The 72,089-nt window shown below is 41.0% G+C and overlaps 2 protein-coding genes and 1 pseudogene across 6 annotated transcripts in view; 1 reads left to right on the plus strand and 2 right to left on the minus strand.

Annotated features, from left to right (window-relative positions):
* Positions 1-11,365: 11,365 nt before the first annotated feature.
* LOC309970161 (uncharacterized protein C2orf78-like) lies at positions 11,366-56,450 on the plus strand (annotated as a pseudogene). The gene is made up of 4 exons: positions 11,366-11,507; positions 14,533-15,983; positions 49,267-49,450; positions 56,284-56,450. The product of its transcript is annotated as an uncharacterized protein C2orf78-like (transcript).
* Positions 56,451-60,224: 3,774 nt separating this feature from the next.
* Positions 60,225-60,914, minus strand: NAT8 (N-acetyltransferase 8 (putative); the record flags this gene model as incomplete). Its single annotated transcript, XM_082852418.1, is given in 5 exon segments — positions 60,225-60,335; positions 60,339-60,429; positions 60,431-60,450; positions 60,452-60,761; positions 60,763-60,914. Coding segments are annotated over 5 exon segments (684 nt in total).
* An 8,139-nt stretch (positions 60,915-69,053) lies between these two features.
* The window catches only part of TPRKB (TP53RK binding protein), a 6,928-nt gene continuing 3,892 nt past the window's right edge, over positions 69,054-72,089 (minus strand). For all 4 annotated transcript variants that reach the window (XM_082852305.1, XM_082852308.1, XM_082852307.1 and 1 more), the window contains exons 4-5: positions 70,939-71,115; positions 69,054-70,032 (exon numbers count right to left, since the gene is read on the minus strand). In XM_082852305.1, the coding sequence (XP_082708431.1) occupies positions 69,946-70,032; positions 70,939-71,115 (264 nt within the window). In that variant the 3' untranslated portion in view covers positions 69,054-69,945. The remainder of the gene's footprint in view (positions 70,033-70,938; positions 71,116-72,089) is intronic.

Here is a 72,089-nt window from a genome sequence, read left to right on the forward strand (position 1 = left end):
TGCATTTTTATTTTGCTCCTTTACCTGCTGTGTGTTTTTCTGTCTTCTCATTTTGCTTATCTTACTGTGTTTGGGGTCTCCTTTTTGCAGGCTGCAGGTTTGTAGTTCCCGCTGTTTTTGATGTCTGTCTCCAATGGCTAAGGTTGGTTCAGTGGGTTGTGTAGGCTTCTTGGTGGAGGGGACTAGTGCCTGTGTTGTGGTGGATGAGGCTGGATCTTGTCTCTCTAGTGGGCAGGTTTACGTCTGGTGGTGTGTTTTGGGGTGTCTGTGGCCTTATTATGATTTTAGGCAGCCTCTCTGCTAATGGGTGGGGTTGTGTTCCTGTTTTGCCAGTTGTTTGGCATAGGTTGTCCAGCACTGTAGCTTGCTGGTCGTTGAGTGAAGCTGGGTGCTGGTGTTAAGAAGGAGGTCTTTGGGAGATTTTCGCCGTTTGGTATTATGTGGAGCTGGGAGGCCTCTTGTTGACCAGTGTCCTGAAGTTGGCTCTCCCACCTCAGAGGCAGAGCCCTGACTCCTGGCTGGAGCACCAAGAGCCTTTCATCCACCCGGCTCAGAATAAATGGGAGAAAAAGTAGAGAGAATTAGTAGAAGTATGAAGAAAGAAAGAAAGAAAGGAGGGAGGGAAGGAGGGAAGGAAGGAAGAAAGAAAGAAAGAAAGAAGCAAAGAAGGAAAGAAGGCAAGAAGGAAAGAAAGAAGGGAGGGAGGGAGGGAGGAAGGAAGGAAGGAGGGAAGGAAGGAAAAAAGACAGAAAGAAAGAAGATACAGTAAAATAAAATAAAGTATAATAATGTTATTGAACTAAAAAATAATTATTTAGAAAAAAAAGGTACGGATAGAACCTTAGGACAAATGTTGGAAGCAAAGCTATACAGACAAAATCTTACACAGAAGCATACACATACACCCTCACAAAGAGAGGTAAAGGGGAAAGAATCATAAATCTTACTCTCAGAGACCACCTCCTCAATTTGGGATGATTTGTTGTCTAAAGGAGGGAAGGAAGGAAGGAAGGAAAGAAAGAAAGAAAGAAAGTAGGTAAAGTATAATAAAGTTATTAAAATTAAAATTAATTATTAAGAAAAAAATTAAAAAAAAACCATGGACGGATAGAACCCTAGGACAAATGGTGGAAGCAAAACTATACAGACAAGATCTCACACAGAAGCATACACATACACATTCACAAAAAGAGGAAAAGGGGAAAAAAATCATAGATCTTGCCCTCGAAGCCCACCTCCTCAATTTGGGATGATTCGTTGTCTATTCATGTATTCCACAGATGCAGGGTACATCAAGTTGATTGTGGAGCTTTAATCCGCTGTTTCTGAGGCTGCTGGGAGAGATTTCCCTTTCTCTTCTTTGTTCTCACAGCTCACAGGGGCTCAGCTTTGGATTTCGCCCTGCCTCTGCGTGTAGGTTGCTGGAGGGCGTCTGTTTTTTGCTCAGACAGGATGGGGTTAAAGGAGCCGATGATTTGGGGGCTCTGGCACACTCAGGCCGGGGGGAGGGAGGGGCCCAGTCTTACCACTATTATTCAACATAGTTTTGGAAGTTTTAGCCACAGCAATCAGAGAAGAAAAAGAAATAAAAGGAATCCAAATCAGGAAAGAAGAAGTAAAACTGTCACTGTTTGCAGATGACATGATACTATACAAAGAGAATCCTAAACATGCTACCAGAAATCTCCTAGAGCTAATCAATGAATTTGGCAAAGTAGCAGGATACAAAATTAATGCACAGAAATGTCTTGCATTCCTGTACACTAATGATGAAAAATATGAAAGTGAAATTAAGGAAACACTCCCATTACCATTGCAACAAAAAGAATAAAATACCTAGGAATAAACCTACCTAAGGAGACAAAAGCCCTGTATGCAGAAAGCTATAAGACACTGATGAAAGAAATTAAAGATGATACAAACAGATGGAGAGATATACCATACTCTCAGATTGGAAGAATCAACATTGTGGAAACAACTATACTAGCCAAAGAAATCTACAGATTTAGTGCAATCCCTGTCAAACTACCAGCGGCATTTTTCACAGAACTAGAGCAAAAATTTCAGATTTGTATGGAAACACAAAAGACCCCAAATAGCCAAAGCTATCTTGATAAAGAAAAATGAAGCTGGAGGAATCAGGCTCCCTTACATCAGACAATACTGCAAAGCTACAGTAATCAAGACAGTATGGTACTGGCACAAAAAACAGAAAGATAGATCAATGGAACAGGATAGAAAGCCCAAAGATAAACTCACACACATATGGTCACTTTATTTTTGATAAAGGAGGCAAGAATATACAGTGGAGAAAAGACAGCCTCTTCAATAAGTGGTGCTGGGAAAACTGGACAGCTACGTGTAAGAGTGAAGTTGGAACACTACCTAGCACCATACACAAAAATAAACTCAAAATGGATTAAAGACCTAAATGTAAGTCCAGACAGTATAAAACTTTTAGAGGAAAACATAGCAAGAACACTCTTGGACATAAATCACAGCAAGATCCTTTTTGACCCACCTCCTGGAGAAAGGGAAATAAAAACAAAAATAAACAAATGGGACCTAATGAAACTTCAAAGCTTTTGCACAGCAAAGGAAACCATAAAGAAGACGAAAAGGGAGCCCTCAGAGTGGGAGAAAATATTTGCAAATGAAGCAGCTGATAAAGGATTAATCTCCAAAATTTTCAAGCAGCTCATGCAACTCAATATCAAAAAAAAAAAAAAAAACAACACAATCCCAAAATGGGCAGACCTAAATAGACATTTCTTCAAAGAAGATATACAGATGGCCAGCAAACACATGAAAGGATGCTCAACGTCACTAATCATTAGAGAAATGCAAATCAAAACTACAATGAGATATCACCGCATACCAGTCAGAATGGCCATCATCAAAAAATCTACGAACAGTAAATGCTGGAGAGGGTGTGGAGAAAAGGGAACCCTCTTGCACTGTTGGTGGGAATGTAAATTGATACAGTCACTATGGAGAACAGTATGGAGGTTCCTTAAAAGTCTAAAAAGAGAACTACCATACGACTTAGCAATCCCACTACTGGGCACGTACCCTGAGAAAACCATAATTCAAAAAGAGTCATGTACCACAATGTTCATTGCAGCTCTGTTTCCAAGAGCCAGGATATGGAAGCAACCTAAGTGTCCATCGACTGATGAATGGATAAAGAAGATGTGGCACATATATACAATGGAATATTACTCAGCCATAAAAAGAAACGAAATTGAGTTATTTGTAATGAGGTGGATCAACCTGGAGACTGTCATACAGAGCGAAGTAAGCCAGAAAGAGAAAAATAACTACCGTATCCTAACACGTATATATGGAATCTAAAAAAAAAAATGGTTCTGAAGAACCTAGGGGCAGGACAGGAATAAAGATGCAGATGTAGAGAATGGACTTGAGGACACAGGGAGGGGGAATGGTAAGCTGGAATGAAGTGAGAGAGTGGCATGGACTTATATATACTATCAAATGTAAAATAGATAGCTAGTGGGAAGTAACCTCATAGCACAGGGAGATCAGCCCCGTGCTTTGTGACCACCTAGAGGGGTTGGATAGGGAGGGTGAGAGGGAGACACAAGAGGGAGTGGATATGGGGATATATGTATACATATAGCTGATTCACTTTGTTATACAGCAGAAACAAACACACCATTGTAAAGCAATTACACTCCAGTAAAGATGTTTAAAAAAAAGCTACTGATTAGAAAAAAAAACTGTATCAAGATGGTAATTGTCTATGTTCAAGAAGAAGCTACTTAATAAAGTACAGTAAAAACAAACAAACAAAAAAATTGTTCCACATTTGTTTATTCTTTTGTTTCTTTTTTCATGCACATATATGCATTCATTCAGTCACCCACAACCAAATGATGAATGATTTCCTTTCACAGCGTTGCCATCAAATTACAACTTGGTCAAACTCCTTAATGTAATGCTTAATGACTGTTTGTGGTCTAACAGGCTTAGGGTAACCTTTTCTCTTCCATTCCCACCTCTTCCCACCCACCCACCCCCCGCCCCGATTCAGTCAGGAGTCAGTCCTAGTCAGGTCACATTCAACATGCTTTTCCATATTTTCAGCTTCTGCCATTCATATCCTTTTTTCTATTGTGTATTTTTTTAAACCCAGCATCCACTGTTCTGTGTTTTATTTAGATAAGTTGTATTTAGAGAATTAGTCCTCTTTAACTCTCAGTCTATATCATGTGGGCAGAGTTGACCCTATCCTTGGACTCCAGCCATAAGTACATGGCTCAATCCTGACCAGTCAGAGCAATGGCTTCATGATCTTGGTCACAGTGATTGGTTCAGGGATGGGCAAATGATACAAGCGGAGACATAAGAGGAAATCCACGGACTAATGAGCTAGAATTATTGGAAAAGAGGTTTCTTTACTCACCAGGCTCGCTAAGTTAATAGAATATAAGTTTGAAGCTGCTTGAAACCCATTTTGCTAGCTCCAAATGGGAACCTATCTGAGAATGCAGCCAAATACAGAGGAATGCTGAAGCAAGGCTGGAGAGACAAGCAATATCTTAATGATATTTTTTGAGGCGTTGGGTCCAGTGATTCTTAAAGTTGGGCACACCTCTTAAATATATCACTTACAAGAGGCAATCATTGTTTCAGCCAGTTTGAGAAAGCTTTCTGTTACTTGAAACTGAATAAGTTAAAACTGGTGGGCTTGTCTTCGTGAACACTGAGATGTCCCATTTCTTCTCATTTCAAGGTCTTTGTTTTTTTTACCGTAACATTTAGGAACTCAGTGTCCACTGATGTCACTATGCTGTGCCCCCTGTTATGGTTACTACTGGCTCTATCGGTGGAAAAACTCTACCTGAATGATTATCAGCAAAACATGTATTTATTATGCATGTCCCTGACTGAAGTTGGTGAGAGGCATGTTTATAAAATTAGACTTAAAATGAACAAGACTTACCTAATCTATAACGATTTCGCCAATTTCAAATCCTTACTCAATTGCCTATTTAATATTCAAATCCTTGAAAATAAAAGCCGTCAACTGTTGGGCACCATGTACAATCTGTTGTGCAATCTGTTGTCCTGCGATGGCACTTCTTACCTTTCAGTTTGTAACTGGATATTTAAAATGCAGTCAGAGTCTCAGTTCATCTGTTCATTTGTTTAACATTCGCTAAATGCCAAGTTGGTACACTGGGGACACATAGTGATAACACAGAGTGCTTGCCCATATGGGGCTAATGTTCTGGTTATAGCCTCTTGCTTTCAGAGTCTCATGCAGCAGGTGTATCTCTCTGTGCGTATGTGTGTTGCAATGTCAAAATTTATATTTTTGGCAGGGATTGGCAGGACATTGGCAATTGGCAGGACAATGTCATTGGCATTGACATTCATTTAAATAATCACAGGCATCTTAAAGCTCTAGGACTCTGGTCAGTGAAAGGGCTGCAGAATAGATACTCAGAATCTTCTTTTTGTTGCAGTAGCTTTGTCACCAGGATCTCTGTCTCTGCCTTTCATAGAGGGAGTATTGCCTAGTTCTTAAGAATGCAGGCTTCCATAACACGCTGGATTCAGCTCTCAGATCCAATACTGTGTATACCTAGGCAAATTTACCTAACCCTGGTAACTCTCAGCTTTTGCCTTTGCAGAATGAGATAACATGTCTACTTATTTCGGTAGCTGTAAGGATTAAGTGAGGTAATGCATCTAAGCACTTTGCACTGTGTCTGGTAGTAGTCAATCCCAGCTAAATGACAGCTATTGCCTTAGTCCTACCATTCTTATTATTTGACTGGGAAGGTAGTAGTCTGCTTGTCCTTCAAGAACCAGCTTAAATGCTCTGTCATTTTTAAGGAAGTTAGTTGTATAATTCTTCATCATTCATTCTGGTCTTACCTTTATTATAGTGGATATAATGATTTTTCCATAATTTTTTCTGTTTTCTTCACAAACAGGTACAATGTCTTTGTTATCACTTTAACACCAATACTTGAAATTGTGTATAACTTATGGTAGACATTCATTAAGTTTTAAATGTAATGGAAACTTAATTTACTTTGAAAGGATGCTGTGACTCTGTTGTGCATGGACTTGTGTGGGTCAAGGGCAGAAGCAGGAGATAAGTTAGATTACTGCACAGATCCAAGGAGAATTGATGTTGGCACAAGCTGGTGGTGGAGGTAGAAAAAACTGGTTGTGTTCTGGATATGCTTTGGAACTGGAGCTATATATTTGGAAGAAGAAGAATGAGAATAACAAAAAAATAAAAATAAGAATAGTAAGACATTAAAGAAAAAAGCCTTCCTGTTCTGTGATGACTAATTCAAAGAATGAGTTTTGTTTGATGGTAAACTGATATGGCCTGTAGATGGCTCCATTTTCAAGAAACTTCAGGATTCTTTGTGTGTGTGTTCTAGAAAATTTCAGTGCTGCTGCATGTTTGGTTTTCCCAGACTGATATTATGGCTTCACTGTAAATTAATAAGCAGTTTTGACTTTCTTTGTTCAGATAGAATTATGTATATTGGCTCACATATTTAACATAAATTCTTCATTTTTGAGCCACTATTTAAGAACAACTAAGAAACTTGAGAAGCCAGGGAAACCTTGTGTAGGTTGCTTACTTTAATGGGTTTCAAAATGTTTTCATTTACTAATTCATTCACTTATTTATTGAATGACTTCTGTGTCATTCCAGTCACAATGTTAGAGGCAGTGAAAAATATTACTATGAATAAAAATATTTTTTCTGTCCATCTGTTATGCTTTAAATAAAAGCACCAAGATACATGGTTTTAGGTAACATTTATATTAAACATACACCATGTGTAAGGCACATTATCTTAGCACTTTAAATGCATCCTTTCATTGAAATCTTCAAAACAACCCTATGAGGTAATGTTGTTCACATTTTACAGATGAAAAAACTGAGGAACAGAGAGATTAAGTAACCTGGTGAAGTTCAACCTGGGAACTTTATTGTAGAAACCAGTCCTGATTTACCTGCCTCTGAGTCATTCTCTCTAAGCTTGTGCAGACCTGCAAAGTCTGAGCAGCAGGGATAGCTCCTCTGATCAATCCTCACAGAAGCCTTCTGTCCTTCTTTATTCCTTTGCATTCACCTCAAGTCCTACTTCTTTTGTAAAAGTATTCCAGATTACGTGAGTTTTTCGCCCTTCTCTGAGCTCTTCTGAGCTACTACTGCACAGACGCAGAAGAGCCTCTTTATTTGTGGTACGTGTGTCTAACAGAACAATGGAGAATGAGTCTAATCATTGAAACTTCCAAGTGGCAGATGGGCTTTTCTGTAATTTGGGAAAGTGTCCTCTTGGAAGACGAAAGGGAGGCCTCGGTGTAGAGGAAACTCTTCCTAATGAGCTGACAGCTTCAGGGTGTCAAACTAAAAATCAGCTCAGGAGAACGTTCCTACCTAGTCATTTGCATTGCTTCTCTCTGTGAGTTTTTTTTACTCCTTTTTCCTCTCTTGGCTCCTATTCTGACCTAATGAGTAATGGTAATAGAGACTGCTGATTCTCCATCACTGTACATCTGTCTTCTTCTTCTTTTTTTTTTTTTTTTTTTTTTTTGCAGTACGCCGGCTTCTCACTGCTGTGGCCTCTCCAGTTGAGGAGCACAGGCTCCAGACGCACAGACTCTGCGGCCAAGGCCCACGGGACCAGCCGCTCCGCGGTATGCGGGATCCTCCCAGACTGGGGCATGAACCCATGTCCCCTGCATCGGCAGGCGGACTCTCAACCACTGTGCCACCAGGGAAGCCCCTGTCTTCTTCTTTAGTAATAGAACACTGCAGTTTTAGCTAGACACATGGCTACACAAGTAACATCTACATATTCCCACTATCCTTGCGACCCCGTGTGGCCATGTAAGTCCAGTCCAATCTGATGAACATAGAAAGTATATATTTCTGTGCTTATCATTAATATGAATGTGTCTATGCTGCCATTACCCATTTCCTTCTTTCTGTCACTTGGGAGGTGATGAGAAGTGGAATGGTCACTTTTAGACGTAGAGTTGAAAGTTGCATGTCGAAAACGTCAAAGCTGCCTGATTGAAGGACTGGACTGCTATGTAAGAGACAAATGAACTTGACTCTTGCTCAAGCACTGTATTTTGGGTCTCACGTAATTGAGTTTGTTTTCTACAATGAATATGGAAATCGATACTTAAAATTGGGCCACTGTCCTGACGTTTAGCTTAGCATTTGGTCTTAAGGAGTGGGGCACACATGGTAAGCTAGAAAGCTGGTGGTCTGTGTTATGCTTTAGTAAAACGTTTGATAAAATTCTCAGCTGCAATACCTTGGAAGGCAGACCATATGTCAACAGAGTCTTTATCTAGCTAAATTTGTCAGAAAAATTACACTGTTGATGTGTGCTGGCTTCTTTTTGCTACATTTAGCAAAGTTCTATAAGAGAGAGTTGAAGTTGGGCTAGTTATTAGGGGTTGTGCTGATGAAACCAGTTTTACAGGGGTGGGCCTCAAGCCTTTAACACTTCCCTGTCATTACATGTTATTCAGAAACTGGCAGATAACCCAGTGTCAAAGATCAGATAAACAGTATTGACTACCCACCTAAACCCACTGTTTCAAATCATCTCAAGGTAGAAACAATTATATTGAGAGAAAGAGAGATGGGAGGGAAACTTCTGGCTGTGGTTACGTATACAGGAACTAACTGAAAACAAAGAGGTCAAATGCCTACAAAGATTATGAGGGAATATTACTACCAAAGAAACCAGAGCCTGGTCTGAAAAAGCTTTTGATTCTTTGATGAAGAGGCTCCCAAACACATACAATCTGTGGGTGGGATTGGGGCTAGTGTAGAAATAGAAGTTCTTATAATCTATGCCACTTAAAATTTATAAATCTAGCTAACAAAAATATTAAATAGTACTTTTTCTATTCTCCTACCTTGAAAAACATATCTTCATAATGACCTGGATATCCAAGTCAGAAACTAGAACCTGAAACTCACTTGGAGCTTCACTGTAACAGTGCATGGCTAGCCACCCCATGGACCACAATGTTCCTTGTTCCTCACTCTTCCAAGTCTTATTTCTATCCTGCATCATAGGGCCTTGTAAGCACATGTAGATGTTCTATTCCTTACGCCTGCATCCAAGATCCATACACAACCCTTGTCTCTTCCACCACCACAAGTAGCTTAAATGCTTAGCAAATTACCATTAATGGTACTCATGTGTCACACATTTCTGAGTAATGTCTCAGGGCTGCTTATTATACTTGGTTTCTTCTTCTTTCTCTCCTCCATTCTACTACTTCCTTGTTGTTATTACCATTACAGCCATCAGCAGCAAAAAATGCTGCTGCGCGTCCGGAGCCTGTGCTCTGCAATGGGAAAGGCCGCAACAGTGAGAGGCCCACGTACCGCAAAAAAAAAAAAAAAAAAGTATTCAGTGAGTACTAGTTGATAATACATGAAAGAATGAATAAATGCATGAATAAATGAATGTGTCTTCATATTGATGGCTCTGTGCAATAAATTGGAAACTTATGAAGGCTTCTAGGGTTTTGCATCTAAGAGAGATTACACTAAAATTTGGATAACTAGATTAAAGTAGAAGGTTTAGAAATGTGTCATCCATGCAAAGACCTGAAAATGGGCAGCCCTGCTTATATTTCAAATTGCCCAGAAATACTTTGTTTTGCTTCAGTTCTAGGAAGGGCTCAGGTTTGGAGTGAGGTCACATTTTTATCAGCAACAGTTCACTTAATATTGCTTATACAAGCTTTCTAAAGCAATGACTAGAGCATATGTTTAGATTTTCCCAAGTGTTTGGACTAAAGAAACCATATATATGTTAGTGTAGTGATTCTCAGTAGTTATTCCAGAGGCTCCTAAGGTAAGAGGATCACATTGTATGGTTTAGTAACACTGAAACCTTTCCATGCTGCTGTCATTTTATCTTTGTTCTCTTAGAAAAACTCAGAATGGTACAAAACATATCTTTATTTTCACATTTCCAACTTTCTTTACACACATATACTGAAACCATCTGTCTAAATTGTGGCAAAATCTGCCAGCTCCAGATTGGCCTCATTAGTCATCTGAGAACACATAAACAGAGGAATTTGGAAAAATAAATAGACCTTGGATAGATCATCCTGGTCTGGGAAGATTTTTCTTCTTGCCAGACATGAAAAGGCACAGGTTTGCATCTTTAAAACATTTGGAGGAGTTTTTGCTCTAGAAAGTGGATAAAAATGTCTTAGTGACCCACTTGATATCCTTTATCATATGACCAAGTCACTTCAGCTACAAACCAAAGGGAAAACTAACATCTAAAGGAGTTGGCAAGGTCTTTCAGAGTGAAACTCTATGAATGTTGTTCTAATAGAGAGGAATATATCTAAGAGGTGACATGAGAGATAAGGAGAGTGTGAGAGTGCATGAAGGTAAATTTTGGACATTATCATCAAAGGTAGTGTTTTTCTAAGCTAGTCATAAGCTCACCTCCCCAGATGTTTGCATGTGCTCCTACCAGCCATCTCTTCTTTATGAATAGTAGTAGTTTAATTGTGAAATTGAACTGTCAGAAATATATATTGTGCAGTTGAATCTCTGCCACAATAGGAAGTCTGGTCATCTGTATTTTCCTTGGGACTAACGGAGCCCAAGGGACTAATAGATGTCCTAAGTAGGGAGAAGACTGCTAACATGGTATAAAATGAGGGGGAATTTTCTCCTTAATCTCCAACAAAAACAGCAACAAAAAAATCTCTTATCACCAGACTCCTGTCATGTCCTACATTTCATTATTTGAGATTCATTCTTTTGGTCCTCAAAAGTCTTTATTAGTCAGGATATTTGGGCTTCCCTGGTGGCGCAGTGGTTGAGAGTCCGCCTGCCGATGCAGGCGACACGGGTCCGTGCCCGGTCCGGGAAGATCCCACATGCCACGGAGCGGCTGGGCCCGTGAGCCACGGCCGCTGAGCCTGTGCGTCCGGAGCCTGTGCTCCACAGCAATCTACCTACAGGGAGGCTGGGAGATACAGTTCTGTTTCATGTCCGGAAAGTGAAAGTAGGATTAGTGAATATCTAGCTGGTTTCTGCTACAAAGACTGTTGGATTTTTGGTAGATTGGAAGCATAGGCATAACATTTTCCAGCTCTTTTTATTAATAGATAAAGGCTATAACCCTACTCTCTCAACTCAGGCTAACTTTTGTGTCTTGCTTTTACCAGTAGAATGTAGTTGAAGTGGTGTTTGCTAGTTCCAGAATCTAGCTTTCTAGTGGCCTTGTCACTTCTGTCTTTGTTCTCTTGGAATGCTGTCTTGGGACTTCCACGTAAGGATGTAGTCTACTGGACAATGAAAGACCACAGGCAGGAAAATCAAGTCACTCCAGCCAACAATCAATCATCAATTGCTCGATTTGCATACATGAGTGAGGCCAACTTGGACCTTCAAGCCCAGCTGACTCTTCCTGAAGGCAACTGCATGAGTCATCCAGGTAAAAGGAGAGGAAAAACTGCATAGCCAATGAACAGAATTGTGATAAACAATGAATCATCGTTTCACGTCACTGAGTTGGGGATGATTTCTTATTGTAACATTAGACAACTGATACAGGTTTAAATTTTTTCAGATTAAAATTTTCCACCTTTGTAAACCTCAAGCTAATGGCTTATAAAAGATCCTACTTTAATGTCATTTCTGGCATTTCTAATCTGTGTGTGATTTCATGATTGTATATGTCTTAGGCTGGGTTTCCCTAGAAGCCGACCTTGAGGAAAGGATGTGGGCGTGAGTTGTTTATTTGGGAGCACTAGTGGGTGAGTGGGAAGTGATACAAGGAAAAGAAGGAAGCCAATGCAGGCATATTATTGAACTTGTTATTACTAGACAATTAGGTCTCAATTCTGTAGCAGAACTCTGGTGGATAGAGTAGATCTTACCTCAGAGTTATCCCAACAGAGAGATGAGTAGCTGAGGTATCTATCTACCAAATCCCATCAATTTTTGATAGAGGGATTTTAGGGGGTGAGGAGAGTGTCTTAACACCTCAGTACTTCTGGTCTGCTCTGCCTTGTGCACTGGCTGAGTGGACTCCTGTGATTAGAGAAGGCCTTCACGGGGAGAGTTACAGGGTTCTTGTTTAGAAAAATTCCAGTTGCCCCTTTTTGAAGTATGAATGCTTATGGCATTTGGGTGGGGTACCAACAATAACGTTTGAATTTATCGTCAATATCTGAATATTATAAATATTAATATCTAAATATATTATTTTTATTTCAAGTAGTAAATTGTCAAGCTAGATATAACTTGCAGTGAAAAATCTCCTTAAGTGTTCTTCTTGTTAAAATTTTAAAAGTCCAGTGAAATATAAATGTATATTCATTATTGGAAAACTAAAATGCTGCAAGTAAATTGTGATGATTTTGAAGTGTGTTAATTTTATGGAAAAAAATGATTAAGAACTTTAAAAGAGTTAAAAAGTAAAATATTGGAATTTAATATGAACATTGAGAGTGTTTTGGCTGGATAACTTGGAAAGGATACTATTTTTGAATCAAAAATGTATGTAATATTAAATAATACAAAACCAAATAATAGATTATATGATATCATATTCTGAAACTATCTGAAATTATCAAGTGTATTAGTGTCCTTAATGTTAAACAATGAACTGCTGAGAACTTCATTTAATTTTTGGTTACTTTCATGTATGGATTTTATGAAAAAACCTCTTGGAATAATTCACAAATAAAAATAGACTATCGAGTGTCCTTGCCCCTGTGGTGAGCCACAGCTGCCCTCCACCTCTGCCGGAGACCCTCCAACACTAGCAGCCATGTAGCTAACAGGATCTTGGTGCTCGGGCTGGGTGTCAGGCCTGAGCCTCTGAGGTGGGAGAGCTGAATTCAAGACATTGGACCACCAGAGACCTCCCAGCCCCACATAATATCAATTGGTGAGAGATCCCCCAGGTATCTCCATCTCAACACTAAGACCCAGCTCCACTCAATGACCAGCAAGCTTCAGTGCTGGACACCCCATGCCAAACAACTAGCAAGACAGGAACACAACCACACCCATTAGCAGAGAGGCTGCCTAAAATCATAATAAGTTCACAGACACCCCAAAACACACCACTGGAGGTGGTCCTGCCCACAAGAAATAAAAGATCCAGCCTCATCCACCAGAACACAGGCACTAGTCCCCTCCACCAGGAAGCCTACACAACCCACTGAACCAACCTTAGCCACTGAGGCAGACACCAAAAACAACGGGAAATATGAACCTGCAGGTTGTGAAAAGGAGACCCCAAACACAGTAAGTTAAGCAAAATAAGACAGAGAAACACACAGCAGATGAAGGAGCAAGGTAAAAACCACCAGACCAAACAAATGAAGAGGAAATAGGCAGTCTACCTGAAAAAGAATTCAGAGTAATGAGAGCAAAGATGTTACAAAATCTTGGAAATAGAATGGAGAAAATACAAGAAATGTTTAACAAGGACCTAGAAGAACTAAAGATGAAACAAACAATGATGAACAACACAATATATGAAATTTAAAATTCTCTAGAAGGGATCAATAGTGGAATAACTGAGGCAGAAGAACAGATAAGTGACCTGCAAGATAAAATAGTGGAAATAAGTACCATGGAGCAGAATAAAGAAAAAAGAATGAAAAGAATTGAGGACAGTCTCAGAGACCTCTGAGACAACATTAAATGCACCAACATTTAACTTATAGTGGTCTCATAAGAAGAAGAGAAAGAGAAAAGGTATGAGAAAATATTTGAAGAGATTATAGTTGAAAACTTACCTAATATGAGAAAGGAAATGGTCAATCAAGTCCAGGAAGCACAGAAAGTCCTGTACAGGATAAATCCAAGGGGAAACACATCAAGACACATATTAATCAAACTATCAAAAATTAAATACAAAGGAAAAATATTGAAAGCAGCAAGGGAAAAGCAACAAATAATATACAAGGGAATGCCCATAAGGTTAACAGCTGATGGTTTAGCAGAAACTCTGCAAGCCAGAAGGGAATGGCAGGACATATTTAAAGTGATGAAAGGGATAAACCTACAATCAAGATTAGTCTACCCAGCAAGGATCTCATTCAGATTCGATGGAAAAATTAAAATGTTTACAGACAAGCAAAAGCTAAGAGAATTCAGCACCACCAAACCAGCTTTACAACAAATGCTAAAGGAACTTCTCTAGGCAGGAAACACAAGAGAAGGAAAAGACCTACAATAACAAACCCAAAACAATTAAGAAAATGGTAATAGGAACATACCTATCAATAATTACCTCAAATGTAAATGGATTAAATGCTTCCACCCAAAGACATAGACTGGATGAATGGATACAAAAACAAGGCCTGTATATATGCTGACTACAAGTGACCCCTTTCAGACCTTGGGACACATACAGACTGAAAGTGAGGGGATGGAAAAAGATATTCCATGCAAATAGAAATCAAAAAAAGCTGTAGTAGCAATTCTCATATCAGACCTAGGGACACTTGAAAATGGGATGGAATCTAGCAGTGGTTTTGCAGACGTTACTACACTGGCGGAGGATATTCACCTTCCCCAGCTCTTTAATTCTTTGAAAGATCTTGATCAATCCAAAAGTCCCAACATGATCAAAGCCAAAGACAACAGAGCCATTAAGGTGAATCAGGTGCAGCAAAAGCCAAGTGTCATAAAGGTTCCCTCTGCTCAACCAGGAAGAACAAACATAAAGCCTCTGAGCCTATCAGTGGTGCTACCAAGGCCAAAATCCAGCCAAAGAATCCAGAGTGCCTGTTAGGGGGAGAAGTGCTTCTATGCCATGCTGCAGTCAGGGACAGCGCTCCTGTGAACACGGCCAAGTATTCCAAAGGCAAACCTCAGAAAGCTGCATCCAGAAAGATCAGCAAAACGAAGAGCCACGGGCAGGAAAGGACCTCAAGGACCAGAGGAAGGAAGAAGGCTGAAGAGAATAAGCAGTGAGGGAACAAAGTCAAGGCAGGAGAGAAGCCAACAATTCCCCAGACGAAGCGAAGGAAGCAGCAAACTGAGCTTATCCAAGAGAGCTTTAAAAAGCCTCGAACCTCCCTAGGCATGTGCAGGCTGGGGTCTGTGAAGGTTCTTCATGCACTGGGGGAGAAGAATGATAAGAAAACTGGGCTCTCTTCCTGTCGGGTCTTGGGAAATTCAAGCAACCCTAAACACCCCCAGCTATCCAGCCATGGAGGCATACCCCACCTGAGGGTAAGAGTCCTGAGAAAACTCAAGTCGAAGCCCAGAAACCAGACAGCAGTGCTGAGAAAGAGTGTCCCTCTCCATCCCAGTATGATCTGCCGCCTCCTGGGAAGGTCAAGTTGATACCTCTGCCATTTTCTGCCTGGGACAAGCCTCAATCTTGACCTGCTCCTCGGAGGCCACAGTCTCTGTCCTCTCATTGGCCTGCTCTGGCTGACTGTGCCCAGCCTGCTTCTACTAACTCAGCTCAACCTCCTGCAGTGAGTTCATCCCAGCCAGCTCCTGCCTCTTTGCCAGTTCCTGCCAAACCATCTCAGCCAACTATGACTAACCAACCCAAACGGGTTGGACCGACCATACGCAGCCTAGTGTCCCTCAGTCTGCTGCTCCTAGGCCTGCACCCTACGGAACTTCATCTTGCACTTCTCTCCAGCGGGAGCCTGTTCCCCCTGCTGTGACTAAGCGCCAGTCCCCACCCAAGCTCCAAACCCCATTTCTACTCCAAGACTTCAGCGAGCAACCAGTTCCATGGAAGGAACCCAATGTTCCTGAGCCAGTAATGTCAAAGCCCATCGAACACGAGCAGAGGCCAGAGCGGGAGGCCATGAAGAGACGGGCTCAACAACAACATGAGAATGCTGCCAAATACACCTCTTTGGGGAAAGTGCAATTTTTCATTGAGAGGGAAAAAGAAATGGAAATTGCTGACTACTACGGATATGTAAAGTAAGAGCTGCTAGGAGTGTTGGTGCCACCTTGGGGACCAGCTGCTCTTCCATATACAGATAAGACAGGTATAAATTTCTCTATTTATTTTGATATATTTTAACACAATAAAACTGAATAAATAAATGTAATAGAATTAATAGGTGAGTAATAAAACTTTTGAATCTTGCTGCTAATTGTGGCGTGATTTTTGTTTTTTGATGGGGTTGGAATCAAATTCTGCATGAGAAAGGGAGGACTGAAAGTTGGATGGGAGAATGAAGGAAATAGGTAAAAACTGAGGAAAGAGAAAGGAAGTTTGTCCAGGGCTAGGAAGGCCAAAAGACATTTATGGATTTATGAAAGGAAGCAGGAGTGGGGATGAAATGGAAGAAGTAAAAAGCATGGTCAGTGGTCAGGGGTGAAAGAACAAAATTTGAGTAGAGTTTAAGATGACAGAAGGTGAGTCTAGGTTCACTAAGAGAAATAGAAAAACTCTCTTGGGGAGGTTGGCCTTAAGTCTCACAACCACCAGATAGGTATTTAAGAAAACAGGAGGTTCAGGACACATCTCTGAAAGGTTTGAGTTGCCTTATCCAGGTGTGATTATAGTGGGGGAATAGGAAATCTACCAGAGAGGTGGCTAGGGCTCAGAGTTATCCTAGGGGCAGCTGACGACAGGGGCAGAGCCAAGGGAACTGCTGCATCAGGAGGCCCACGAGTAGGCCCTGGTATGTAAATCACCATGTACTCCACACCTAAGCACCAGGGCAGCTAATGCACTATTCAGTTAATCCTGGCAACGACAGGCAATGCCAGTATTCCTGTGCCACTTCACTTAGAGAGGTGCAGCATAGGGCTGAGGTCACATCGCATGTGGAGGTACAAGGCCTCAACTGCAGGCCCAAATGCCTCCGAAGTCCTCAGTATCTGCAAGTGCCCGCAGGCGGCCAACCTGGCTTTCAGAGCACAGCATCCTGAGGTTACTGGTGGATGAGATCAAACTTCTGGAGAGGCCTAAATATTATCTTGAGGGGCTTCCTCCATTGACCAGGGTGCGTGCCGCCTTCTGTAAACATCACCATCAACTGAAACGCACGAGAAAAATCCGACGGAAGCGTCCACTCTCACGGGTGAGAGCGGTGGGGGCACGCACACTGGGCAGCCGCTCCAACAGCCACAGGACCCAGGAGCCCAGCGGTTCACGGGCTCCCTGTGAGGCCTCGTGGGGCAGGTCGAGGGAGTGAGGATGGGAGAGAGCGGCAGGGGTGGGCATCAAAAGGAATGCAGTGGGGAGAAGGGAGAGATGGAGACAGTGGATAGTGACCACGGGAAAACTGGCAATTTTCATTTTCAAAATTAAGTTTTTGAGATGTCATTCACATGCCATAACATTCACCTTCTGAAACTGCAAATTCAGTGTCATTTTGTACATTCATAAGCCTATGCAACCATCACCATCATTTAACCCACCACGTTTTCATCACGCCACAAAGAAGCCCCCGTAACCATCAGCAGGCCCTCTTCATCCCCTCCTCCTTCAGTCCCTGCAACCATTAATTTCCTTTCTGTCGCTATGGTTTTGCCTTTTCTGGATATTTCATGACATAATACAAATGGGACCACTGTGTGTGGCTTCTTTCACTTAGCGTAATGTTTTCAAGTTCGTCCATGTCGTAGCATGTGTCAGTACTTCATTCCTTTTTATGACTGTATAATATTTCACATATAACCACATTTAAAAATCCATTCATCCATTGATGGGCATTTGGGTTTTTTACACTAATAATCTCCATTTATTGACAGTTTATTCTGTGCCAGGCAGCACCAGGCTAAGTTACTGACCTTATTTCACAGATAAAGAGGCTTGGAGAGTGTGAAGAGTTTGCCTAAGATTAAGAGCTAGCAACTGGGGGAACTGGGGTTTGAACTCAGGCGAACTTCAGAGGTAATAAATTCACATGACAGAACATTAGAAAAGGTACACAAGGGTATTCAACGAAAAGTCACCCTTTTCCCCACGTGCCCCAGCCACACATTTCCCTCCTCAGAGACATCAGCTTTTGCCATGCTGTGGATCCTTCCAGAGAACTATTTATACCTCAACGTGTATGTATCACAATTTATTGACTAATCTGTCCCACTGATTTGAAATGTCACTTTTATGGTATAACAGATTCTTATACGTATTTATATTACTCTTTTCAGATCTGTCCTGACTCTTTTTTGCCTATCTTTTATGTTTTCCATTTCTCTAAAATCCTTTTTATCTTGAAAAAACTTTTTCCTTTTCCTGTTTGTTTCTCTTAAGGCATTATGTTCATTCACTCATATGATTTTATTTAAATTATTTACTTTTGGCGGTGTCGGGTATTAGTTGCAGCACGTGGGCTCTTCGTTGCAGTGCGTGGGCTCTTCCTCGTGGCTCGTGGGCTCTCTAGTTGTGGCGCGTGGGCTCCACAGCACGTGGGCTCAGTAGTTTCGGCGGGCGGGCTTAGTTGGCCTGAGGCATGGGGGATCTCAGTTCCTCAACCAGGGATCGAACATGCATACCCAGCATTGGAAGGCAGATTTTTTTTTTTTTTGCGTTACGCGGGCCTCTCACTGTTGTGGCCTCTCCCATTGCGGAGCAACAGGCTCCGGACACACAGGTTCAGCAGCCATGGCTCACGGGCACAGCCGCTCCGCGGCATGTGGGATCTTCCCAGACCGGGGCATGAACCCGTGTCCCCTGCATCGGCAGGCGGACTCTCAACCACTGTGCCACCAGGGAAGCCTTGGAAGGCATATTCTTAACCACTGGACAACCAGGGAAGTCCTCACTCTTGTATTATTTTAAATTTAGTCCTCATTTCTGAATTTTTTTTCTTTTATTTTGAATTCTGTCCTGAGTTCTATCATCTTACCTAATTCTGGTTTATGCTGTTAGTTCATCTTTTTTTTATTATGGTAAAATATACATAAAACAAAATTTAGTATTTCAACCATTTTCAAGTATATAATTCAGTGACATTATATACATTCACAATGCTGTGCGAACATCACCACTATCCAAATTAAAAATAATTATGTCTAAAGATTGAGCAGGACCTCAGAAAGATGGAGGCAGCAGCATAGTTTCTGAATCTCTCCAAACCCTTTCATGGAAGATCAACTAAAACCAAACACCCATAGGTGGTAGTTATCAGCATTTACCATTTGCAGGACTGTTTCACCATCCCAAACAGAAACTCTAGAGCCATTAAACAGTAACTTCCCATTCCCTCCTCGATCCATGTTCTTTCATCTTTTCCATTGTTTTTCCTAACATCTTTTAGCCCACTTTGAAATAATAGGTTACAGTTTTGATCTGTTTTGTGGACCTGTCTTTTCCAACTTGATTTTATTGTCTGAAGAGATGCTATTCTGCTCCTCATTCTCTTTTTTCTTACACTACCTCTGTAAGGGATTTGATCCTAATCCTTTTATTGATTTTTGGATGAAAAAAGTTTTAAAGCACTTTGAAAAGGAGGTGTAAGGCCATGTGGAAACGTGTTCCTCATGGCTGTTTCATCAATGCTTCACTTATACTGTTTTGAAATAACTCTTTTCCAGGAGGCATAAACCAGTGGGCTTTATCATTGGACAGAGTGCAGGGAAACGACCCCACAAAAGCTGATCACCTTAGCAAAAATGATTTAGTTATGATTTCACCCAAGATTGGTCACCAACCAGCCTGGGAAACTCAATGAACCAGAGACAAGGTATAATGCCATCTTTCCTTCTCTCTGCCTCAGCTCTCAAGGATTGGTCACCTACATGTTATTCGTAATTATTAGTTGGTTTCTGTTCATAATTACTATCAGAAGACACAGCACTTATGGGTCTAATTACATTGCCCAGCTACGCACCATTCTTCTTCATTTTGGCCTCCTGTCCACCAGCAGGAACCTGATTTATTTTTGTTCTCCCTTCACCACAGCCCAGTAATTTTTGTGAATGACTCTCAGTCTCACCAGAATCTGTATCTCTCACTCTGCCCCAACATCCCACCCCATCATTCACTCCCTGAAGTGTACTCTAGAAATTTAGGAAAACTGGATATTTTAACACTGTTCACCATCTCTTATGAAACCAGAAGAAGAGCCGCTCTCTTATGAAACGATGGAGAACTTGTAAGGATAAAACACCAGTCTGCAGGAGAAAGGGAAGAAGAGAATGATGGAAATAGTTTCCTGAAAACTATTTTTACATTTTGTTTTGTTTGTTCCTGGTAAATAAATTGAAATCTTCTAAACATTAAAAGAAAATCTAAACCACTAAATTCAATAATACAGGAACATAACTTTTTAAAAAAATTTCTTTGGCTGCGCAGCATGTGGGATCTCAGCTCCCCAACTAGGGATTGAACCCACGCCTGCTGCATTGGAAATGCAGAGTCTTAACCACTGGACCACGAGGGAAGTCCTAGGAATATAACTTTTAGAGGAGAAGTTATAAACCCCTTGGTTATATGAACTGGAGATTTTTGTAAGAAGTCATGTATTTTAAATGACTTGGAGCTTTAAAGAAAGGAAGGAAGGAAGGAAGGAAGAAAAAGGGACTTCCTTGGTGGTGCAGTGGATATAATATCAAAAATAAAGTAATTAATTAAATAAATTTAAAAGAAAAAAATCTCTGAAATCCACTCTCTAATTATTCAGGCTGTTATATCTCGCTATTTCCAGATACAACCCTTTCAAAACTTTTGGTAAAAGGTTATCTTATGTCAGAGCAAATGAATTACAAACTTTTCTCTTTGTCCAAAATTTGAGAAATTCCCCTACACTTCTACCTTCAAATTTTATAAAAACGGAAAAGTAGTGACAACCCTTATACTTACATCCAATTGCATCATCTGGCCACATGCCTTCTACAGCAATCAAATATCTACAAAACAACAAAACGCGAATCATTTGTAAATGAAAAGAAAATCAAGGTTTTGCAAAAAAGGTCCAATTTTGCTTTACAAATATAGATATAAAAATCCTAAGAAAGTATCAGCACATCTAATCAATAATTATTAAAGAATGATATATACCATGATTACAAAAAGGCTTTATTCCAAGGATGCAAGGATAACACAACTTTAGAAAATCTATTAATATAATTATTTACATTAATACAATAATTTAATTAATAAATGAAAGAGAATAAAATACAGGACCAAACTGGCAGATGTTAAAAAGTTATCTGATAACATGCAACAGTCAGTATGGGTGAAAATGCTCTGTATGCTAAAAACAGGAGACTTAATATGACAGAGTATTCATCAAGAACCAACAAATAACAAAAGACAAATCAGGACAAATACTAACATCATATCTAAAAAACCCTATCTAACCAACCATAGGAGCCAGAGACTTAGGAATCACCATCACTGACAGCTATTTCTCCCTCACCCTCATCCTCAACCCACCACCAGTGCTAACAAGGATACTGCCTACATACCTCTAGAATCTGTCCACATCTTTCCACCAAAATGACCACCATACCCTGGTCCAAGCCACCATTATGCCCAATTTCTACAAAAGTCTCCTAACTTGTTTCCTCACTTCCACTCTTTCTCCCTGCAGTGTATTCTCCACTCGGTAGCAAAAGCGATAGGTTGAAAATGCAATTGGGTATGTTGCACATACTCACCTTCAACAGAAAAAGTTCAATGGTTTTCTATTAAAGTCTGAAACCTTAAACATAAGCCTGCACGATCGAGCTCCTGCCCACACTTGTAGCTCCATTATAACCACATGCTCCCCCAACAGCCCCACCTTCCTGGCCAGTTCCTCCAGCACAGCATATGCTTTCATACTATAGGGTCTTTTGATATTCCTTATGCTCAGAAATCTCTCTACAGTGTCCCTATCTGCTTAATACCTACTCATCCTTCAGATATCCGCTGAAACATCCCTAAATAAACCTTCTCTAATCTCCAATCCTCCCTAAAATATGCTCTCATGGAACCATGTTCCTCTCCTTGGCACTTGTCAGAGATGTAATTCTACATGCAGTGTATGATTCTTGAATATCTATTCCCTCTCTGGACTGTTAGAATTCACAAAGGGCAGGTCAAGTCTCTTTACTCACAAAATGTCACGTCTTTTTGCTAGCACCCAGCACAGTGCTTAAACATAACATATGCTCAATAAGTATTTCCTGCTTGAACAACCATAAATTGGTACAGTGTAGCAACATCCATAAAAAGCATAAGTGCATCAACTCTTTGATGCAGAAGTCCCATTCTGAGTGAAGTTAACTGAGACAAAGCATATATATTCAAAGGTGTTCACACAGCAAGGTTCATTACTTTGACGTTTTATAATATCAAAAACTTCGGACTTTTATATGTTCATCAGTGAGCAAAGGAACAATGCAACCTTAAAAAAATAAACAAATGGGACCTAATGAAACTTAAAAGCTTTTGCACAGCAAATGAAAGAAAACCCTCAGAATGGGAGAAAATATTTGCAAACGAATCAACAGACAAAGGATAATAAAATATATAAATCTCCAAAATATATAAATAAGTCATGCAGCTCATTATTAAAAAAACAAACAACCCAATCAAAAAATGAGCAGAAGACCTAAATAGACATTTCTCCAAAGAAGACATACAGATGGACACAGGGCACATGAAAAACTGTTCAATATCACTAATCATCACTCAACATCCTGCTGCACTTGATTCTATTATCATAATTAACCCACTTAGAGTCACTACATTTTTATCTTCCTAGATAACTGTAAGTTGCTACTGAACAAAGACTTTTACTCACCTCTGTATCCCCGTGCCCTAACAACAAACCTATGAGGCTCTCGGTGTTCACTGAAACAATTTATTTTCTGAGTCTCTACCAATTCTAGGGAGTGCATAGTATAGTCTCCTCCTCATTATCAGTGAGGCTGGCACCTGTGGGAGGGCCTTACAGCAGAGGAAAGTCACCAATGGATCATAACTAAGGTCCTGAGACTGCAATGGCAGACAGCATGGCAAAGTTGGCCCACTGCATGCAGAAGACCCGCAGAGGAGTCAGCATATGCAATGGACTACACTTGGTATAACATGTGAACAATCAAGGTTTACAAACGTGTTCTCATGCACTTGTAAGGATCTTCTAGCCCACGCGGAACAGACAGAACACACACAAAGGAGCCTGGAGGAAGTGAGTAGGCCGGCAGCTGCGCCCTAACATCTTAAGAGGTAACATTTGTGTGACTACAGTTTCAACAAATCAGATCATTTGCCTCCTTTCTAGACACCCTGGTTATCACAGGCAAGGCCAAGTCTCTCAAGTTTTAAAGCTAAATTACAGGGAAGATCTGTGAATAGGGCTGAAGATACTTAAGAGCTAGTACCTGCATTAAGCAAGCAGATTATAGAATGAAAATTTATCTTGAAATTCCAGTCTCTCCCTCTCTCTCTCACCTCCTATCTCCTATCTTCCCACCTCCATCTCTATTCCTTCTCCCCTACTCCCTGTTTTATGTATATATGTGCATGATTTTATATATACATGGAATATTTACCGTCTGTTAAATTTATTTAATAAAGTGCACACTCCTTAGGCTAAATTTAGAAAGAGGACAAAATGAACACTTTCACATGGGCGTCAGTGTGTTCCAAAGACAAAAGATTCCTCAGTCTTAAAACATGGCAAATACCACGTTCCTTCTGATAGTTAGATGCTAGAAAAAGGCAAGTGGATCCTTAAAATTCACACGCTATTAAGACCTACTATCAACAGAGTAGGTCTTAAAGCGGAAACAAGAAAACACCAGCCTTTTAAGTTCTTCCTGTCTGAAGATAAGAATAAGAGGTGGTAGTGTTCTTCCTCACTTGCACCCGAAGTGTAAAAGCAGCAAAAATATCTTAAACACATATATGATGAGGAAGCCGCTCTTCTGGTCCACTCTGTTTTGTTTTGCTTCTAGGGATCTGTCTCACTCCGAACCTTTGCTTTTTGTTTTCTCTTTTATATACGCTAAGACCCTGAGAGTCTTAACCTCTTCTTCCACCTCTCAACCAATAAATAGGACAAAAGAACATTTTCATTTTTTATGTATTTTTCCATTCAAGTTTTTAAAAAAGAGATAAGTAAGCTATTTCAGTTGATATTTCTCACAAAAATCACTTTCCAAATTAACTAAATTGTCTGTCACCATAAACAGGAAAAACACCGTACTCTGTTAGCACCATCTGACATTTCCACCTTAATGTTACCAAACACAACAGGCCTATTGTCAGAACTATCAAAAATGTTAAAAATCCCCAACCCAACTCAAAATGCATACCAAAGTTCACGTAAAGGAAAAAAAAAAACAAAAACAACTCACCGTTATCTTTATGTTCTTTCAGAAACCCTTTAACAGCACACTGGTATTTAAAACTAGTGTCGTCATCTGGCACCTGATGCCCAATTGTACAAATTTTTAAATAAGGAATAGTTTCTGGTAAGTCCTGTAAGGCAAAACCATGAAAATATGTATAATAATATATATTTCCCTTTGTAGGGAAAGAATAAAAAATTAGAGAAGGCAGAATATAAACCAGGAGATTACATTAAACTTTGTATGTCAGTCATTCTGATGAGAGCCATTTTTTCCAAAGCTGCTTTAACCAGTAATTATCACTTGATTTTCATTAAAACTGCAGAACGGACAGTTACCAGGCATGCAAAAGGAAAAGCAAATCTATGTGAATGAATGCACATGTAAGTCAAAATGATATAAACAGTTCTACCTACATTTATGTTCTATCTTACATTTCAAGGGCCATAAAGCGGCTGTGATTTAAGGAGAAGAGTAGAATAGAGTCAGAAGAACTTGGATTCGAATTAGGAAATAGAGGCAATTTCAGGCATTGTTGAGAACTGGTATTCTTGAGGTGGGAGAAAGTAGACTATCAATAGAAGACAGAAAAGGATAAGTGAAAATTCTCTAGTTCTGAATTTAAATGGGAAGTAGCAGCAGGAACCTAAGACATATTTTAAAAATATTAAAAACAAACATACATATTTCCTAGCTCTGACCACTGAAAAAGTCTAGAAACAACTGATGTCATTTCAAAAGGACTCAGGAGTCACTGAGAAGCTCCAACTGGCCAAAGATAGGGCCTCAGTTAGAATAATAACTGTAACGGAGTCCACGGTGATAGGAATAAATAAATTTTACAAAACTGGTCACCACTGGAGGATATTTGTGAATCAACTCATTATATTGAAAACTGTTAAATAAAAGAAGAGAATCATGCCTCTACAACTGGGCAACCAAACAGTTGATGAGGGGACTCTTCTGATAGAAATATACCCAGCTATTAAGTGAAAAAAAGAACAACAGAATTAACCATTTTTTGAAGCCTCAACTGAATTAATGGACGTAGGTATGAATCATCATTGATTACTAATATCACAGAAAGAGACAATTATATGTCTACATAGAAGAACACATCATCACCTATGGAACTGTCTTGCCAAAACAAAACAGGCAAGCTTCATTCTGATCAACTACCAATTTACAGGAAATAAAAGGATTGAAGAATATGTTAACAACACATGGAATGTAATCATCAAACTCTAGATGGGACAAATTACCTGGTTTCTTTAAAAATAAAATTCAAGGAGGAAAAAAGAAGTGAGAGAGACATGGAGGGAGAACCTAGAGATTAAATAAGACTTCAGAGACCTAACAATCAACGGCAAAGTGTGGACCTTACTTGCATCTAATTCAAAATTCTTAAAAATAATTTTTTATGACATTTAGGAGACAACTGCAAATTTGAGCACTCACTGGGTATTTAATATTAAAAAATGATATTAAGGAATAAAAGTCCTATATTTTAAAAATACATACCAAAAATATATGGGTGGGGCTTCCCTGGTGGTGCAGTGGTTAAGAATCTGCCTGCCAATGCAGGGGACACGGGTTCGAGCCCTGGTATGGGAAGATCCCGCATGCCGCGGAGCAACTAGGCCCGTGAGCCACAGCTACTGAGTCTGAGCGTCCGGAGCCTGTGCTCCACAACAGAGAGGCTGCGATAGTGAGAGGCCCGTGCACCGTGATGAAGAGCGGCCCCCGCTTGCCGCAACTAGAGGAAGCCCTCGCACAGAAATGAAGACCCAACACAGGCAAAACGTAATAATAATTAATTAATTAATTTTTAAAAAATGTATAGGTGTAATTACAGGTTGTCTCAGAGCTGCTTCAAGATAATATGGCTGGACGGAGGGGAAGATGGCGGAAGAGTAAGACACGGAGATCACTTTCTTCCCCACAGATACACCAGAAATACATCTACATGTGGAGCAACTCCTACGGAACACCTACTGAATGCTGGCAGAAGACCTCAGACCTCCCAAAAGGCAAGAACCCCCCCCCCACCACGTACCTCGGTAGGGCAAAAGAAAAAACAGAGATAAAAGAATAGGGACGGCACCTGCACCAGTGGGAGGGAGCTGTGAAGGAGGAAAGATTTCCACACACTAGGAAGCCCCTTCGCGGGCGGAGACTGCGGGAGGTGGAGGGGGGTGCTTCGAAGCCACGGAGGAGAGTGCAGCAACAGGGGATGCGGAGGGCAAAGCGGGGAGATTCCTGCACAGAGGATCGGTGCCGACCAGCACTCACCAGCCCGAGAGGCTTGTCTGCTCACCCGCTGGGGCGGGCGGGGCTGCAAGCTGAGGCTCGGGCTTTGGTCGGAGCGCAGGGAGAGGACTGGGGTTGGCGGTGTGAACACAGCCTGAAGGGGTTAGTGCACCACGGCTAGCCGGGAGGGAGTCCGGGAAAAGGTCTGGAGCAAGAGACTTTTTCTTCCCTCTTTGTTTCCTGGTGCGCGAGGAGAGGGGTTTAAGAGCACTGCTTAAAGGAGCCCCAGAGACTGGCGCGAGATGCGGCTAAAAGCGTGGACCCCAGAGACGGGCACAAGCCATGGCTATAAGCGTGGACCCCAGAGACGGTTGCGAGCCGCAGCTAAAAGCGTGGACCCCAGAGACGGGCGCGAGCCGCGGCTAAAAGCGCAGACCCCAGAGACGGGCGGGAGACTCTAAGGCTGCTTCTGCCGCCACCAACGGGCCTGTGTGCGAGCACAGGTCAGTATCCACACCCCTCTTCCTGGGAGCCTGTGCAGCCCGCCCCTGCCAGGTTCCCGGGATCCAGGGACAACTCCCCCGGGAGAATGCAAGGTGGGCCCCAGGCTGGTGTAACGTCACGCCGGCCTCTGCCGCCCCAGGCTCGTCCCGCACTCCGCGCCCCTCCCTCTCCCCGGCCTGAGTGAGCCAGAGCCCCCAAATCAGCGGCTCTAACCCCGTCCTGTCTGAGCAAAGAACAGACGCCCTCCAGCGACCTACACGCAGAGGCATGGCCAAATCCAAAGCTGAGCCCCTGGGAGCTGTGAGAACAAAGAAGAGAAAGGGAAATCTCTCCCAACAGCCTCAGAAGCAGTGCATTAAAGCTCCACAATCAACTTGATGTACCCTGCATATGTGGAATACATGAATAGACAACGAATCATCCCAAACTGAGGAGGAGGACGTTGAGAGCAAGATTTATGATTTTTTCCCCTTTTTCTCTTTTTGTGAGTGTGTAGTTGTATGCTTCTGTGTGAGATTTTGTCTGTATAGCTTTGCTTCCACCATTTGTCCTAGGGTTCTATCTGTCCGTTTTTTAAAAAAATTTTTTCTTAATAATTATTTTTAATAACTTTATTTTACTTTACCTTCTTTCTTTCTTTCTTTCTTTCTTTCTTTCCTCTCTTTCTTTCTTTCTTTCTTTCTTTCTTTCTTTCTTTCTTTCTTTCTTTCTTTCTTTCTTTCTTTCTTTCTTTCTTTCTTTCTTTCTTTCTTTCTTTCTTTCTTTCTTTCTTTCTTTCTTTCTTTCTTTCTTTCTTTCTTTCTTTCTTTCTCCAAAGGTTCCAGTTTCTCCACTGCCTTGTCAACACTTAGTACTGTCCATCTTTCTTATTATAGCCATCCTAGTTGGTGTGAAGTAGTATCTCATTGTGATTTTAATTTGTATTTCCCTAATGACTGATAATGTTGAACATCTTTTCATATGTTTATTGGCCACTGTTATATCTTCTTTGGTGAAATGTGTATTCAAATCTTTTGTCCATTTTTAAATTACATATGTGGAATGTCTCACAATTTATTTAAACCTTTAATTTCTCCCACCAATGTTATATAGTTTTCAGTGTGCAAGCCTTGCACTTATGTTGTTAAATTTATTCCCTGATTTTCTTTCCTTAATTTTATTTTCAGATTGCACGTTGCTAGAATATAGAAATACAATTGATTTTTTTATCTTGTTGATCTTGTATTCTGCAGTCTGGTTAAACTTATTTATTAGTTCTAATACTTTGTGAATTCCTTAGTATTTTCTACTGATAGCATCATGTCATCTGCAAATAAAAAGTTTTACTTCTTCCTTTCCAATCTGGGTTCTGTTCTTTCACAGATATCTTATACATAAAAAGCAAGTAACTGCATATGTTTTCTTCTCTTTTCACAAAAATGGCAGCAAACTTTGTTTTTTGTACTTGACAGTACATATTGAAAGTCCATTTTAGTGCATAAAGTGTTCTCTCTCTTTTTTTAAAAAAACAGCTGCAGAAAAATTATAGTGGATTGCCAGTCAGATCTTCCTCACCACCTTTTCATACATATTGATTTAACATCATCATAGTCTTACAGTTTTATATTAGTAGCTTTTTACATTTTTTAATCTAAATCATTTGTTCTTTGTAACACTTCTATAATTTCAGAAATTTAGGTATTCCCTTTTCTAGATGGGGAAACTGGCACAGAGATTATGGCTTGCTCAAATAGAGACAGCTAGTAAAGGGAAGATCTGAGACTGGTTTAGGTCTTTGGACACCTGACTCAGAGCTTTTTCTACTGCCTCGGAAATACTGCTGCTATTCCTCCTGCCTGATGTGTAGGGCCTGACAATTATCCCTTGTTTGATTTGGCCTATCATGCCTGTTATTATTTGGGATCCTGACAGCACTTTTGGCCCTCCCAGATGTGCATTATATGGGAAAGCTGGTTCCACCAACTTGTCCTTCAACCCCTGTAACTCCGTCTTGCCCTCAAGTACGTAATGAGAAATTTTGTTGTTTTATTCAAATCTAGTTGTGACCATGTCTACTAGGAAAAACAAGGCTAACCTAGCAGGGCTTATTCTGCCAGGCTTAATGAAACTTGGCTAAAATTTTCTCATCTTTTCTTTAACTTCTAAATGCTTGCAAATTATCAAATGTGTGATCCATGCTAGAATTTTACAGGTCATCATTATTAAACCCCGCAGTTTGCAATGCTTATATTTTTGAAAATTAAAGTAGTTCCTGTCCCCAGACATCTAACAGCCAGCTCCGTCTCCTCCAGGATCTGTTGCAAATTCCCTGAAGACCCTGAAATATAGTTTATCTAGTTTAGGGAAGCAGATATTCTGTTTCCTTTCCTGACTTGGGCTTGAATTTACTCTACCAAATATGCTTAAGTAGACAAACATCTGACATTTATTCAAAATATAGATGCCCAGAGCCCTCACCTAGAAACTCCAATTCATTGTTCTGGGTTAGGACCCTCCCTCAGGAGATTGTTCTGATGAACAAGTTTAAGAAATACTATTTTATATCATATTTGTTCGACTATATTTTGATAATCTTTTTATCAGCCACTAACACTCCACCATCAACTCCCTTTATTGCTCTACTTGCTAAAAACAACCTTTTGGGCTCAAATCTTTAAGTGCTTTTTGCAATATTCCACTCATTCAGGACTTCTCATGGCGCCTCTCAGGTCTTTGGCATTTACCCTTTAAGTTTCTAAGTCAGATCTTATTGGAAAGCACTCTCTGCAGTTCATCACTCACTCTCTTTAGTTATCCCCTGCCTGCTTTATCTCTCATCAAAATTTTATGCTGGTGTCAACTCAGAATTTCACTCTGAAGGCACACCAGGCTAATCTTTCTCTTGCATCCTCTTCAGAGTTTTTTCAAGTCCTGGGAGCATAGCCAGTCTCTCCTGCCTTCTTAAAACAGCTCAATCTCGTATCCAACTGCAGCAGCATCCCCCTCCCCATCCAGAAGTGTGTAGTAGCATGTTCACATCGTCACAAGCTTCCTGGCAACCTCATCTCAACAGTTTGAACTGAATTAGAAAGGGCTCTTGGTGATAGTATTTTCTTATCCCTTGGGTAACTGTGCCACTTACTACAGGTAATGATGACAGGATCTCTTGTTCTTCCAGGTGACAGACCATATTTCTTCTGACTCTGTTTCGTCTTCTACCAGCAGCTTCTGGAGCTTGAGCTCTACCCTTTGCAACAAGCAAAATGTACATATGTTAAATAAGGGCATACAAGCAGGTAAATTAATTTAAACATTTCCATGGAAATACAGGTAGCTCTTAAAACTATGGTAAGATACTCAACCTCACTCACAATAAAAGAAATGAAGATTAAAACTATTTACAAGCAGCTTGTGCAGCTCAATAACAAAAAAACCAAACAACCCAATCCAAAAATGGGCAGAAGACCTAAACAGACATTTCTCCAAAGAAGATATACAGACTGCCAACAAACACGTGAAAGAATGCTCAATATCAGTAATCGTTAGAGAAATGCAAATCAAAACTACAATGAGATATCATCTCACACTGGTCAGAATGGCCATAATCAAACAATCTAGAAACAATAAATGCTGGAGAGGGTGTGGAGAAAAGGGAACACTCTTGCCTTGCTGGTGGGAATGTAAATTGATACAGCCACTATGGAGAACAGTATGGAGGTTCCTTAAAAAACTACAAATAGAATGACCATACGACCCAGCAATCCCACTACTGGGCATATACCCTGAGAAAACCATAAAAAACCAAAACCAAAAAGAGTCATGTACCAAAATGTTCATTGCAGCTCTATTTACAATAGCCAGGAGATGGAAGCAACCTAAGTGTCCATCATTGGATGAATGGATAAAGAATATGTGGCACATATATACAATGGAATATTACTCAGCCATAAAAAGAAATGAAATTGAGTTATTTGTAGTGAGGTGGATGGAGGTAGAGTCTGTCATACAGATGAAGTAAGTCAGAAAGAGAAAAACAAATACCATATGCTAACACATATATATGGAATCTAAGAAAAAAAATGTCATGAAGAACCTAGGGGTAAGACGGGAATAAAGACACAGACCTACTAGAGAATGGACTTGAGGATATGGGGAGGGAGAAGGGTAAGCTGTGACAATGTGAGAGAGTGGCATGTACATGTATACACTACCACACATAAAATAGGTTGCTAGTAGGAAGCAGCCGCATAGCACAGGGAGATCAGCTCGGTGCTTTGTGACCACCTAGAAGGGTGGGAATAGGGAGGGTGGGAGGGAGGGAGACGCAAGAGGGAAGAGATATGGGAACATATGTATATGTATAATTGATTCACTTTGTTATAAGGCAGAAACTAACACACCATTGTAAAGCAATTATACTCCAATAAAGATGTTTAAAAAAAAAAAGAAAACTATGCTCCAATGCCATTTGTCAGCTATCAGATTGACAAAAATCTAAGTTTGATAGTATGTTTGTGGGAAAGCCTGTAAGGAAATAGGTACATTCTAGTAGGAATATAAGTTGGGAGTACAACCTCTATTTGGCAGTTTCTATCCAAATTACTTTGACCTGGGCTTCCCTGGTGGTGCAGTAGTTGAGAGTCCGCCTGTCGATGTAGGGGACACAGGTTCGTGCCCCGGTCCGGGAGGATCCCACATGCCACGGAGCGGCTGGACCCGTGAGCCATGGCCGCTGAGCCTGCGCGTCCGGAGCCTGTGCTCTGCAATGGGAGAGGCCACAACAGTGAGAGCCCCGTGTACCGAAAAACAAAAATTACTTTGACCCAGCACTTTTACTTTAGGAGTTTAGCCTATAAATATACAGTGCATATGTGTAAAATGGCAAGTGTAGAGAATTTACCACTGGAGTATTGTTTATTATAAGCAGAAAAGTAAAATCAACTTAGATGTCCATCAGTAGCCAAATTGTTAAATAAGTTATTGTATATCCATATAATGAAGTCCTACATGGGATGAGGAAGCTCTTGCTACTAATATGCCAAGATCTCCGAGATATATAGTTAAAAAGAAAAAGCAACATACAAAATAGTGTATAGCATGCTACTACATGTATTTAAAAAACAAAGGAAGGAAGAGAATTGCTTAAATATGTGCAAAAAATTCTCTGGAATCACAGGGTTATAAACTTAATGAATGGAGAACAAGAGTGGGAAGGAGGCTTTTCACTTTATGACTTCCTATATCTTTTGACTTTATAACACAGAAATCAACTTGCCCCTTGATTATTTTTCCCTTCGAGTCATGTCTTTACATCTGTTCACCTCTTCCTTACCTGGGTGACTGCCAGTAGCACTGTAAGCACTTACTGTCCCTCTCACTTGGGACCAGAACTGAAATCCTTTTCCCATTGAATCCATATTAGTAGTTCTTTCCCTCTAATATCTAAACTGACAAATGAAAATCCTCTCTCCCTCTCTCTCTCTGTCACATACACACACACCCTCCATCTCTCTATCTCTACCCTTGTCTTCCCTCTCTTCTTCTCTCTCCCTCATACCCCTTCACCCCACCCAAGAAGAAGCAGTAGCCTGCGATTTTGAAGGCTTAAATTTTTTTCCTTTACTGAAGTGGAATAAAAAATCCAACTCTAATGGTAATAGTGAAACTACCCTTCCTTACTCGGGTATCATAATAAGGAAATCATGTATATTACTTATCATAGTTAGGATACTTTCGGATGACAATAAGAGAAAATACAACTCAAACTTGTTCTAAAAAATAAGGAAATATAAAATCTCACATACCGAAATTACAATAAAACGTTGAAGAGGCTTGATGTAGTAAGTACAATAATATGATTCCGGGACGAGGGGAAGATGGCGGAAGAGTAAGACGCGGAGATCACCTTCCTCCCTACAGATACACCAGAAATACATCTACATGTGGAACAACTCCTACAGAACACCTACTGAATGCTGGCAGAAGACCTCAGACCTCCCAAAAGGCAAGAATACCCCCACCACGTACCTCGGTAGGGCAAAAGAAAAAAGAAAAAACAGAGACAAAAGGATAGGGATGGGACCTGCACCAGTGGGAGGGAGCTGTGAAGGAGGAAAGGTTTCCACACACGAGGAAGCCCCTTCGTGGGCGGAGACTGCAGGTGGCGGAGGCGGGAAGCTTCGGAGCTGCGGAGGAGAGTGCAGCCACTGGGGTGCGGAGGGTAAAGCGGAGAGATTCCGGAACAGAGGATCGGTGCCGACCAGCACTCACCAGCCCGAGAGGCTTGTCTGCTCACCCGCCAGGGCGGGCGGAGCTGGGAGCTGAGGCTCCGGCTTCGGTCAGAGCGCAGGGAGAGGACTGGGGTTGGCAGCATGAACACAGCCTGCAGGGGGTTAGTGCACCACGGCTAGCCTGGAGGGAGTCTGGGAAAAAGTCTGGAGCTGCCGAAGGGGCAAGAGACTTTTTCTTCCCTCTTTGTTTCCTGGTGCACGAGGAGAGGGGATTAAGAGCGCTGATTAAAGAAGCTCCAGAGACGGGCGCAAGCCCCAGCTAAAAGCACGGACACCAGAGATGGGCATGAGATACTAAGGCTACTGCTGCCGCCACCAAGAGGCCTGTGTGCGAGCACAGGTCACTATCCACACCCCCATTCCGGGGAGCCTGTGCAGCCCACAACTGCCAGGGTCCCTTGATACAGGGACAACTTCCCCGGGAGAACACACAGCGCGCCTCAGGCTGGTGCAACGTCACGCTGGCCTCTGCGACCGCAGGCTCGCCCCGCACTCCATACCCCTTCATCCCCCCGGCCTGAGTGAGCCAGAGCCCCCGATTCAGTGGCTCCTTTAACTCCATCCTGTCTGAGCGAAGAACAGACGCCCTCCAGCGACTTACACGCAGAGGCGGGGCCAGATCCAAAGCTGAGCCCCTGTGAGCTGTGAGAACAAAGAAGAGAAAGGGAAATCTCTCCCAGCAGCCTCAGAAGCAGCGAATTAAAGCTCCACAATCAACTTGATGTACCCTGCATATGTGGAATACATGAATAGACAACGAATCATCCCAAATTGAGGAGGTGGACTTTGAGAGCAAGATTTATGATTTCTTCCCCTTTTCCTCTTTTTGTGACTGTGTATGTGTATGCTTCTGTGTGAGATTTTGTCTGTATAGCTTTGCATACACCACTTGTCCTAGGGTTCTCTCCGTCCGTTTTTTTTGTTTTTTTCTTAATAATTATTTTTATTTTAATAACTTTATTTTATTTTACTTCATCTTCTTTCTTTCTTTCTTTCTCTCTCTCTCTCTTTCTTTCTTTCTTTATTTCTCGCTCTCTTTCCTTCCTTCCCTCCTTTAGAAAACGAATCATCCCAAATTGAGGAGGTGGACTTTGAGTACAAGATTTATGATTTCTTCCCCTTTTCCTCTTTTTGTGAGTTTGTATGTGTATGCTTCTGTGTGAGACTGTGTCTGTATAGCTTTGCTTACACCATTTGTCCTTGGGTGTTATCCATCCGTTTTTTTTCTTAATAATTATTTTTTATTTTAATAACTTTATTATATTTTATCTTACTTGATTTTATTTTACATTATCTTCTTTCTTTCTTTCTCTTTTCCTTCCCTCGCTCCTTCTTGCTTTCCTCTCTGCCTCCCTCCCTCCCTCTTTTCTTTCTTTCTTTCTTTCTTTCTTTCTTTCTTTCATTCTTTCTTTCTTTCTTTCTTTCTTTCTACTTCTACTAATTCTTTCTTTCCACTTTTTCTCACTTTTATTCTGAGCTATGTGGATGAAAGGCTCTTGGTGCTGCAGCCAGGAGTCAGTGCTGTGCCTCTGAGGTGGGAGAGCCAACTTCAGGACACTGGTCCACAAGAGACCCTCAAGCTCCTCATAGTATCAAACGGCAAAAATCTCCCAGACATCTCCATCTCAACACCAGCACCCAGCTTCACTCAATGACCAGCAAGCTACAGTGCTGGACACTCTATGCAAAACAACTAGCAAGACAGAAACACAACATCACCCATTAGCAGAGAGGCTGCCTAAAATCATAATAAGTCCACAGACACCCCAAAACACACCAACAGACATGGACCTGCCCACCAGAAAGGCAAGATCCAGGCTTATCCACCAGAACACAGGCACTAGTCCCCTCCGCCAGGAAGCCTACACAACCCACTGAACCAACCTTAGCCACTAGGGACAGACACCAAAAACAACGGGAACTACGAACCTGCTGCCTGCAAAAAGGAGACCCAAACACAGTAAGATAAGAAAAATGAGAAGACAGAAAAACACACAGCAGATGAAGGAGCAAGATAAAAACGCACCAGACCTAACAAATGAAGAGGAAATAGGCAGTTTACATGAAAAAGAATTCAGAATAATGATAGTAAAGATGATCCAAAATCTTGGAAATAGAATAAACAAATGCAAAAAACATTTAACAAGGACCTAGAAGGACTAAAGATGAAACAAACAATGATGAACAACACAATAAATGAAATGAAAAATACTCAAGATGGGATCAATAGCAGAATAACTGAGGCAGCAGAACGGATAAGTGACCTGGAAGATAAAATAGTGGAAATAACTACTGCAGAGCAGAATAAAGAAAAAAGAATGAAAAGAATTGAGGACAGTCTCAGAGACCTCTGGGGCAACATTAAATGCACCAACATTCAAATTATAGGGGTTCCAGAAGAAGAAGAGAAAAAGAAAGGGACTGAAAAATATTTGAAGAGATTATAGTTGAAAACTTCCCTAATATGGGAAAGGAAATAGTCAATCAAGTCCAGGAAGCACAGAGAGTCCTATACAGGATAAATCCAAGGAGAAATATGCCATGACACATATTAATCAAACTGTCAAAAATTAAATACAAAGAAAACATATTAAAAGCAGCAAGGGAAAAACAATAAATAACACACAAGGGAATCCCCATAAGGTTAACAGCTGATCTCTCAGCAGAAACTCTGCAAGCCAGAAGGGACTGGCAGGACATATTTAAAGTGATGAAGGAGAAAAACCTGCAACCATGATTACTCTACCCAGGAAGGATCTCATTCAGATTTGATGGAGAAATTAAAACCTTTACAGACAAGCAAAAGCTGAGAGAGTTCAGCACCACCAAACCAGCTTTACAACAAATACTAAAGGAACTTCTCTAGGCAAGAAACACAAGAGAAGGAAAAGACCTACAATTAGGAACCCAAAACAATTAAGAAAATGGGAATAGGAACATACATATCGATAATTATCTTAAATGTAAATGGACTACATGCTCCCACCAAAAGACACAGATTGGCTGAATGGATACAAAAACAAGACCCATATATATGCTGTCTACAAGAGACCCACTTCACACCTAAAGACACATACATACTGAAAGTAAATGAATGGAAAAATATATTCCATGCAAATGGAAACCAAAAGAAAGCTGGAGTAGCAATTCTTATGTCAGACAAAATAGACTTTAAAATAAAAACTATTACAAGAGACAAAGAAGGACACTACATAATGATCAAGGGATCGATCCAAGAAGAAGATATAACAATTGTAAATATTTATGCACCCAACATAGGAGCACATCAATATATAAGGCAAATACTAACAGCCATAAGAAGGGAAATCGACAGTAACACATTCATAGTAGGGGACTTTAACACCCCACTTTCGCCAATGGACAGATCATCCAAAATGAAAATAAATAAGGAAACACAAGCTTTAAATGATACATTAAACAAGATGGACTTAATTGATATTTATAGAACATTCCATCCAAAAACAACAAAATACACATTTTTCTCAAGTGCTCATGGTACATTCTCCAGGATAGATCGTATCTTGGGTCACAAATCAAGCATTGGTAAATTTAAGAAAATTGAAAATGCATCAAGTATCTTTTTCGACCACAACGCTATGAGACTAGATATCAATTACAGGAAAAGATCTGTAAAAAATACAAACACGAGCTTCCCTGGTGGCACAGTGGTTGGGAGTCCGCCTGCCGATGCAGGGGCGTGGGTTCGTGCACCGGTCCGGGAGGATCCCACGTGCCGTGGAGCAGCTGGGCCCGTGAGCCATGGCTGCTGAGCCTGCACGTCCAGAGCCTGAGCTCCGCAACAGGAGAGGCCACAGCAGTGACAGGCCTGCGTACAGAAAAAGAAAAAAAAATACAAACACATGGAGGCTAAACAATACACTACTTAATAACGAAGTGATCACTGAAGAAATCAAAGAGGAAATTAAGAAATACCTAGAATCAAATGACAGTTGAGACAAGATGACCCAAAACCTATGGGATGCAGCAAAAGTAGTTCTAAGAGGGAAGTTTATAGCAATACAATCGTACCTTAAGAAACAGCAAACATCTCGAATAAACAACATAACCTTGCACTTAAAGAAATTAGAGAAAGAAGAACAAAAAAACCCCAAAGTTAGCAGAAGGAAAGAAATCATAAAGATCAGATCAGAAATTAATGAAAAAGAAATGAAGGAAACGATAGCAAAGATCAATAAAACTAAAGCTCGTTCTTTGAGAAGATAAACAAAATTGATAAACCATTAGCCAGATTCATCAAGAAGAAAAGGGAGAAGACTCAAATCAATAGAATTAGAAATGAAAAAGGAGAAGTAACAACTGACACTGCAGAAATACAAAAGATCATGAGAGATTACTACAAGCAACTCTAGGCCAATAAAATGGACAACCTGGAAGAAATGGACAATTTCTTAGAAACGCACAACCTGACAAGACTGAATCAGGAAGAAATAGAAAATATGAACAGACCAATCACAAGCACTGAAATTGAAACTGTGACTAAAAATCTTCCAACAAACAAAAGTCCAGGACCAGTTGTCTTCACAGGTGAATTCTATCAAACATTTAGAGAAGAGCTAACACCTACCCTTCTCAAACTCTTCCACAATATAGCAGAGGGAGGAACACTCCCAGACTAATTCTCCGAGGCCACCATCACCTTGATACCAAAACCAGACAAGGATGTCACAAAGAAAGAAAACTACAGGTCAATATCACTGATGAACATAGATGCAAAAATCCTCAACAAAATACTAGCAAACAGAATCCAATAGCTCATTAAAAGGATCATACACCATGATCAAATGGGGTTTATTCCAGGAATGCAAGGATTCTTCAATATACGCAAATCAATCAATGTGATACACCGTATTAACATACTGAAGGTGAAAAACCTATGATCATCTCAAGAAATGCAAAGAAATCTTTCGATAAAATTCAACACCCATTTATGATAAAAACCCTGCAGAAAGTAAGCATAGAGGGAACTTTTCTCAACATAATAAAGGCCATATCTGACAAACCCACAGCCAACATCGTCCGCAATGGTGAAAAACTGAAACCATTCCCACTAAGATTAGTAAGAAGACAAGGTTGTTCACTCTCACCATTCTTATTCAACATAGTCTTGGAAGTTTTAGCCACAGCAATCAGAGAAGGAAAAGAAATAAAGGGAATCCCAATCGGAAAAGAAGAAGTAAAGCTGTCACTGTTTGCAGATGACATGATACTATACATAGAGAATCCTAAAGCACCAGAAAAATACTAGAATTAATCAATGAATTTGGTAAAGTAGCAGGATAGAAAATTAATGCACAGAAATCTCTGGCATTCCTATACACTAATGATGAAAAATCTGAAATTGAAATCAAGAAAACAATCCTATTTACCATTGCAACAAAAAGGATAAAATATCTAGGAATAAACCTACCTAAGGAGACAAAAGACCTGTATGCAGAAAATTATAAGACACTGATGAAAGAAATTAAAGATGATACAAATAGATGGAGAGATATACCATGTACTTGCATTGGAAGAATCAACATTTTGAAATTGACTCTACCACCCAAAGCAATCTACAGATTCAATGCAATCCCTTTCAAACTACCACTGGCATTTTTCACAGAACTAGAACAAAAAATTTCACAATTTGTATGGAAACACAAAAGACTCCGAATGGTCAAAGCAATCTTGAGAACAAAAAACGGAGCTGGAGGAATCAGGCTCCCTGACTTCAGACTATACTACAGAGCTACAGTAATCAAGACAGTATGGTACCGGCACAAAAAGAGAAAGATAGATCAATGGAACAGGATAGAAAGCCCAGAGATAAACCCACGCACATATGATTATCTTATCTTTGATAAAGGAGGCAGGAATGTACAGTGGAGAAAGGACAGCCTCTTTAATAAGTGGTGCTTGGAAAACTGGACAGGTACATGTAAAAGTATGAGATTAGATCAAATCCCTAACACCATACACAAAAATAAGCTCAAGATGGATTAAAGACCTAAATGTAAGGCCACAAACTATCAAACTCTTAGAGGAAAACATAGGCAGAGCACTCTATGACATAAATCACAGCAAGATCCTTTTTGACCCACCTCCTATAGAAATGGAAATAAAAACAAAAATAAACAAATGGGACCTAATGAAACTTCAAAGCTTTTGCACAGCAAAGGAAACCATAAACAAGACCAAAAGACAACCCTCAGAATGAGAGAAAATATTTGCAAATGAAGCAACTGACAAAGGATTAATCTCCAAAATTTATAAGCAGCTCATGCAGCTCAATAACAAAAAAACAAACAACCCAATCAAAAAAATGGGCAGAAGTTCTAAATAGACATTTCTCCAAAGAAGATGTAGAGACTGCCAACAAACACATAAAAGAATGCTCAACATCGATAGAGAAATGCAAATCAAAACTTCAATGAGCTACAGAACACCTACTGAATGCAGGCAGAAGACCTCAGACCTCCCCAAAGCCAAGAAACTCCACACGTACCTGCGTAGGGCAAAAGATAAAAGAATAAACAGAGACAAAAGGATAGGGATGGGACCTGCACCAGTGGGAGGAAGTTGTGAAGGAGGAAAGGTTTCCACACACGAGGAAGCCCCTTCGTGGGCAGAGACTGCAGGTGGCGGAGGGGGAAAGCTTCGGAGCCGCGGAGGACAGCGCAGCCACCGGGGTGTGGAGGGCAAAGCGGAGAGATTCCGGAACAGAGGATCGGTGCCGACCAGCACTCACCAGCCCGAGAGGCTTGTCTGCTCACCCGCCGCAGCGGGCGGGGCTGGGACCTGAGGCTCCGGCTTCGGTTGGAGCGCAAGGAGAGGACTGGGGTTGGCGGTGTGAACACAGCCTGCAGGGATTAGTGCACCACGGCTAGCCTGGAGGGAGTCCGGGGAAAAGTCTGGAGCTGCCGAAGAGGCAAGAGACTTTTTCTTCCCTCTTTGTTTCCTGGTGCGTGAGGAGAGGGGATTAAGAGCACTGCTTGGGGGAGCTCCAGAGTCCTGCGCGAGCTGCGGCTAAAAGCGCAGATCCCGGAGACAGGCATGAGACGCTAAGGCTGCTGCCACCTCCACCAAGAAGCCTGTGTGCGAGCACAGGTTACTATCCACACCCACATTCCGGTGACCCTGTGCAGCCCGCCACTTCCAGGGTCCTGGGATCCATGGACAACTTCCTCGGGAGAACACACGGCGCACCTCAGGCTGGTGCAACGTCCCATCGGCCTCTGCAGCCGCAGGTTCACCCCGCAATGCACTCCGTGCCCCTCCCTCCCCCCGACCTGAGTGAGCCAGAGTCCCCAAAGCAGCTGCTCCTTTAACCCCATCCTGTCTGAGCGAAGAACAGGCGCCCTCGGGCGACCTACACGCAAAGGCGGGGCCAAATCCAAAGCTGAGTCAGGGAGCTGTGAGAACAAAGAAGAGAAAGGGAAATCTCTCCCAGCAGCCTCAGAAGCAGTGGATTAAAGCTCCACAATCAACGTGATGTACCCTGCATCTGTGGAATACATGAATAGACAACGAATCATCCCAAAGTAAGGAGGTGGACCTTGAGAGCAAGATCTATGATATTTTCCCCTTTTCCTCTTTTTGTGAGTGTGTATGTGTATGCTTCTGTGTGAGATTTTGTCTGTATAACTTTGCTTCCACCATTTGTCCTAGGGTTCTATCCGTCCTTTTTTTTTCTTAATAATTTTTTAATTTTAATAACCTTATTATATTTTATCTTTATTTTATTGTACTTTATCTTCTTTCTTTCTTTTATGCTTACTTTCATCCTTCCTTCCTTCCTGCCTTCCTCCCTTGCTCCCTCCCTCCCTCCCTCCCTTCTTTCTTTCTTTCTACTTCTACCAATTCTTTCTTTCTACTTTTTCTCCCTTTTGTTCTGAGCTGTGAGGATGAAAGGCTCTTGGTGCTGCAACCAGGAGTCAGTGCTATGCCTCTGAGGTGGGAGAGCCAACTTCAGGACACTGGTCCACAAGAGACTTCCCAACTCCACATAATATCAAAGGCCAAAAATCCCAGAGATCTCCATCTCAACACCAGCACCCAGCTTCACTCAACGCCCAGCAAGCTACAGTGCTGGACACCTTATGCCAAACAACTACTAAGACAGGACAACAACCACATCCATTATCAGAGAGGCTGCCTAAAATCATACTAAGTCCACAAACACCCCAAAATACACCAACAGACGTGGACTTGCCCAACAAAAAGACAAGATCCAGCCTCATCCACCAGAACACAGGCACTAGTCCTCTCCACCAGGAAGCCTACACAACCCACTGAACCAACCTTAGCCACTAGGGACAGACACCAAAAAAGACGGGAATACATACCAGCAGCCTGCAAAAAGGAGACCCCAAACACAAGAAGATAAGCAAAATGAGAAGACAGAAAAACACAAAGCAGATGAAGGAGCAAGATAAAAACGCACCAGACCTAACAAATGAAGAGGAAATAGGCAGTCTACCTGAAAAAGAATTCAGAATATTGATAGTAAAGATGATCCAAAATTTTGGAAATAGAATGGACAAAATGCAAGAAACAGTTAACAAGGACCTAAAAGAACTAAAGATGAAACAAGCAACGAAGAACACAATAAATGAAATGAAAAATACTCAAGATGGGATCAATAGCAGAATAACTGAGGCAGCAGAACGGATAAGTGACCTGGAAGATAAAATAGTGGAAATAACTACTGCAGAGCAGAATAAAGAAAAAAGAATGAAAAGAATTGAGGACAGTCTCAGAGACCTCTGGGGCAACATTAAATGCACCAACATTCAAATTATAGGGGTTCCAGAAGAAGAAGAGAAAAAGAAAGGGACTGAAAAATATTTGAAGAGATTATAGTTGAAAACTTCCCTAATATGGGAAAGGAAATAGTCAATCAAGTCCAGGAAGCACAGAGAGTCCCATACAGGATAAATCCAAGGAGAAATATGCCATGACACATATTAATCAAACTGTCAAAAATTAAATACAAAGAAAACATATTAAAAGCAGCAAGGGAAAAACAATAAATAACACACAAGGGAATCCCCATAAGGTTAACAGCTGATCTCTCAGCAGAAACTCTGCAAGCCAGAAGGGACTGGCAGGACATATTTAAAGTGATGAAGGAGAAAAACCTGCAACCATGATTACTCTACCCAGGAAGGATCTCATTCAGATTTGATGGAGAAATTAAAACCTTTACAGACAAGCAAAAGCTGAGAGAGTTCAGCACCACCAAACCAGCTTTACAACAAATACTAAAGGAACTTCTCTAGGCAAGAAACACAAGAGAAGGAAAAGACCTACAATTAGGAACCCAAAACAATTAAGAAAATGGGAATAGGAACATACATATCGATAATTATCTTAAATGTAAATGGACTACATGCTCCCACCAAAAGACACAGATTGGCTGAATGGATACAAAAACAAGACCCATATATATGCTGTCTACAAGAGAACAATTTCAGACCTAGAGACACAGACAGACTGAAAGCGAGGGAATGGAAGAAGATATTCCATGCAAATGGAAATGAAAAGAAAGCTGGAGAAGCAATTCTCGTATCAGACAAAATAGACTTTAAAATAAAGACTATTACAAGAGACAAAGAGGGACACTACATAATGATCAAGGGATCGATCCATGAAGAAGATATAACAATTGTAAATATTTATGCACCCAACATAGGAGCACCTCAATACATAAGGCAAATCCTAACAGCCATAAAAGGGGAAATCAATAGTAACACACTCATAGTAGGGGACTTTAACACCCCATTTTCACCCATGGACAGATCATCCAAAATGAAAATAAATAAGGAAACACAAGCTTTAAATGATACATTAAACAAGATGGACTTAATTGATATTTATAGAACATTCCATCCAAAAACAACAGAATACACATTTTTCTCAAGTGCTCATGGAACATTCTCCAGATATATCATATCTTGGGTCAAAAATCAAGCATTGGTAAATTTAAGAAATTTGAAATTGTATCAAGTATCTTTTCTGACCACAACACTATGAGACTAGATATCAATTACAGGAAAAGAGCTGTACAAAATACAAACACATGGAGGCTAAACAATACACTACTTAATAACGAAGTGATCACTGAAGAAATCAAAGAGGAAATTAAAAAATACCTAGAAACAAATGACAATGGAGACACGATGACCCAAAATCTATGGGATACAGCAAAAGCAGTTCTAAGAGGGAAGTTTATCGCAATACAATCGTACCTTAAGAAACAGGAAAACATCTCAAATAAACAACCTAACCTTGCACCTAAAGCAATTAGACAAAGAAGAACAAGAAGAACCCCAAAGTTAGCAGAAGGAAAGAAATCATAAAGATCAGATCAGAAATAAATGAAAAAGAAATGAAGGAGATGATTGCAAAGATCAATAAAACTAAAAGCTGGTTCTTTGAGAAGATAAACCAAATTGATAAACCATTAGCCAGATTCATCAAGAAGAAAAGGGAGAAGACTCAAATCAATAGAATTAGAAATGAAAAAGGAGAAGTAACAACTGACACTGCAGAAATACAAAAGATCATGAGAGATTACTACAAGCAACTCTAGGCCAATAAAATGGACAACCTGGAAGAAATGGACAAATTCTTAGAAATGCACAACCTGACAAGACTGAATTAGGAAGAAATAGAAAATATGAACAGACCAATCACAAGCACTGAAACTGTGATTAAAAATCTTCCAACAAACAAAAGCCCAGAGCCAGATGGCTTCACAGGTGAATTCTATCAAACATTTAGAGAAGAGCTAACACCTATCCTTCCCAAACTCTTCCACAATATAGCAGAGGGAGGAACACTCCCAAACTCATTCTCCGAGGCCACCATCACCTTGATACCAAAACCAGACAAGGATGTCACAAAGAAAGAAAACTACAGGCCAATATCACTAATGAACATAGATGCAAAAACCTCAACAAAATGCTGGCAAACAGAATCCAACAGCTCATTAAAAGGATCATTAAAAGGATCAGCTCATTAAAAGGATCAAGTGGGGTTTATTCCAGGAATGCAAGCATTCTTCAATATATGCAAATCAAACAACGTGATACACCATATTAACAAATTGAAGTAGAAAAACCATATGATCATCTCAAGAGATGCAGAGAAAGCTTTTGAAAAAATTCAACACCCATTTATGATAAAAACCCTGCAGAAAGTAGGCATAGAGGGAACTTTCCTCAACATAATAAAGGCCATATGTAACCAAACCCACAGCCAACATCATCCTCAGTGGTGAAAAACTGAAAGCATTTTCATTAAGATCAGAAACAAGACAAGGTTTCCCACTCTCACCACTCTTTTTCAACATAGTTTTGGAAGTTTTAGCCAGAGCAATCAGAGAAGAAAAGGAAATAAAAGGAATCCAACTCAGAAAAGAAGAAGTAAAGCTGTCACTGTTTGCAGATGATATGATACTGTACATAGAGAATCCTAAAGATGCTACCAGAAAAATACTAGAGTTAATCAAAGAATTTGGTAAAGTAGCAGGGTACAAAATCAATTCACAGAAATCTCTGGCATTCCTATATACTAATGATGAAAAATCTGAAAGTGAAATCAAGAAAACACTCCCATTTACCATTGCAACAAAAAGAATAAAATATCTAGGAATAAACCTACCTAAGGAGACAAAAGACCTGTATGCAGAAAATTATAAGACGCTGATGAAAGAAATTAAAGATGATACAAATAGTTGGAGAGATATACCATGTTCTTGGGTTGGAAGAATCAACATTGTGAAAATGACTCTACTACCCAAAGCAATCTACAGATTCAGTACAATCCCTATCAAACTACCACTGGCATTTTCACAGAACTAGAACAAAAAAGTTCACAATTTGTATGGAAACACAAAAGACTCCGAATGGTCAAAGCAATCTTGAGAACAAAAAACGGAGCTGGAGGAATCAGGCTCCCTGACTTCAGACTATACTACAAAGCTACAGTAATCAAGACAGTATGGTACTGGCACAAAAAGAGAAAGATAGATCAATGGAACAGGATAGAAAGCCCAGAGATAAACCCACGCACATATGGTTATCTTATCTTTGATAAAGGAGGCAGGAATGTACAGTGGAGAAAGGACAGCTACTTCAATAAGTGGTGCTTGGAAAACTGGACAGGTACATGTCAAAGTAAGAGATTAGGTCACTCACTAACACCATTCACAAAAATAAGCTCAAGATGGATTAAAGACCTAAATGTAAGGCCACAAACTATCAAACTCTTAGAGAAAAACATAGGCAGAACACTCTATGACATAAATCACAGCAAGATCTTTTTTGACCCACTTCCTAGAGAATTGGAAATAAAAGCAAAAATAAACAAATGGGACCTAATGAAACTTCAAAGCTTTTGCACAGCAAAGGAAACCATAAACAAGACCAAAAGACAACCCTCAGAATGGGAGAAAATATTTGCAAATGAAGCAACTGACAAAGGATTAATCTCCAAAATTTATAAGCAGCTCATGCAGCTCAATAACAAAAAAACAAACAAACCAATCCAAAAATGGGCAGAAGACCTAAATAGACATTTCTCCAAAGAGATACACAGACTGCCAACAAACACATGATAGAAAGCTCAAGATCATTAATCATTAGAGAAATGCAAATCAAAACTACAATGAGATATCATCTCACACAGTCAGAATGACCATCATCAAAAAATCTAGAAACAATAAATGCTGGAGAGGGTGTGGAGAAAAGGGAACACTCTTGCACTGCTGGTGGGAATGTGAATCGGTACAGCCACTACGGAGAACAGTATGGAGGTTCCTTAAAAATCTACAAATAGAACTACCATATGACCCAGCAATACCACTACTGGGCATATACCCTGAGAAAACCATAATTCAAAAAGAGTCATGTACCAAAATGTTCATTGCAGCTCTATTTACAGTAGTCCGGAGATGGAAACAACCTAAGTGTCCATCATCGGATGAATGCATAAAGAATATGTGGCACATATATACAATGGAATATTACTCAGCCATAAAAAGAAGCGAAATTGAGCTATTTGTAATGAGGTGGATGGACCTACAGTCTGTCATACGGAGTGAAGTATGTCAGAAAGAGAAAGACAAATACTGTATGCTAACACATATATATGGAATTTAAGAAAAAAAAAAAGTCATGAAGAACCTATGGGTAAGACAAGAATAAAGACACAGACCTACTAGAGAATGGACTTGAGGATATGGGGAGGGGGAGGGGTAAGCTGTGACAAAGCGAGAGAGAGGCATGGACATATATACACTACCAAACGTAAGGTAGATAGCTAGTGGGAAGCAGCCGCATAGCACAGGGAGATCAGCTCGGTGCTTTGTGACCGCCTTGGGGGGTGGGATAGGGAGGGTGGGAGGGAGGGAGACGCAAGAGGGAAGAGATATGGGAACATATGTATATGTATAACTGATTCACTTTGTTATAAAGCAGAAACTAACACACCATTGTAAAGCAATTATACTCCAATAAAGATGTAAAAATAAATCATAATATGATTCCAAAACAGTTTATATCACCTTTCATCTCTGCTTGCGTTGTCTTTTGCATTCATTCAGAGCACTATCTTCAACAAATATTTTTACATAACGATACTTGTTAAAAATGTGTCTCAATGATTGTTTTGAATATTTTACCAGATTTATTCATTTATTTATTTATTTTGCCACACTGCACGGCACGTGGGATCTTTGTTCCCCGACCAGGGATCGAACCTGTGCCCCCTGCAGTGGAAGTGTGGAATCCTAACCACATGACCACCAGGAATTCCCTATTTTACCAGATATAGATATGAAAATTATAGATCTTCTCAATTCGTTTTCTTTGCAGAATAGAAAATAAATGATTAATTTTTTTTAAGTTTTCATTTACTGACTTGAATATACCTGTCAATCGAGTCTCAAGGCTCTTCCCAGAGATAGCTGTGATCGTTTCCCTTAGGTATCTTGGAGATTGTGAATGGTGTCAGAAAACACACTCGAGATGTTGGAATGACTTTCCCAACTCCAAGTTCTAGCGAGGCTACAGTAGAAGAGGACAGTGATGTGACTTCTTGGTCAGAAGAAAAGATAGAAGAGAAAGGCTCCTTACCAGTTATCCTGTGGAGAGAAAGTTAAGGAAGAATAAGCAGAGCTGCTGGGAAGGTCAGTTTCTAATTCTGCTTTCTTAGTAGAAAAACTAGTGAATTTCAAGTCTTTTGCAAAGCTAAGATTCTTTGTTTCTAAATGATTTAATGTTGACCCTATCTTTCCCCAGCACCACCTTGGCAAATTTTGAAAGTACAGTCATCCCTCCGTATCTGCAGGGGATTGGTTCCGGGACCACTCATGGATACCAGAATCCATGGATGCTCAAGTCCTTTATGTAAGATGGCATAGTACTGCCTCCTGAACCCAAGGATTCTGTGTACATGGATACAGAGGGCTGACTGCATCCAACACTACAATTCCTGAGTCACACCTGCAGTTAAGCAGACTCCAGGGCCTCCTGGTGGCCGCTGACAGCTGAGTCCCTGAGAGCCTATATTATGCACGTCTCTGATGAAAAAAGTGAAAAATCTTCTTTTTTTCTTAAAAATAATTCCTATAGGAGTTTCATGGTTTGTTCCTGTGGAAAATGTGAAGTCTGGTCCTAAGAAGGAAAACCTGCCCAAGTTTCATGGCCCTTGTGTCTCCTGGTTTGTACCAGTAACCAACACCACACCTTGGAGGGAGCCACTACAGGAAAAGAACAGCACATGGACAGCCACAGTTCACTAGCAGGCCCAGGCAGAGATCCACTGAAGCCATTTGTGAAAGCAACCCTACAGGTGCAATGACATTGAGTTAATTTTAGCCATATGTTTAAGAAGGAAGAAGGGGCAAGATACAAGAGTTAAACCTGTGACTTGGCTTTCTGAAGTATAGTCAACTGATCCTCGTTTCTAGCACCTCCACAGTTCATCTGTTCTCACACTCATTAATCAAAGGCTGCCTTACTGTTAGCCGTTATAAATTGTGCATCACCCTCAGTATCTGGGGCAAGGCACTAGAAGGGAGGATGTTGTGTAGCTGCTCATTCGGTTTGTATATACACAGCAGCACGTGGAGTGCAGTAGAGGCCTGATGTTTGCGTCAGCCTTATATTTGTTCCTGCATTTACATAACTCCTATTTCTGCTTAACACAGGGTTTTAAAGGCACCAGCTCTCTTCTTTATAAATACCTGGGGAGCTAAAGGAAATGTTTTTGTTTTGTTTTTAAATTTCATTTATTTATTTATTTTATTTTTGGCCGCATTGGTTCTTCACTGCTGTGCGCAGGCTTCCTCTAGTTACGGCGAGTGGGGGCTACTCTTCCTTGCTGTACACAGGCTTCTCATTACGGTGGCTTCTCTTGTTGCAGAGCACAGGCTCTAGGCGCGCGGGCTTCAGTAGTTGTGGCACAAGGGCTTAGTTGCTCCACAGCCTGTAAGATCTTCCAGGACCAGGGATCGAACCTGTGTCCCCTGCATTGGCAGGGGGATTCTTAACCACTGCATCACCAGGGAAGTCCAGAAAATGTTTTTTTTTAATGACGTATTTCTTTGAAGGGAAATTAAAAATAGCACAATGGGCCAAGCTTTATCCCATCAACACTGGGGAGAGTTGTCATTGCCACAGTCTTAGTTCTTGGCTTATTCCAAAGGCATTTCTCTGATCCCTCTGATTTTCCTACTGGAGCTTTCCCGCACAGGGAGTTGTTAGATAATTCTTCAACTCTAGATATTTTCTATAAGTTACAAACAGGCTTTCCAAACCTGTTAGGCAGGTACTGTTTTTTCTAGGCCCTTGGAGAAAAGCCTATATCATTAATGTGAGGTTGGGGGCTTTTTCTCCTCCTCAGGAATCACTGCAACTTCACAGACCTGACTTCATCTCCCGCTCTGGGGAACGGATAAAGCGCCTGAAGTTAATAGTCCAGGAGAGGAAGCTGCAGAACATGTTACAGAGTGAACGGGAGGCACTGTTCAACACTGTGCAAGAATGGCAGGGCCACCGGGACGCCATGCACCTGCTCCCTAAGAGAGGTATACTCTTCCTGTTCACTTTCCTATGACTTGGTAGAGAGGGCAAGGTCTGCTTCATGCAAGGCAGCACTGCTCAGTGCCAGGTTAGTTACAGGTCAGAAAGTGACCTTTTGCTTGTTGAGACTCAAATCTCCTTAGGTAGCAGAACCTACCCAATTTAGCTCTCAGCATTTTCACAATCCAAATAAGCCCAGTTACTCTTGCCCTGTCATTACACTTTAAAAGTGAGAGTGTGCAGTGAGAATGGTGTTTGGGTTTGTTTTTGTTTGGGGGGTGCCACGTGGCTTGTGGAATCTTAGTTCCCTGACCAGGGATTGAACCCGGGCCCTCAGCAGTGAAAGCACAGAGTCCTAACCACTGTACCGCCAGGGAATTGCCAAGAATGGTGTTTTTAAAAACCAGCTCTGTCACCATGAGCAAGTTAGTTCCAAACGTATAATGTTTTGAGGGGCTTGGGGCTGATTCCAGGCTTGCCTTCCTCATAGGGTAGCAATAATAATAATAATAAATACTTATATAGCCCTTATGTTTTGTCCAGACATTGTTCTTGTTTAATGCTTCCAGAACCTCTCTGAGGTGATACTATGAATATCCCTATTTCACAGATGAGAAAACTGGGCCAAAGAGAGATTAAGTACCTTGCCCAAGATTTACACACCTGTTAAACTGGGATTTGAACCCTGGTGGGCTGGTGCTAGAGTCTATTCTCTTAACAATTATGCTAGATGTAAGATCTCAATAAAATAATATGTGAAATCCATGAAAACTATAAAGTACTACCTAATGCTTTCATCACAGCCTTACCTGTAAACTGGTCAGTGTTTCAATGCACACTGTCTAGTCTGTGCCACAGTGTTGTGTCTTCAGAAGCCTCAGGCTGCTATCATAGTCATCATAGTCTAACCCTGGCCTTGGCCTTGGCCATTACTCACCACCCAGCACTGCCAGCTCAGGGTAGGGGTGCAAAGTCCCAGCAGCTCCCTCTCACAGTTCTTGAGCAACACAGCCTTCCTTTTTAAGGCACAATCCCCTGTTACTGATCCCCTAAGTGTCGGGGACCCCTCAATGGGTCCTCTGCCTAGAGTCACAAATGTCAATTGAATGAGACCAGGTTCGACATAGCAGAGCATAGACTTTATTCATTGATCAAGGAATGGAGAAAGGAGAGCTCATGTTCTAAAGATACTTTCTCCCTGAAGGGAGCAGAGTAAGGGATTTTAAGGGTTAGGAGGCAGATAGGTCATTAGGGCTTGAGGAAAGGGGTGGAGATTTTCAGGGGCAGCCGGGGCCAGCCAGGGCATGCACAGTCTTCCATGGTCCTTTGCACATGGCACAGATTGTGCCTAGCAGAGTACAAATGCCCCCTTTGAGCAGAGATCATAGCATGGTAACGAAGCAAAGGTAACTTTTGGACACTTCCAGGTTTCATCCGCGCACGCTTATTGTTATGGTCAAGTCAGAACTGGTTTGGGGGAGTTCACCACTATATATCTCTCAAAGCATGTATCTTTCAAAGTACAGCTGCAAAACACCTCTGCCAAATGCCAGGTACTTTTGAAATGAACACAAAGATAAATCAGGGCAAGTGTCCTTCAGCTCTCAGGGGCTGGTATGGAAACAGAGAGATAAATCAAGTCACAGGTCCTTCAGTTTTTAGGGGCTGGTATGGGTGACACCACCACTGCTACTCAGCCATAAAAAAGAATGAAATTTTGCCACTTGCAACAGCATGGATTAACCTGGAGGGTATTATGCTTAGTGAAATAAGTCAGAGAGAGAAAGACAAATACTGTATTACATCACTTATATGTGGAATCTAAAAAATACAACAAACCAGTAAATATAACAAAAAGAAATAGACTCACAGATATTGAGAACAAACTAGTGGTTACCAGTGGGGAAAGGGAAGGGGGGAGGGCCAAGATAGGGGTAGGGGATTCAGAGATAAAATAAATAAGCTACAAGGACATATTGTACAGCATAGGGAGTATAGCTAATATTTTACAATAACTATAAATGGAGTATAACCTTTAAAATTGTGAATCACTATGTTGTACACCTGAAACTTATGTAATATTGTAAATCAACTATACCTCAATTAAAAAAAAAAGACACAGTCCATTAAAAAAAACCCTCTTCTTCTTTTGCTTAGACTTCCTGGCTGCCCAAAAGAAAAGGCCTGTTGGAAAGAAGGAAATGATTCAGCGGTCTAAATGGTATGGCCAAAAGAATAAGTAATTATAAAAGTATAAATCAGGCCACCAAATGGTCAGTAGCTATAGCTTGGCCCCAGAATAAAGGCATTATGCTCTAGGTAAAACATTATGAGAGATAAAAAAAACAAAAAACAATACATTATGAGAAAATTAGTTATAAAAATAGTTTCTCACTTATGGCACTAAAAAAGAAATGAAAAATAGGAGATCATGGTATGGATGCCTCATATATAAAAAAGACAAAGAATCGCCACTAATTTGTTTGCCTTAATCAGGCTTGTGTTTGTTAGAAACAAATATAAATAAAAAATATTTTTAAATAAAAGTAAATATCTGGGGCCTTACATCTAGGCAATCCTTTTACTAGGAATTGTATCCAGTACAATGAGAGATAGGGGAATAGTTTCCAAGACACAGTAAATTAGGCTTAAAAAAAATCAAGTTTCAGAAGCATGTGTACACTGCCACCATTTGTATAGTCTTTAATAAAAAAGTATTTGTGCTTCCATAGATGCATATACTTGTATATGCATAGACTATCTCTGGAAGGATACCCAAAAATTGGTAATAGTTGTTGCCTTTGGGACAAGGAACTGAGTGACTGGGGTACAGAGGTTGGAGAAAGACTAATTTTTTACTTTTTTAAATTTTGTGCCTTTGCATTTATTAGCAATTAATTAATTAGAGATATGCATATATTGCTCATGAGACTGCCATAGAATAACTAAGTTAATGGTTGGTTACCTCTTAGGGGGTCATTGGAGACTTCCTTTAATAAGAACAGTTTTATAGTTGGCATAGTGCTTGAAAACAATTTATCTTAGGTAATTAAAGCATTCCTCTTGAAGTCTTTTTACTCTCCATTTAGTAAACCATTTCCTTATAGGTATTTCAAAGGGATGCTTTAATCAAGTGGTTCTCAAAGTGTGGTCCATGGGCCTCTGGAAGTTGCTGAGGCCCTTTCAGGGAATTTGCCAGGTCAAAACAAATTTCAAAATACTACTAGGATATTATGTGTCTTTTTAACTGTATTGACATTTGTACAGATGATGCAAAAGTAATGAAGGGAGGACTAAAACTGCTGATGCCTTAGCACTATTTGGGACAGTGGAACAAACTGCTAGTCTAGTTGGCATTTTATTCTTCACAGCCACATGGCAGCAGTGTAATGGAAGTACACATAAAGCACTTCTGCTGCATACCAAGATACGATGATTGGTTCAAGGAAAAGCCTTGGTTTGTGTACTGAGCTGAACTAGCTGCCTTTTTCATGGAACATAGGTTTTACTTGAAAGAATGACTGATAAACTAATTATTCCAAATTTGTTATATGACAGATATTTTCTTCAAAATGAGGAAGTGAATCTGTCACTTCTCCAGGAAAACAGCTGACAGTATTTATTGCCAAAGAGAAAATCTGAGCTTTCAAGCAAAGAATAGAATTCTAGAAAACTTGTGTCTACTAATATGAGATTGACTATCTCCCAGTACTTAGACTTTTCTGATGAGATCAGCAGTGACATAAATAATTGTAATATTTTTCATATTATATAAGTAAATATGTCAACATTTAAACTACCACTTGTCAAGATTTGGTATAGTATCAAGAAAATCAGGGAATTCCCTGGTGGTCCAGTGGTTAAGATGACGCTTTCACTGCTGAGGGCGCAGTTTCAGTCCCTGGTCGGGAAACTAAGATCCTGCATCCCGAAAGCTGAGCGGCCAAAAAAAAGAAAATCAGCAATTATCTGAAAAGAATATTAAAATACTCTTTTCTTTTCCAATTACATATGTGTGTAAACTGGATTTTTTTAATGTACACTTTAACCAGAACAACATATAACAGCAAACTTAATACAGAAGCAAATATAAGAATTCAGCTGTCTTCTGTTAAACCAGACATTAAAGAGATTTACAAAATATGTATAACATGCCACTCTTCTTATTTTTGTTTTGAAAAGTATATTTATTTTATATGTTAGCATGTAACAGGCTTATTTTTTAATAAATTAAGAAAAAAGTTTTTTTATTGAAGTATAGTTGACTTACAATATTAGTTTCAGGCATAAAACATAGTGATTCAATATTTTTATAGGTTATACTCCATTTAAAATTATTACAAATAGTGGCTATGTTTCCGCATGCTATACAATATATCGTTGTTGCTTATTTATTTTATACATAGTTTGTATCTCCTAATCCTATACCCCTATTTTGCCCTTCCCTCCTTCCTTCTCCCCACTAGTAACCAGTGGTTTGTTCTCTGTATTTGTGAGTCTGTTTCTGTTTTGTTATATACATTCATTTGTTTTATTTTCTGGACTCCACACATCAGTGATGTAATACAGTATTTGTCTTTGTCTGACTTGTTTCACTAAGCATAATACCTTCTAGGTCCATCCATGTTGTTGCAAATGGCAGAATTTCATTCTTTTTATGGCTGAGTAGTATTCCATTGTATATACATACCACACCTTTATCCATTCATCTGTTGATGGACACTTAGGTTGTGAAATAAGTATTTTTTAAATTCTTTTTAAATGTTTTAATTTCTAATACAGTAAGTATCAATAGATAAAGTCCACATTCACCAAAATTGCCCTCAATTTTTAGGAGTATAAAGGTGTCAAAAGTCCAAAAACTTTGAGAATTATTGCTTCATTCTGAATGTCACAAAATTTAATTAATGGACATTACATAGTGTTCATTGTGTGGCAGCTAATAACACTCTCACCTCAGCAAGAGGAGTCCTTGCTATATGGGACTATGAAGCTTGCCTGCAAGAAGGTAGGGCATCTTCTGAAAGGTATCTGTGCTTTAAAATATAAGTATAGTTGTAGGGGTGGATTAAGTACCCATCTTCTAGGAAGAGACATGTTTTAAATTGATACATTTTCATTAGAGTACTTCTGTTCCATTTTATTTCTGATATGGCCCCCTTTCAAAGACGCCATCTACTTCCATGTGAGAATCATAGAGTTGAATGGGATCTTAAAGATCATCTAGTCTACCTTTAACTTTTAGGAAACTGTAACCCAGAGAGAGGTTGCCAGGAAGTCAGGGCCAGAGCTGGGGTTAGAGTCCGGCAGCAGGCTCCCCACCCAGTACTCCTTCAACTGTATCATGTGGCGGACTTGGAGCTCTGGAGCTCTGTGTTACTCATCATCTATTCCCAGCACCTACCTCTACCAAAGATGTTTAAATGTTTCTGATAAGAGAAAAGATTTGGAGAAGAGAGAACCTGACTCTCTTAACTTGAAGCATTTCTTCCAGTGTGTCCTTTAAGAGAAGTGTTTTCACTAACTTATTAATGCGTATATTTGGGTATGCTCCAGGCACTGGACTAGGTACTACAAATGAAAGATAGTTGACTCCAGACCATGAGCAGACAGACAGTTCCAATAGTATGTAGTAATTGCTTTCAAGGATCCATTTACAAAATGCAATTTCTGGCTACTCTGATTAGCCCGACTCCCAGCTTTCCAGCCCTAGAATACAACCTTTACTGGCCCAAGCGGATTTTCTCTTCACATCACATGTTCTCCTTGGGATAACTTGTCTTTTTCCAATGGACTTTGTTATCCCTTCTCTCACCGTGACTTTTTTTCCAGCTTTACTGTGATATAATTGATATTTAACATTGTATAAACTTAAGCTATGTAATGTGATGATTTGACATACATGTGTATTGCAAAATGTTTACCACAATAAAGTTAGTTAACACATCCTTCACCTCACATAATTACCATTTTATTTTTCTTGTTGTTGTTATAGTGAGAACATTAAAGCTCTACTGTCATAGCAACTTTCAAGTATACAGTGCAGTGTTGTTAACTACAGTCACTGTGCTGCATATTTGCTCCCCAGAACTTATTCATCATAAAACTGGAAGTTTGTACTCTTTGACCAGTACCTCTCCATTCCCCCATCCCTCAGGTCCTGGCAACCACCATTCTGTTCTCTGTTTCTGTGAGTTTGATGCTTTTAGATTCCACATATAAGTGAGATCATACAGTTTTGTCTTTCTCTGTCTGACTTATTTCATTTAGCACATTGCCTTCACGGTCCATATATGTTGTTGCAAATGGCAGGATCTTTTTCTTTTCTTATGACTATTCCATTATATGTATATATATCACATTTTCCATTATATATATTCCATTATATGTATGTTCCATTATATGTAGATATATATATATCACATTTTCTTTATCCATTCATCCGTCGATGGACACGTACGTTTCCATGCCTTCACTATCGTAAATAGTGCTGCAATGAACATGGGGGTGCAGATATCTTTTTGAGATCATGATTTCATCTCCTTCAGCTATGTACCCACAAGTGGGATTGCTGGATCATACGGCAGTTCTATTTTTAATGTTTTGAGGAACCTCCACACTGTTTTCCATAGTGGCTGCACCAGTTTACATTCCCACCAACGGAGCACATTCTCACCTCCTCACCAGCATTTGTTATCTCTTATTTTTTTGATAATAGCCATTCTAACAGATGTGATGTGCTATCTCATTGTGGTTTTCATCAACAGTGACTTTTTAAAATATATGTTTGTTCTTCTTTGATCTCTTTCCTGACCTCCACTTTTGTGTTTTCATTTAGTGATTATCCTCACTGTGTCCAAAGTGGAACTACCCATTTTCCTCTCCCACACTTACTTGGGCCACCCACTCACCCACTGGAAAAGCTGGGGAGCTATTGCCTCCAGCTCTGTGACCCCGCACTGTACGTGCAGTCGGCTAGTGCGTCCTGGAGACTCGCCTTCATGATCGCTCTGGAACCCATTCTCCTCACTGCCTTGATGCGGGCTTAGCCTCCTCTCTTGGAGGACTGCTCTTCTCCCCCTTCTGCTCTTTATCTTCTCTAATCTCTTTTCCACAGAGCCGCTACATCATTATCAATGATTTCTTTTTCAGATTATAGAAAACTTTGGAAAATATAGAAAAAATCAGAAAGAAGAAAATAAATGTCATTCATAATTCTTCCATCTAAACATAACTAACACTAGTCCTGTTTCTATGGGGATTTTGCAGAGACCTGTGTTAACACACTTCTTTCTCCCCAGATTGTTTATCATACTATATATACAGGTTTGTAGCCTGCTTTATTTTGCTTAACCTTGTATTGTGAACGTTTTCCCATAGCATAAAAACTATTTGAAACATTTTATGCTTTGTAATAATTTTATTATAGCCCATAATTTGTTTAACTGTTCTTTTGTTGGAGATTTACATTATTTCCAGTTAGAGTGTATTTATCAAATGAATGTTTGATCATGTTCCTCCCTACTTAAAATCAGTGGCATTCAGTCCCTGATAGGACAAAGGCCAAGGTTTTCACATGGCTATGAGACCTTCACCCCATCTGCTTCCCTCCTGTTCCCCTACACTATCTCCGTGAAGCCTTGACTCCATTCTTACCAACACTCCCTTCTCCCCACCTCCCCTTTCTGTTCCTAACTATTCTTCAAGACCTACCTCAAGCTTAGTCTCTTCTCTGGTCTTCCTTGACCTCCTTCAATCAGAATAAGTTCTGTTTCTTTTCCTATAACTCTATGTAGCATTTTGTAGATATGATGATTATTGTATTTTCTTTTCCATTATTTTTCATGCTTAAAAATATGGTAGTAATACGAAGTCATTATCTTATATTGAAACCATACATTTTTCCATATAGAGTGAAAAGAAGTTCATCTCCACCCCTCATTCCACTTCTTTCCCATAAGTAACCACTATTAGCAGGATTTTATTATGTTTTTTTCTGTATCCCTTTTCAGATCATGAGCACTCCAGGCCAGGGTTCTTTGTGTCCATGTGTCTAACAAGAAGCTGGGCACACAACAGGCCCACAGCCTGTCTGAGGGACTGAGTGCCTGGAGAGCAGTAGAGCTTAGGGAGATGTGGGGAGGAGTGATCGTGTGCCTCTGTGGTCAGGTGGCCTCACTGCTTTCTGTCTTTCCATCGGTGCCATTTCTAAGGATTTATGAACAGCTTCCAGAAGTACAGAACAAGAGAGAAGAGGAAAAGTGGAGATTGGAATATAAGCCATACTGGCTGCAAGCCCAGCTATATAAAAAGGTCAGTCAGTCCTAGAGCAGGATTGATGAGATTTATCAGGGGAAAGAGAAATTGAGAAAAACACATCTGACCTGTTTGAATTAACCACATTTGGAGAGTGAACTTAAGCTCATAACGCATTGTACCACTACTAAAATTTAGAAGATAAAAGCACCTGTAACTAGAGTTCAAATCCAAAAATCTAGAAAGGCAAATCTGAAAAAGGCATCTTCCAGGGACTTCCGTGGTAGTCCAGTGGTTAAGACTCAATGCTTCCACTGCAGGGGGCACAGGTTTGATCCCTGGCCAGAGAACTAAGATCCCACATGCCGCATGGCACGGCCCCCCAAAAAAATTGTTTTAATGTTTTAAAATTGTTTAATAAATAAATAAATAAGGCACCTTCCAGGCATACATTTGGAATGAAACCAAATTTCATACTTGGGTGTCAGTTTAGACGTCATGCTGGAAATGCCCACACCTTTCAGAACTAATGAGTTTTCATCCAGAGTCCCAAATGATAGTTTTATGCCCCTTATGGGTGAATCATATACCACTAGAACTTTTTAAATAAATTGGAAAATGTCCAAGTGTAGCATACAAGTTGGCAGTTTGGGTACTCAGAGCCTTGAAGCCACTACCATTTCCTGCCCACAGCCCCAGTAGAATCAGTGGTACTGCAAGTTTTAGAACCTCACAGGCTAGGGGACTTGCTACCAATTAATTCCTTGAGAAAGCAGATGGGCCACTATGCCTGAAGTTCCAGATCCTTCAGTGTTCTCATTTCTTTCCCAGCCCCCTCACTTCACCCCCAGAGGACTCTGAAAGTCAGAAACCAAGAGACGAGTTCATACCAGACTGATGTGGGATTGGAGAGCTGCTTCTGGAGCACATACTGCAGCTCAGGCTGGGCTCCCTCAAGTGAGGACACCCCAGGCACTACATGGCCTGTCTGGTGTGTCAGCATCACAAGGCCAGGCCTCTTATTATGCTTGTGTGTTTGTGAACTGATGGATGGATTAGTCTATTAGGATTATATTAATATTATATTTCTGTATAGACTATAATAGACTACAGATCATCTTCCCTAAACACTTCAGGAAGTATTTTTTGTATAATTACCATAGTTTCTGTAGCTGGGAAAGAGAAACAAGATTTGGGGAGAACGACACTGGTCTCTTCAGCAACATGTCTGGGGTGAGGAGTGGCTGTCTGCCTCTAGTGGCAAGAGTATCTAACCTCTTTCCTGCCTTTCTTTTCTTCCATAGAAAGTGACCAATCAATTCTTGGGGAGAAAAGTTCCTTGGAACTGACATAAGTATTTTCCTCAGAGCCTTGGAATTATATTTTATCAGCCTGGAGGAGCACAATCCTTACTTTTATGAGTCTGGTTTAATAAAACTTACCTTGTTGTCCATGTGTAATTTAGAAGTAGTAACCTTCTGAAGAGTCTTGGGTAGAATGATGACTAAGATTATTAATGGTTTAGGAGCAATACTTTCTCCACAGTGGCCTTGCCCACAGGGATGTTTGTTACAATGGTATTATCTTAATTCTAGGCAAGAGTAAGTCCCTTTTTGTTTGTGTTTTTATAGAAAATAACTTCTGATTGACTCATAGTAAAGCAAGCAGCAGAGGGTTATTTATTTCCCATCTGTAGAGGTGCAGGGAGCTATGCAGTGTCTCCCTGAGGTGTGTGGGGAACTTCAATCTAAAAGCACCAGTCAAGGAAAAGAAATACAGCATAACACGGTGAGAGCCCTTTTGTTGACTTGGTGTCAGGCAGTGTCTGGTTAGGGTAGCCATCAGGTGGGCCCAGAGACTCTCAGCAGACACAGGTGTCTTGGGTCCAGAGATACCGCCTAGCCTCATTCCAGCTTCCTTCGGGAACATTAGCCTTTAGTAGACACAACTCAAGAGGCAACAGAAGCTTGACTTAAATCATGACCTGGCCCTGGCCAGTGGGATGTGGGTTGTGCCACTTCTAGGTCTAGTCCATGTCAAATCCCACACTCTGCCCCTGGCTGCCTTTCTTGCCCTTCAGCAGCGACCTTGGGGGCCATAGCAGACTGATGGCATCATTGGCCCTGATCCTTCTCACGTGGATTCTTCTCACACTCCTTCTCCACGCCCTTTCCACATGACTTCGCATTTCCTCTCACTGAACAGGCAGGGCATGACACCTGGAGATCTAAGGGGCGGCCCAGCTGAGCTCAGCCTAAGCTGCTGACCCACAGACTCATGAGCTAAAAAAATGTTTATCATTATTTTGTGGTGGTTTTTTATGCAACATTCTCGTGGCACTAGATAAATGAAACAGTAGCAACCCCAAAAACTGAATGGAGCAGAGCCACCCCACCACCAAGGCCATCGGGTTCCAATGTGAACAAGCAGTAAGCTTTTACTGTGTCGTCGCAGTGAGACTTCAGGGTTTGCTTATTACTGCAGCAGAGCCGATCCCTCCTAACTAATCCACAACGACACAGATCATAGGCCCCCTTCTTGCTCCAGTGCCTGAGAGACCTGAGCAGAGGGGAGACGGTAGATAAATTGAATTGCAGGGACAGCAACTAGCCTATAGCTTGTGGAGAAGAAAAACTAGCCCATCTTCCAGAAGCCGAGGCGCTGGTAAAGGGCCAGGGCAGAGTACTGCAGTGTGCTGGTGCTGTAGCCCTGGTGCCACACAGACTCAGACAGTCCTGACCAGGGCTTTTACTTATCACCTGACCACGGTGCTCCAGGGCCACACGTAGGTGAAGCAGCTGCAACTGCTCATTCCACAGGGTGGCCTTCTGAATGGGCAGCACTCCCACCATGCCCACCACCTGCCCCCCAGACTCAACCACCCAGAAGCAGGAGCCACTCTCACTGAAGTAGGATTTGGTGATGTCAGACATGTCTGTGTGCAAAGACATGACCTCAAACTGGATCCAGGGGTGTTCGGCAAGAAACCTCAGGGCAACAAGGAGGGCGGGGCTGGCCACGAAGTCCAGGACCCAGGAGCGAGAGACCAGGAATAGGGCAAGGGACCCCCACAAGCAAGAGCACAAGGGTTCGGGGCAGCTTTAGGATGTTGTGGAAGGTGGTGGGAAGGTGCTCGGTCATCACCTTGGAGAACAAACCCACAACCCATTTGCGATAATTTTCCTGGTATTTGTGGATTTGATAAGGAGCCATGGAAGACTTCTGTGTCTGGATCTCAAAGTTCAAGAGAGAGGTAGGAGTCCCTGTATGACTTCCTGGCAGCCCTGGGGGAGAGAGAAGAAGCCATGTGAGTGGCTTATCCTCCCACCCCCCAGAACCGGGGATGACCCTGCTCAAGGATGTGTCTTTCTGCTTCTACCCAAGAGGAAATAGGCCACAACCACTGGGAGAAGGTGTAGAGTCAGCAGAAAGGTCTGCATTTGGTCCTGTCTCCATGTATGACCTTGGGCATGTTCCATAATCTTCTCCAAGAACCTGCCTTCTGAAGTTGTTTAGAGGATTTAATAAAATAACATATACAAATCTCTGGTTATGAAGTACCCTCCCCTCTCCCTCTTTCCCCTTTCCCTGGCTCTCAGCTTCTCCATACATTGGGGTGGCACCATGCAGCAGCCAAGCATGTGTCCCTCTCCCAGGGACCATACACTGCAGTGGTCCTATGTTTCCAAGTACAAGTTTCAACAAAGGCTTCTTCCCACTTGTTTGCAAATTTTCAGGCTGCTGAGGTAGCATAAGAGCCAAACACCAAAAATAGACCAGCCTTGAGAGCCAGAGGAGGGTCCAGAGCTCCAGGCCACACCTAAGAACACTGTCCTTCCACCCATAGCCTCTCACCTGCTACCACAAGAGCCTTGAGTGTCCAGGGCAGCCGCTGCCCCCAGCCTCCAGCTGGCATCCAGGAGAGACTGCAAGGGCACGCTCCACTTCCAGGGACCAGGTCCTGGATGGCACCTCATTGGCCAGCTCCTGGATATTCGTTCATCATAAATCCCAGGCTCAAGTAGCTGGGCTATGATGGAGCAGGGAGTCCATTCTGCACTCTCTGATCACTGGGGAATCAGCCTGGAGGGGGCACGCAGAGTCTGGAACAGCTCAGGAATCCTTGCCCTTGTGGACGGCCTACACCCCACACCATGGCAGTTCACCCAGCACCTTGGTGCTCCCTGATGTCCACCCTCAGTCCCTCCACACAGCTGCTATGACCCTGGGGAATTTGCCCCTCACCCTGTGCTCTGTCATCACAGACCAGAGTCCAAGTCCCCTGGATCAGCACACAAGGTGCTTCACAGCTGGATGAGGGCAGCAGGGACCTGGCCATGCAGGGCCTATCATCCAGGTTAGGAAGTTTGGACTCTATTCCAAGAACACCAGGAGGCCATTGCTATGTTTTTAGCTGGGGAGTAACATAACCAGAGGTAGGGTTGGGGTGTGTGGGGTGTGTCTATTACTCTGGCTACATGTGGAAAATGGATTGGAAGAGCCAGGAATGGAAGCATATATCTCCCTGCCCCCAGAGGCTAGCACAGCAGTCCAGGCAAAAGAAGGGCCTCCAGATACAGATATGCAGGCTGCTCGCTGTAAAAGAGCACCTCGCCCAAGAAGGCTAGTGGGAACTAAAGTCCATGAGCCCTGGCACAGAGCTGAGCCTGACCAAAGGAAAAGGCACCTTTTTCTTATTTGCTCAAAGGTGTCGCTGCTCACTGAACTGTGTTCCCAATAGGTTGTGTCTTTGTGAAGGGGGTGCCTTGTTCTATGTTCACAAAGGAGCCATCTAGGCTAGCAGGGGTCCTACGAGAGAAAGCAGTGACTTGGACTGGAGTTGGGCCATGGGTGTGACCTGGCCCACTTGGAGGTGCACTTTGGGGGCAGAAATGGCAGGAGTGGATGATCTGAGGATGAAGAAGTGGTCAGAGATGACAGCCAGATTTCTGGCAAGAGCATCTAGGAAGACGCTGGAGAGAGACCAGACTTGGAGAGACAGATCATGACCACCCCAAAGGTGCCATCCTGGCAGCTGGAATCCAGGTGACGGAGACTGCTGAGGCCCAGATCTTTTGCACGCAAAAAGCCCACAAGGGTTTAACTAACATGAAGGGAGGGTGGTGAGCCATGGGTGTGTTACATTGTTTTCAGTACATTTTAATATTTTTTTAAATGTTAAGCAAAACTTGAAGTAAGAATCAAAAGAGAATAGAAGGCTCCAAAATACAGCTGAGTATCCCTAATGAGTCTATCTAATAACAACTAGTCAGAAACCTAATAGTCCAGCTGAGGGGCCAGAGGTCCTTGATCTGTCCCTGCCCTCTCTTTCCTGTATTCTCACCAGCTTCTGTGGCTTCCTCAACACCCAATGGCCTTGGTTTACATTCAAGCTTTTCAACCTTCCTCATAGCCATGAATAATGAGGAGGATTTATTGACATGAAAAATAATTGTCAAAATATAGCACCAACCTATAAAGGTGATAAAACAGTATGTTTTCATTCATTTTTGGAAAAATATAACAAAAGTAACTTATACACACAAGCATGCAGAGAGAAAAGTCTGAATGGTTACACCAAACATTGGCAGCATTTGTCTCTGGATAGAGGAATTATGGGTAATTCTCTGTGTAAGAAATGAAGTCTGGAAGTCTCAGCACATTCCAGACTCTTGGCCCTGCATGCAGATGATGAAACTGAGGCTTGGGAATCTACCTGTCTGCCTCAGCCAACTTCTTTATTTTATTTTAAATTTATTTTATTGAACTATAGTTGATTTACAATGTGTTAATTTCTGCTGTGCAGCAAAGTGATTCAGTTATACATATATGTACATTCTTTTCCAGATTTTTTTCTACTATGGTTTATCATAGAATACTGTATATAGTTCCCTGTGCTATACATTAGGACCTTGTTGTTTATCCATCCTATATATAACAGTTTGCATCTGCCCATCCCAAACTCCCAATCCATCCCTTCTCCACACCCCCTCCCCCTTAGCAACCACAAGTCTGTTCTCTATGTCTGTGAGTCTGTTTCTGTTTCGTAGATGAGTTCATTTGTGTCATATTTTAGATTCCACATGTAAGTGATATCATATGGTGTTTGTCTTTCTCTTTCTGACTTCACTTAGCATGATAATCTCTAGGTCCATCCATGTTGCTGCAAATGTGCCTCAGCCAACTCTTTTTTTTAAAATATTTATTTATTTTTGGCTGCATCGGATCTTAGTTGCAGCACGTGGGATCTTTGGTTGTAGCACACCAGCTTCTCTCCAGTTGTGGTGCACAGGCTCAGTAGTTGTGGCGCAGACTTAGTTGCCCCACGGCATGTGGGATCTTAGTTCCCTGACCAGGGATCGAACCCTTGTCCGCTGCACTGGAAGGTGGATTCTTAACCACTGGACCACCAGGGAAGTTCCCTCAGCCAACTCTTAAGAGTCTAAAAAGACCCAGCTAAGATTGTGAACTCCTAAAGGTAAGGCGGGTGTGTTATTTTATTCTATTATTTTAATTAACCATTTAAATGTGTACAATTCAGTGGCATTTAGTACATTCACAATGTTGTGTAACTACCACCTCTATCTAGTTCCAAAGCATTTTCTTTACCCCAAAAGGAGACCTGTTAGTCAGTAGGTAGTCACTCCCTATTTCCACCGCTCCCGAGCCCCTGGCAACCACTAACCTGCTTTCTGTCTCTATGGATTTACCTATTCTTGATGTTTCATTTAAATGGAAACACGTAATATGTGAACTTTGACGTTCAGCCTCTTTCACTTTTGTTCTCAAAGTTGACCCATGTCCTAGCATGTATCAGTTCTTCACTGCTTTTCACGGCTGAATAATGTTGCATGGTATGGACAGACCACATCTGTTCATCCAGTCATCCACTGATGGACACTTGAATTGTTTCCGCCTTTTGGCTATTGTGAATAGTGCTGCTATGAACATTCTGCACAAGTGGTTGTTTCAACGACTGTTTTCAATTCCTTTGGTATATACCTAGGAGTGGAATTGCCGGGTCATATGGTAAGTCTATTTTAACATTTTGAGGAGCTGCCAAACTGTTGTCCAGAGTTTTCCTTTCCCACCAGCAGTGAGTCTTATTTGGTTTTACTATCTGCCTCGGCACTATGCAGGTACATACAGGGAAGGAGAGACAGCTGTTATTCACTGAGATATTAGATGCCTGGCACTGTGAGAAAGCACTTTTCCTACACTGTACTATTTGATATTGGCAGCAACCTAAGAGCTAAGGTTGATACTGTTTCCATTTTACAAATGGGAAACCGAAGCCCACAAGCCTGAGACATCCAACCCACAACCCCATAGAAAATGGCAGGGTGGGACCTAAGCCTTGGCAGCTCTGACTTGAAGGCCTGAACATTTTGCTTTTTCAGTACCACATGCTGACCCCAACAGGCAGCTGTCTGACAAGTGAATTATTAAGTAGTGTAAAGCACTGTATTCCAGGAGAACCAGCTCTGTCTGCTGGGATGCAAGAGTCACCTACAAGCCTCATTACGCCCCTATCACCAGCGGTCAGACCATACTTGAACAAATTCCAATACGTGACTAAGGCTCTGTTCTTTCTTCAAGATCCAGTTTAGTGCTACCTTCTCCATCAAGACTTCTGACCCCTCCCAAGCAGATGGATCTTGTATCTGCTCCCTCTTTGAAGCCTTTGCACTTCTCATTAAGCACTTATATCACTGTTAATTTGTTACTTGCTTAACAAGTAACTGTTAACTTATTACAGTTAAACAGTTACAAGTAACTGGATAAATTATTTTATTTTTATATTGCCTATAGGAGCCTGATTATAATAGGTAATTATATTTTTGAAATCACTGTTATTCCCAGAGTTGTGGAACCTGAGAGCAGCATGTCAATGAAACCCCATGCTTGCATTTATGAAGAACACTTGCCTAATAGACCAGCTCAGTCCAGAAATGGGCCAATGAAATGGAAGGTAGACAAGACTCATAGTGTTTTAGAAGCCTCAGAAAGAGAAGGAAAATGACCTGGAAAGAACATCATCTCCCCTGATCTCTCATCGGGACTCCCAATAACCTAGCCTCAGGTCAATGCCCTGGTCTCCCACTGAGAACTCATAACTTAGACGAATGAGAGGAAATAACAGCAAATTATTTCAAGGGGAAAGAAAGTGGACTAATAGGTTCTTGGCAGGATGTTCAGAAATCCTAGAACAATGATGCAGATCTACAGAAATGTTTCTAATCTAACCTAACCTTTTAAGAAATTTAGCAAAAGGGAGATGCTATCAGCACTCAAATTAGGATAACTCGAGCTGATTTTACAGATATAGATCACCAGAGGGCCAAATTATGAAGGTGTGGATGGGTAGAGGGGAACCAGACGTGTTATTGCTCAGAGGCCTGAAGTGAGGCGGAGGGAGAGGTGACAGGAGCCTGACCCAGGAGTTGAGTAGCACAGACCGCCCTGAGAGGTTCAGGGCCAAAGCCAGCCTAGGGGTCCTTGCAGGGAGGGGCCAGGAGAATAAATACCCTGGCCTCGTTCTCCTGCTAGCCTCCCCCCTTCACACACACTGGCCAAACCCAAGTAGAAGCCAAGGGGAAGGGAGGACCTCTTGCTGGGTACATGGTAAGTCAGCCTCCAGGGCAGAGAGAAGAGTGGAGAAAGATGAAGGGTGACCTGGAGGGAACAATGGGAGACTACTGGCACAGAGGATATGAAAACAAGAACAGGTAAATTTGATGAATACAAACTTTGCTCATTGCACCCAATCAACCTAGAGATCTGTGCTTTACTCAATATTGTAAAATGGAGTACAGATGGCATGTCAGTCAGCAAAACAAAGCCAGGAGCAGAGAAGCAGCTGCAAACCCAGCACAGGTTCCAGGGCAGAGGAATTGACTACTGTAGTTTGCAGACAAGTGGAAAGGTCATCAAGGGGAAAAGCAGAATGAGAATGGCAAAAGGAGGCCTGAAATAACCTGTGAGCCATGAGGCTCCTTCTAAAAAGAAGGTGCAGGGCTTGGGAGCAGTTCTTGTAGTTCTTCTGAGTGTGTGGTGGGGAGGGGAATAGGGGATTAAAGACGATTTCACTGTAGTTACAGCCTTAGTTGTTCCCAAGACTGGGGAGATGGGGAGCAACAATGATTGCCTGGGTAACAGAGCCCCCTTCCCTCACCTTATCCCAGAAACAGCTGGCTTTTTACTTTAATATGTAACGCTTAACTAGGGAGCCAGATAAGGGTGTCCTACCAAACTGCATCCCTTTTCTGCCAGCACCAAAGTCCCTATAATTACAGCTTGCTTTTGCTGGGGAGCCTTTAGGCTCTGAAGCAACCTGGTTAATTTAGGAACAAAGAACGTTGTTCCTAAATTGCATCAATTATTTTAGAGAAAAAGCTTACGTTACCTTCTTTCCCAGGAAATGGCATTACTTTTTCTTTTTTCTTCTTCAGCCAAAGGCTCACAAAGAGTTGAAAACATTATAAAGAGTTACAGAAATAACTATTTATAACACTTTCAAAACACTCTTCATAACAAACTAATAAACAGTTCAACTTCACCAGTAGTCTGACAACTCAAAATGGTGAAAGTGTTGAAAGGTTAAAAGGCATTGTTGGCGAGTCTGCTGAGACTGGCACACTTGTGCCAATTACAAGTGCAAAATTGCACCTTTCTGGTATTAAAAAATTTATATCCTCTTCCCTAATAACTCCACTACAGGGAAGCTATCCTAAAGAAAGAGATGTGTACAGAGATTTATTTGCAAAAGCGAAGTGAAAAATTGAAAGCAATGTCATTGTATAAAAATAGAATTACATATGTGACGTTTCACATGATAAAAACATGTTTGAGAGTGATGGCACGGGAAGAAGCAGTGTGATGGAGTCATTAGGAGCATAGAATCAGGGGTCACTCAGATCTGAGTTTTAATTTTGACCACAAGTACTTTGAGCTTTACAGCAGCTTTGACTCCCTAAGCTTCAGGGGAAAAGATGCCTTCATAATGGAGAGGTCTGGTCTCACCTTAATGAAGTGACCAAACTGTTATCACCAATGATGAGGCCAACTGACATGATGTGCCTCCCAACAATACACAACTGGAAGGACACAAAATCTATCTACTATCATTCCCCCAAATTTTTAAACTGACTCGAATCATGAACAAACTCATTCTGAAATTCTGAAACACGTCTAGGGTACTCGTCAAAGAATGTCAACATCACTTAAAAAAAAAAAAAAGAAAGAAAGATTGTTCTATGGGACTTCCCTGGCGTCCAGTGGTTAAGACTTTTCCTTCCAATGCAAGGGGTGCAGATCTGATCCCTGGTCGGGGAGCTAAGATCCCACATGCCTTGTGGCCAAAAAACCAAAACATAAAACACAAGCAATACTGTAACAAATTCAATAAAGACCTTAAAAATGGTCCACATCGGGACTTCCCTGGCGGCACAGTGATTAAGACTCTGTGCTCCCAATGCAGGGGGCCCACGTTTGATCCCTGGTCAGGGAACTAGATCCCACAGGCATGCTGCAACTAAGGAGCCTGAGTGTCACAATTAAGGAGCCCACCAGCTGCAACTAAGACCCGGCACGACCAAATTAAATAAATATTTAAAAAAATAAAAATACTTATGAATAAATATTTATAAAAAATGGTCCACATCAAAAAAAAATCTTTAAAAAAAAGATTGTTTTAGATTAAAGGAGACTAAGAGACATAACAACTAAACGCAATGTAGGGTGAAGTGCCATGAGGTCTGCAATTTACTTTCAAATATTTCAGAAAAGCAAACAAATGTAGCAAAATGTTAACAAATAGTGAAATCACATGAAAGTCACAGGGATGTTCATTGTATTATTTTCAGTTGTTCTGTAGGTTTGAAACCTTTTGAAATAGAGTTCAGAGACTAAATTTGCTTCCTTGAAGGTGGTAAAATCTCTTAGGGTTGTAGAGAGGACTATATGAGGCAGTGCATATAAAGAGCTTAGCGCAGCACATGCAAGAAACGCTAACGATGTGCTTTGGTACCTTATTATTTATGACCACAATGGAAATACATGTTTGTCCCCTAAGGATTTCTACCTCTCCATTCTCTATCATGGTGCAGGATCGCACTCCCCCACCCCTTTTGATGTTGGCATGGCCATGTGACTGGACAGTGAAACATGAGATAAGCGATATCTGTCACTTCCGCATGGGAGCTTTAAGAGCCACCATGTAACTCACAGCGTAACTTCCAGCTGCGCAGTGACCCACAGAGCACATGCTGACATAAAGCCTTTGGCTGACTGGATTCCTGAGTCACTGCAACGAGTCTTCCTACTGATTCACAGTGGCTATGTGGAGTGAGCAAGACAATCTTTTGTCGTATGAAACCAATGAGCTTTAGGGACCCTAAATTACAGCCCAATCTAACCTAGGAGTCCAGAAACTACTGCCCTCTGGTCAAATCTTGCCCATCACTTATTTTTGTAAATAAAGTTTTACTGGGATACAGCTGTGTGTATCATTTATATACTGTCTGTGGATGCTTCAGCGCTACAACAGCAAGAGCTGAGTAGGTGCAACAGACACCATATGGCCTGTAGAACCGGAAATACGTACTACCTTGTCCTTAACAGAAAAGTTTGCTGACCCCTAACCTACTCTATCTTGACTGACACAATCATATTTTAAGACAAAATAGAAAAAAAAAACCCAAAAAACCAAAGCATTTATAAAACATGACTTTTAGCTGTAAAACCTCGGGCAAGTTATTTATTACTTCTACAACCTTTTAGTTGCCTTTGTGTAAAATGGGAGTATTAACAGTATCTACCTCATATGATGCTGTGATAATTAAATGAATTCTTGCATGTAAAAACTTGGAACCAGGAGGCTTGGAACAGCAATGCTGGAGTAGCCAGAAGGAAGTGCAGGAATATGAGCTGAGGGATATAAAGTCATGAAAACAAGAACTCAGTACATTGTAGACACCCAATAAATGTTAGCAATTATTCCACTTACATAAAAATAAAATATATTTGAACAGAAACAGAAGACTAGAAGGCAGTAACAAATAACAGTAACCATGGTTATCTTTTAAAATATTAAGAGATAGGATCAGGAATGGTTTTATTTTTTTTCCTTTGTAACCATTCTGTGCTTTAAATTTTTCTACAACAAACATAATAGATTTTATAATCCGGAAAAAATAATGAATGGTTTTTATAATTGCTGAAAATTTTTAATATTTCTGTCATTTCACAAAACATCTTTTGTTGACATCCTACAAATGATACCATCCAATAACGTCCCAATTCTTTCTTCTTGTGAAGATAGTTTATATATCTGTAAAAATAAAAGACAGATTATGACATGCTGACATATTCATGTACTACTAATTTTCATTACACGAGCATGTATATGTGAATTAACTTATTACTCAATTATTGGGATAATGGTGTAAAATCACAATGTGTTTAAAGTTTGGAAAATAGATGACAATTCATCACTTACATCAAAAGTTTCAATTGCAGTTATGGTGATAACTCTCTAAACATAGAAATACATTTGTACCAGTTTTAAAAGCATACATCTAGACATTAACTTCATACTACATTGTGTAAGATATAGATATTTAAATGTACTGTGTAAGATATAGATATTTAAAATTATCTATTCTTTTAAAAAGAATGCATTGGGCTTCCCTGGTGGCACAGTGGTTAAGAATCCGCCTGCCAATGCAGGAGACACGGGTTCGAGCCCTGGCCCGGGAAGATCCCACATGCTGCTAAGCAAATAAGCCCGTGAGCCACAACTACTAAAGCCTGTGCTCTAGAGCCCACGAGCCACAACTACTGAGCCCGTGTGCCACAACTACTGAAGCCCGCGTGCCTAGAGCCCGTGCTTGGGAACAAGAGAAGCCACCATAATGAGAAGCCTGCGCACTGCAACGAAGAGTAGCCCCCGCTTGCCGCAACTAGAGAAAGCCCGTGCGTAGCAGTGAAGACCCAACGTAGCCACAAATAAATAAATAAAATTATATATATATATAAAGAATGCATCAACTAAGTTTTTAATTATGTTACATAAACCTGCATTTCCAATTCTTTGCATCTATAATTATTTTTCAAGTAACTTTTAATTATATTAACCTTTCTTAAAAGTTAAAAATATATATAGAAGCATTGGCGTTCAGTAAACAGTATTATTCCACATCTATCATGCTCTTTCTAAAAATACAGGCTTACAAACCTTTTTGACTTCCGTAATATTTGTTATTTCAGGGAGATTTTTGAGAGAAACTTGATGACCTTCTACCTGAGATATTAGGTATTCTTGATTTATTTGTTTTTCTCCCTCTTCAATATAAGCAATCAGAACTGAAGTGTCATTTGCCGAGATACCAAACTTTTTCAAGGCCTCTGAAATCTAAGGGGGAAAAAAAGACAATAAAACCAGTAGTTTCAACATCTGAAATCTCTCCCCATTTGTGCTCTTTCCTGGTCAGATTCTTATTTTTCATATCCTAATGGTTTTCTCTGTCTACAGTTTTTCAACAATCCCTTCCTAATATCTACCAGCTCTGCCTCTTGAGTACTCCCTGCTCAAAGCTGCACTTCACTCCCATAGAGTCAAGCCTGGACTTGGCATGGCGCACAAACACCCACTCCCCCTGGACCTAAGTGACCCTCTAGCCATGCACTCCTGCCCTCTAGCCAGTCGGGACTGTTTGGGGCTCCCGTCATTTCATACTTTTTTGCCTGGGCTCACACTTTGCCCTCTGCCTGGAGTGCCCTCATCTTTCAAGGTCCAGTTCAAATGTCACTCCCCTTGCACTTTCCTCCTTACAGAATGAATTGCTTCTTTGTTCCCACAGATTTGCATTATTATTCCCATTATATCAATTATCTTAGGGCATTTGGACTTTGTCTTGTTCATCTGCCTTCCTCAGAAACATATTTGTTTCTTCTGCCCCTACAGCTGGAACAGACACAAGCTCAACAGATGTTTATGAATTGTACAGTCTCCTGAGTTATTTCAGTGATCTCAAAGAAACAATAGTAACCCAGTAATTTTCCCCCAGGTACTGGGGAATTCTATCACCACACATTTTATAAACTTTTCAAACATCTGTATTTTAAACTATGCCATGGGTTTCCTAACTTTTCTCTTGATGTCAGCACTTGATTGTGTTGTTAATAGTAGTAGTAATACTAAAACTTTGTCAGCAAAATTACATTTTTTTTCAAATGTGCCCCAGGTAGAATATTTTAAACTCAATAACTTTGATTACTATCAGTATCTCAAACCACAAACTCTTCCTATGCACTGGGTGTGTGAGCATGTGTTAAAGGGCTGTTCTAGGTCCCAGGCAGACTTCTGGTGTATGGAAAAGACATGGG

This window comes from Leucopleurus acutus (genome assembly GCF_964270905.1).
Source record: "Leucopleurus acutus genome assembly, chromosome: 12".
Lineage (NCBI taxonomy): Eukaryota > Metazoa > Chordata > Mammalia > Artiodactyla > Delphinidae > Leucopleurus > Leucopleurus acutus.